Genomic DNA, 68860 nt, shown 5'->3' on the forward strand with positions numbered 1-68860 from the left:
TCGATTCTCGTTTAGGTTGTTTCAGCTAAAAACTACTCGATCTTTATTTTGAGTTTTTAGTTATCTACTGCTATACTGAAACTTAGAAAAATCATAACTTTCTCATACGAAGTCAGATTTTGACGTTCTTTTTATGAAAATTCTCGGTTTAACAAATACTACGACTTTCATTTAGATCACTAATGTTAAAAAGTAGTTTATCGAAAACTCACTTTTTACGCTAAATAGTGTTGTTGCGGTTCTGTCGCGAAACTTTAAGGAGTTGTAACTTCTTCGTTATAACTCGGATTTCGATGAGGTTTTCGCCTAAATGTTTCTAACGGAATTATCTACAACTTTAGTAAAATTATTTTCATTTATTTCCAACTTTATATTTTCGTTAAATTTCAATATTTGACTTTTGACTAGGATCTCATAAGACTTCCAATATTTTCCGAGTGATTCTAAACATAGTTTTACTTCAAATCTCATAAAAACTATCTGTTAGAACTCAACGCTCAATATCATATAATATTTCATAATATTATTTATTTTTAGAAAACAAAACATGATAACTGAACGTGTATGTTACAAATATCTCCTCCTTTTGAGGATTTCGTCCCCGAAATTACAACGGTTAAAATAAATGGGGATATTTCGCTCTTATCTCATTCTTATTTTCCCAAGTATAATTTTGGGCCTTGATGGTGTTTGCACTTGATAAGTACCAACTCCACTTCTTTATTATGTAGATTAGACGTTCTTTCATTTGCGATCTCTTTGGGCTCTTCCACATATCTTAACTTATTATCCAGTTTCAACTCGGATAACGAGACCGTTTCATCATATACACTCAATCATTTACGCAGATAACTCACATGAAACACATCGTGAATACCTAATAAAATCTTTAGGCAACTCCAAGTGGTATGCTTGTTTACCAATACTCTGGATGATTTTGAAAGGACCAGCAAATCTAGGACTTAGTTTTCCTTTCTTTCCAAATTGCATAAGACCTTTCCATGGGGATACCTTCAGCATTACGAAATCACCCACCTGGAATTCTATAGGCCGTCTTCTCTTTTCCATATAGGACTTTTGTCGATCCTAGGCAGCTTTCATTCTTTCTCGTACAATTTGAGTCTTGTTAGTGGTGTCTTGAATCATTTCAGGGCCTCCAACGATTTTCTGTCCTACTTCATGCCAACATAATGGAGTACGACATCTACGTCCATATAGTGCTTCATATGGTGGCATTTTGATTGAAGCGTGATAACTGTTATTATATGAAAATTCAACAAGAGGTAAGTAATTATCCCAGTTACCATCGAACTCCAAGACACATGCACGAAGCATATCTTCTACTATTTGGATTGTTCTCTTCGTCCGACCATCTGTCTGGGGATGACAAGCTATACTGAGAGCAACTTGAGATCCCAATTCACGTTGCATGCTCGTCTAGATGTGAGAAGTGTAGCAAGTATCACGATCGGAAATAATCTTTAGTGGCACACCATGTCTCGCAACGATCTCATCTAAGTATACATGTGCGTATTTTGGAGCCATTTCACACATGGCGAGAAAATGTGCTCTCTTAGTCAGTCGGTCGACAATTACCCAAATGTTATCATTCTGTCTAGCAGTGTTTGGCAATTTGGTAATAAAAACTATGGAAAGCTCTTCCCATTTCCACACGGGAACACTAAGACTTTCTGGAATTCCATAAGGCTTTTGGTGCTCTGTTTTGACTTGTAAGCATGTCAAATATTCCTGCACATATCTTCCAATGTCTTTCTTTAATCCAGGCCACCAATAATCAGCCCGTACATCATAGTACATTTTACTCATACCAGGATGTATTGACAACTTAGACTTATGAGCTTCGTCTAAAATCTTCTGTCATAATCCACCAATCTTTGGAATCCATCGCCGATTCTTAAATACCTTTAATCCTCGTGGATCATCAAGTAAAACATCAGTATAATGTACCATCCTTTCTTTCTTCACATTTTTTGGCTTTAAGGCCTCTACTTGCCATTTCTCTATGAGCTTCGTCTAAAATCTTCTGTCATAATCCAACAATCTTTGGAATCCATCGCCGATTCTTAAATACCTTTAATCCTTGTGGATCATCAAGTAAAACATCAGTATAATGTACCATCCTTTCTTTCTTCACATTTTTTGGCTTTAAGGCCTCTACTTGCCATTTCTCTAGTTCATCAAGAATAGTGAACTTTACTATAGTCTAAGTAATAGTATAACACATAGTATTACGATAAACCTTTCTGCATTGGCAACTACATTGGCTTGTCCAGGATGATACAAGATTTCGCAGTCATAGTCTTTGCTCAGCTCCATGGCTCGTTGTTGTCTCATATTCAAAGTTTGTTGACTGAATATATACTTGAGACTTTTATGGTCGGTAAACAATTGGCATTTCGTACCAAAAAGATAATGTCTCCAGAGTTTTAGGGCACAATACTACGGCAACGAGTTCGAGGTCATGAGTGGGATAATTCTTTTCATAATCTTTCAGTTGTCTTGAGGCATAGGCTATCACTTTGCCATATTGCATCAACACATAACCGAGTCCCAACCCAGAAGCATCGCTATACACAAAGAAATCATTATCACCTTCTTGAAGTGATAAGATTGGAGCATGAGTCAAAAGATCTTTTAAAGTTGAGAAAGCTCTTTCGTGGGCTTCACTCCATTCGAACTTTTTTTTTCCATTCGTGTAAGAATTGTGAGAGGTATAGCTATATGTGAAAAATCTTTAATGAATCTCCGGTAATATCCCACGAGACCTAAGAAACTGCAAATTTCAGAAGCATTACGAGGCGCTTCCCAATACTAAATGGCTTCAATTTTGGTAGGATCTACGGATATACCATCACCAAAAATCACATGGCCGAGAAATTGAGCTTGGCGAAGCCAAAATTCACATTTGGAGAATTTAGCATAAAGTTACTCCTTTTGAAGAAGTTCTAAGATTTCATAAATATAAATGACATGATTAGATTTGACTTAGAATAAATTAGGATATTATCAATCAATACGATGACAAATTTATCGAGCATTGGACGATTTACGCGACTCGTCATATCCATGATTACAGCAGGAGCATTTGTCAAACCGAATGGCCTGACAAGGAATTCATAATGCCCATATCGAGTACGGAAAGCAGTCTTTGGTACACCCTATTCTTGTACTTTCAACTAATGATAGCCAGATCTCAAATCAATATTCGAGAAATAGCTAAGACCCTGAAGTTGATCAAACAGGCTGTCAATGCGAGGTAGTGGATACTTGTTCTTGATAGTCACCTTATTTAGCTCATAGTAATCAATACAAATTCGCATCGAAACGTCCTTCTTTTTGACAAACAACACTGGAGCACCCCAAGGAGAGGTACTCGGTCGAATAAAGCCTTTGTCAAGTAATTCTTGCAGTTGGATCATCATTTCTTTCATTTCAGCTAGCACAAGACGATAAGGAATCTTTGTAATCGAAGCGACACCAGACACAAGGTCGATTCGGAATTCTACTTGCCCGTCTGGAGGAAGACCAGGCAAATCATCAGGGAAAACATAAGGATACTCGTTAATACTGGGAACATCATTTACAGTTTTCTTTTCCTCTTTCGAGATATCAACTGTGTAGGCCAGATAGATAGAACACCCCTTCGATATGAATTTACGAGCTTTTAAGAAATAGATTATTTTTAATACTTTAAGTCTTTGTTCACTGTAGACGTAAATAGGATCCTTCTCTTCGATAAGAATGCGTACCATCTTTTGTAGCATAAGAGTTCAACGTGGTTCTTTGATAACCAATCCATGCCGAGACTAATATCAAAGTTGGGCAAGGAGATAGGAATCAGATTAGCAAGAAAATTATGGCCTTCAATTTCTATGACACAATCTCTATAGACTTTATCAACAAGTGATGATATACTTCTAGTAGTATCTACGTGAAATGGTTGCGCAAGTGCATAACAAGCAATTTGAAAAGAATGCGAAAATTCATGAGACACAAAAGAATCTGAGGCACTAGAATAAAATAAGATGTGAGCTGGTCTAGATTTGACAAGAAATGTACCCGTCACAACATTCGGGTCCTCATGTGCCTCCTCTGTGGTTATCTGGTGTAACATAAAATTGGAGCCAATTTAACACTTTTTCAACCATTTAAAACCATTCAGTTATTACAATCTGTTTTTAAAAGAGTTTTAACATCAGAGTTCCCAGAAATCATAATCATCAATCGAGGAAGTGTACGGTCATGCCTTTGCCTTCCCGCGACCATCCGCTGAACCTAAAACAATAAACTGAAACTGTAAGCTCGAAGGCTTAGTGAGTTACCCCCAAAATACCAACCTCATACAACCATGAACATATCATATAACCAAACACAGAACAACCATGCATCTCAAGTCTACAATGTGACTGGTCCGCCCGCACCGTGCCTTCAGTCCCCCAAGTCCACTCCCTGAGTCTATAGTATGAATGGACCGCCCACATTGGGCCTTCAGTCTATCTGGCCCACTCTCCAAGCCTCGACTCGTCTGGATTGCCCTCTTGGGGCCTTCAGCCTAACCAGACCGCTTGCCGGGCCTTTGGCCTGACTAGGTGTCCTCCTGGGCCTACAGTCTATCCGGTTCGCCCTAGGTATGTTGGCTTACAATACGAAGCAGGACCTGACTCAACCCAACTCCCATACCAATCAAATAATCATGTACACATAAATATCATACGTTAGCATGTATATACAAATAATCATACCGATCCAACAGATTACTAACACAACAACCATCCTATAACCAAGATACCAACCTAAACCAGGTCACTAGCGTAGCCTCATTCTATATACCAGGATACCGACCTAAACAAGGTCACTAACATAATACCATCCTTAACTATCAAGATGCAGATCTAGCAAATCAATAAACATATCAAGCAGATACCCGGATACAAATCCGATAAAGGGTTGACATTGGTGCCTTAGACCTTGTTGATATAGTGAGGATAACTCACCTCGTAATGCTGGTTTGAACTAAAGTATCGACTCTTGTAGTGCTGTCTCACTGAAAATCCCGAACTATCCAACATAACAAATACTAAGTCAACATATGGGCTATCAATCCTGACTAAGGGGGTCCGTATAGTCCATTTTGTATTTTCTCTAATTTGGGTCAAGGCCTGATACCAAAACAAAACCCAGCACTAGGTAGGCTTACCAAGCCCACTGGTGGCCCACTAATGGCCCAATTTGCTAAATTGGGCCCAATCCCTCTAATGGGCCTTAACTTAGGTCCAAACATCTTCTTGGCCCACATTAACTGACTTCTGATGGCCCACCAAGGCACAAAGGACCAAAATCTCCCGCATGGCCCAAACCGAGGCCCAAAACTCGTAAGGCCCATATTTGATGAGTACGTTGGGCGTACTCCTATGTACGCTAAGCGTACTGGCTAAATGTTGCGTACGCTAGGCATACCTACATGTACGCTCAGCGTACTCCTCTGTTAAGTCCATTTGTCATTAACTGCTTAATTCTCCGATTCAGAAGCTACTATTACAGATCCATGTCCTTTTTAACGTCTTAATACATAAAGTCACTGACTTGGTGACTTTACATCACCCTAATAATCCCAAACTCCAAAAATGATGTATTACTTCCATGAAGATTGTCCTAACTCTTGCATGAATGCTGTAAGACCATCAAGGTGGGAACTTTCTGCCTTAGGGACTCATTTAGCACCAAGGGTGGTAATCCTTGGCCTGGAAATCAGATTTGGGCTATAAAGCTTCCTCCTTGGACCAAAATTACTTCAAAACTAAACCTTACTAGATCTAAGCACTCTTAAGTAACGTTATGAGTTTTATACCTCCAAGGTATCTCAAATGATGATGTTGTTCCAGATATATGAGCTCCAACTTCCAAAGTTCTTCCTTGCCAAATTCTTCTTTCCTCTTCTAAGCTTACAAATCACCAAAATGGGCTTCTCAAGGTTGAAAAAAAAACAAGAATGAAGGGATGAGACGTTCTAGGGATTTTCTGAGGTTTGGGAGGCTGATAAGGAGCTAGGGTTCTAGTCCTCATGTTCTTTATATAGTGCTTGACCCTAAAATTAGGGTTTTGTGTCATTGAGCGTATGCTAGGCGTACGCCTCCAACTCCCGCGACCATTTAGCCTCCTACGTTGGGCGTACCCCAGCTTACGCTGGGCATATATACCCAGCTGCCACCTTTGCATGCATGGTCCTTTCTTGCCACTTCCTTCCAACCAAGGGCCAAAGATGACATAATTAAAATTTGAGGGGTGAATTTGAAGCTACTAGAAAAATGGGATGTTACAGCTCTTCCCTACTTAAATTCGATTTCGTCCTCGAAATCATTCCTTACCATCTCTGTCTACGCCGACATCCTGAGGGGCACCTACACAACCATGATATCTAATGTCTTTCGAAGGATGCTAAATCCCATGAAAATCTTTTCGTTCCAGAGAAGACGAATCCATAAACTCATGTGGCACGCGACCCTACTCTTCCTAAAACCTACAATCTAGAAACTTGGATTCGGTCTGGCTCCCTGACAGACCACTCATACTAACCATCGCTAGAACTCTTTCCATTTCTACTCACGGACTACCCAGCCCTGGAATCATGAGATTCCTACCCTAAAATAGAACCATTGATCATAATTTGCTGAACCCCTTATTCCTACGACTTATCGTCGGCCCGCACCGGGTATCTTGGCCTACTGCATAGAGCAGGAGCGGCTCGGCCTGATCAAGCACAACATGCTCCCCACTAGACCATTAGGATAAATGTATTCATAATACTGACGATAACCTGCCATGTTGTTCCTTGCCTCCCATTACTTCCGTGAAATACCGCTCCTCAATCGATTACCACCAACATACATACCTACCACTACCGTCCAACCGGTACGACATTTGAATCTTGTCCATGTCACCCTCCATGTTGGAATACCAGTTATGCTAAATCCAAACGATCATAGTGTCTGGTCACCCTACAGATGGAATACCAACATGTCGAATCCATTCAACCATCAAGTTGAAATTCTCAGAGTGTGTTGGCCTGCTGCCTCAACTCTACCGCTCTTCTTGAGCCTCCGTGCCTATTACCTTCAGTCGGTCCTCACCGGGTATCTTGGCCTTCTGCATAGAGCAAGTCCGCCTCAACCCTATCTAAATATAATGTGTTGCCATAGACGCTTAAGAGAAAGATCTAACCTGGTTCCCAAAACCTGAATGACAGGACATTCCAATCCCAAGCCTTCCTAAGGCTAATGAATACCCGTTCGGATCTACTCCCAGCCCCTAGCTAGTGAAATACCCGACCCAAGGAACTTAATCCTTTGAGAGACTTCGAACTACTGAGATCATCAAGATACTCTATACTCCTTCTGATTTCTCATAATGACGTCCAATCAAAGAAAAAACACTGAATTCTCTAGCACACTCCAGCAGCATGTTTAAGTCTTAGGGACAGACCTACAGATTACCACAGCCTAGCAGCATACTCAATACCCAACATAGATCTATAGACCCATACAGAGTCTTCAGCATGACTGGACCGCCTCACCAGGCCTTCAGCCTCTCTGACCACTCTCGGAACCTTCTACATGTCTGAACCGCCTCTCTAGGCCTTCACCCTGTCTGGACCGTTCCCCGAACCTTCAGCACTTCTGGACCGCCTCTCTGGGCCTTCAGTCTGTCTGGACCGTTCTTCGAGCCTTCGGCCTTACTGGTACGTCGCACCGGCCTTCAGTCTATCCGGACCGCTCTAAACTATTGAGCATCTCTCTGGACCACCCCTCCTGGTGCTCTCTCCCATGCAAACTGTTCTCACACTTTAAGGGTTCCAAACTCCTGATGCATTTCGTGGACTCTAACCCCGGCCCAACCCTAGCCCTCATGTCGATCATCCACCATCTCGGAAAAACCGTGGTCTATTCCATGGCCCACGTTTCTACCACATGTGCTAAATAGTCCGAATACCCATGCTGAATATACTGTCGAACCCTGGCAGTTAACAGAACCCTCATTCTATCGATTTAAAAACTCTCAAAGTCGAGTACACCTAGACCGAATACTCAAACCGAACTCCTTAAGAAACCATCCAATTTGGTAAACAACTCGCAAACCAAGAAGTTTAAGTTCATGATTTTGTTAAAACTTGTTACTCATTAGCTCTAAACCATGGATCATGCTTCCTAGAATCCATCTAGGTTCAAAAACCTCCTCAAGAAGCTTGATAGGGCCGAGATCTTCTCACTTCTTCATCAAAAACCAAATCCAAACCATCAATGTGAGTTCATATTCCCTTGTTTTCAGTTTTACATTGTTTTAGGGGAGAATACAAGTTGCATATGCGGTAGATCTAAGTATCTATGCATGTTATGTGTGTTTTTCTTGATTTAATTTGTGATTATGTGATAAAAAAAACTATAGATCTCGAAAACTCTAACCAAAAGTTGTGATATTTGTAAACTAAAACACTTCACACAACTTACTATGAAGATAAATGTGTTAAACATGTGAAGATTCATAAGAAACTAAACAAAATCTTGAAAAAGGGCAATTTTTGTCAAATAAACAAAAAGATGAGACCTTTTTGACATTTACAGTTTTACAAGGACCAAAAGAGTCATTTTATTTTAAAAATGGGTCTTTGTGATAGTCATGATTTTAAAGGGGCCAAAAGTGTAATTTTTTGCATAATTGGCCATATTATGGGCCTTCACGGTTTATTTGGCTCAAAAAGTAAAATTATGGTTTTTGTGGACTAAAATGTCATTTTATATAAATTTGAGCCAAAAATGTAAAATTTGGTTTTATAGGCTGAAAATGACATTTTATTCAAATTTAGGCCTAAAATGTTATTTTTATGAAACTTGGGTAGAAAATGTCATATTTATCAAAAATGGGCTGAAAATGCAAATTTTTATCATAATGGGTCAAAAAAATCAAAAATATATAATTTGGGCCAAGAATGTCAACAAAAATACTTTTAGGCCGAAAATGTCAAGATTTGTAATTTTTGGGCCGAAAATGAAATTTTAACCAAAGTGGGCCAAAAATGTCATTTTATTAGAATTAAGCCCATAAATGTAAACTTTTAAGTCCTAAGGGTCCCTAAGTGTCAATCTTACCAAAAAAGTGTTTAAATTGTATATTTTCGACTTAATTGGCCAATAATGTCACTATTACAAAAATTAGGTCCTTTATGTTATTTTGGTAAACAATATAGCTTAAACAAATTCAGTTACAACAAACGAACTAAATACATCGATAATACATTTATTGGGCCTAATACTTTCGTTGCATGGTTAATGGGTCTTAGTGGTCCATTTCAATGTTTAACGAGCCTAATACTTCCATTACATGCTTATTGGACATTTGTGTTCCAATTACATGCTAAATTGGGTCTGAATCATAGGTCACATGTTTATTGGGCCTTTGAGGTCCATACACATGCTAATTGGGACTGGACCATACTTCACATGCTTAGTGGGCCGTAGACGTTCTTTTGCATGCTTATTGGGCCATAATATAACTTATGTGTTTAATGGGCCATAGTTGTGCATTTTATATGCCTGTTGGGCTTCATCCATACATATACATACTTTAGCTGGGTGTTTGCAAATCTTAATACATACACAAAAACATTATACCTAGTGTAAATCAATACTCGCCTGAAAACAATTAAGGATCTAGTGAGACATGTCGGTTGACACCTTTGAGTGTATGATTATAGCCTATAGTTATAACCAGAGTCTCCTAGAGGAAGAGTGAGAGTTTGTGTATAGATCTATACGGGGGTGACACCCCCACGCCTTAGTTGTTCACTACAGCTAGACTAGGTCAGTCTAGGGCGACAAACCTTACCTGAAACAAACCGGCGTTTGAAAATGCCAAGACAAACGAATTAGTCATTATCAAGCATGGTTATAACGACTCACATAGAGATCAAAACCATCATAACTTCACTGAATACAAATACAAAGCGTGACGATACGAAACATGCATACATTAACACCAAGTCTTAGCTAGGGTTTTAAGATCATAATACTTTTAAAATCAGAAAATGACGGATGTTCTGGGAGAAATACATTTGTACATTACCTTCTACTTACAACAGAAACATACATGACTTTCTGGATTACTTATTTACACTTATTTCTATAATGGAAACCACACATGCATTAATACTTAAATTGATACATCACTTTCAAAACGTTTTTAGAAAATATCGGATTTTCTGGTGTTTTACGAGAAATACAAAAACATTTATTCAATCATGCTTATGAACTCACCAACATTATATATGTTAAACTTGTATTCTCACGAAATCGTTAAGCAGAAGGTTTATCAAGAATATGTGGAATTTCTTTTGTGTACTGTTAATCATCATACTTTGAATATTTTGGGCATGTAATTTAAACACTATACTTGATGTAAACTATGGCAGTTGATAAATTATATGTGCGGTGATTAGAATGTTTTGTTTCCTTTATATGCATTGTGATGATATATCCTAAGTTAAAGTCACCCAAGCCCCACACATTTCCGTCGTCTGGTTCGGGGGTGTGACATGAACTCACATGGTGTAGTGACGTTTTGACGAAAAACGAGGCTTTACTCGGGCAACACTTCGACTAGAAAGAGATAGCTTCTCGAGAGTTTTGGGGCTTCGGGCCTTCGTCAGAGCTTGGATATGTCATCGGGGCATCGGGATAGTTAGAAGGGCTTAAAAGCATGTAAATATAGGAGAGATGTTTGTGAATTTGCAACCTAAACCCAAAAGCCTCGCACCCTTTATATAGGGCTGGACTGAACCTCGTACGCAGAGCGTTCCTGCAAGGAACACTGGGCGTTCCGGAGCGCAGGTTGCTCTCCTCGTACGCAGCGCGTTCGGTTAGGCCTGATGCTCCATCGGATACTGAGCTTCGAACGCGACTGGTGATGTGACTAGGGGGCGACGTGGACAATCTGAGGCCCTGCATTGAGAACGTGGGGCGTTCCCTTCGGATAAGCCTCGAAGTGTGAGCCCAAATCTTTTAAATTTCATAACTTTCGCATACGAGATCCGTTTTAGACGTTCTTTATATCCACGTGTAGGTGAGATTATACTCTACATCTTTCGTTTAGACTTTGTCGAAAAATTTTGAATTTATTTTTATGTTATATTTTTAAAAGGCCGGGACAGGAAAAATCCGTTAATAATTCATAACTTCTTCGTCCGGCTCCCATTTTTGTCTGTTTTTTTGTTGGATTAGTGTCTAAGTCCATAACTATTTTGGTATGTACTTGACCCGATGGTGCATGGTCCTTTTGGGTTGCCTTCACCAAAGCAACTTGATAGGATGAATTAGGGAGAGAAAGGATTAAATAAGATTTATTAATATATTATGAGAATAATATATTAAAGGAGAAATCATATCGTTTAATTAATATTAGTCAAGAATTAATAAGAATTAAGTTTGTGGCTAAAAGAGATTAATTAAACTTAAGGGACTGGAATTGTAATTATAAGATAATTGCAATTGGGCTATGGATTGCCTTATATTATAAGGTTGGACAAATTCTATGGGGAAACCCATAGGAAATCGTCCAAGGCCTTTAAGGAAAGGAGTCCATGGGTTGCTTAGGGCTTAAGCATCCAAATTAGGGTTTCCTTGTTAGATAACCCTAATAGCCTCATTATATATAGAACCCTTATGCTCCAAAAACGTGGTGAACTAATGGTGTAGGGTTTCCACACGTTTTGAGAGCCTCCTTCTCTTCTCCTCTTCATCCTTTTGCTCTTGGTGTTTATGAACCATTAGAGGAGTGACATTTGTGACACTAAGCTTTCTAAAGTCAATACAAGAAGGATTTGAGATTGTTATTGCTACATAACAATCAAGGTATGATCTAAACCCTTATTTATATGTTATATTGATTATCATACACTAGATCTAGGGTTTATAGTCTTGGATGAATTGCATGTACAATAGAGAAACCTAGATCCAAGCATTAGGGTTTGTATGAGCACATAGGATGTTCTTGTAGCTAAAACTCATCAGTGGTATCAGAGCCTTGATTGGTTTCTATTGTATTGATGCCTTGTTTGTTTGTTCAAGCTGTAAAATCGATTTTTTGGCCCCTATCTGATGAACTCGGCGAGTTCCAATGTGGACTCGGCGTGTAGCTCCAACTCGGCGAGTCCATAGAGGAACCCGGCGAGTTCGAGCGTCAGAAGGAGGCTGTTTCAGGATTTTTGCCTATTTTGACTTAGGATAATTGTCATAATTATTTAAAATTAATAAAATTCGACTTTTATTGATTCCTTATGATTATCCTTGTCAAAATAAAAAGATTTTGGTCATCTAATTAGACAATTGTTACCTTATTTGATAAATATTAAGTTATGGAAATTATTTGATCATTATCTTGCAAGAATTTGAACTTGATCTAATTAGATAACCACCAATTATAGTTAATTACCTTATTTGAATTATGTCATCTAAAATATTCTTGACAAAGTTTGGAAAAGTTTCAAATTAATCCCTTCAGGTTTTATAGTTTAAATTAGAACTTGAAAGTCTAGAATTTAAATAGTTGAAACCCTAATGTTTTGAAAAAGGTTTAAAAACTTGCCCTCAAGTTTTGGAATTTAAATTTTGATTAGAAGTTTAATTTTGATGTATATTTAAATTCTAAACCAAAATGTTTTGAAATGTTTCAAAACTTTCCCTCAAGTTTTGGAATTTAAAAGTTGATTAAAGGTTTAATTAGGAATGTTAAATTCTAAAACCCTATTATTGTTTTGAAAAGTTCAAATCACACCCTTATGGTTTTATTAATTTATTAAGGGTGTATAATTAAAAGAGGTTTAATAAATCCATAGAAGTTTAGGTTTACAATTTAATTGAATTAAAAGTATAATTGTTAAATTTGACCTCCTAGTATTTTAAAAGTGTACAATACACCATATACTATATATAACATTAAAAGTCTAACATTATATATATGTATGAGTAAAAGTCAGTCTTACCGTTAGTAGGCCTCATTCACGAAGCTGGTCTATAAAGGGTGTTTAAGGAAATTGCTTATAAAATGGCGATTGAATGGGTATCCACTCTTACCCACCGCACTCTTGACCAGTGGAGGGTCGATAGCCGAACGGGTAGGATAGGACAAAACCTTCCATTATAAGTATAATGAAGTACAAAAGTAACTAAATGTTTTTCAAATTCCCAATCTTAGTTAATTAGGCAAAGTGAATTGATGCAATTCCATGAAATTACACTTTGTTCTCTTGCGAAGACGTTAGTGGAGCGTGTGTGGTTTACCGGCACACTAAATGGCTCTAAGAAAAGGTAGCAAAGGGTGACTCAATGTTTGTCATAGTTCGGTGGAGCGTGTGTGGTTTATCGGCAAATCGAATAGGTGACTGTAACATGTGAGGGCACCATGTAAGTTTGCATGGTTATTCACACCCGCTTTGTGATCCTCGGCATCCCAGTCACAAACTAGAGGGGTATATCGAGATTTAAACATGCCATTGAAATGTTCAATGAATCTCAAAGGATCTAGGAGTTTTCATGAATTTAAAACTTCAATTTTTTTTTCGTTTTTAATGGTGGAGATTAGTGAATCGTCATTCACTTACCTTCAAATATTCTGCAACTAGATTACGACATCCCTTTTCTAGGTTGTAGCATATTGTGTTGGGTCCTAGCCTTAATATCTCATTTGGGTGATTTATTAAGGACTCAATCAATCAACTAACTTGAATTCGTTTTCTCCCGTTTTGTAGATGTCAAAGTATGACAACTATGGTCTTCCCAAATCCCGTGGAACAAGCATTCCGCATGAAGATGATATTCAACGATTCGATCGAGGAACAAGAGATCATGCTTCTCTTCCTCCACCTCCTCCAATTATTCTCCCTAACCCACAAGTTCGAAGGCTTGAAAAGTTCAAGCTCACTCAAGCCCTTTTGGCAAGTAAACATAAAGAAGGAAAGTCGGTATGTGCACACGTCCTAGGGATGAAGTCACACATTGATAGGTTAAGAATGTTGGGATCCGTTGTCTGTGAGGAGATGGCTGTTGATTGGGTTCTTCAGTCACTTCCTAACTCATATAGTGAGTTCGTAAGAGAGTACTATATGATGAACTGCGACGTGACCCTTATAGATCTCACCTATATGCTTATTGCCGTTGAATCAACAATGGTTGGGAGCAAAAGAAAAGCAAAGTTGATTGGTGAATCTGCCTTCAAGACCTCTATGGATATAGACAATGGCAACGAAAGACATGCTATAATCAAAAAGTTTGATCAGAAGAGAAAGGCAATGTCTGAAGTAGTTCCATGTCCTGTTCCAAAAGAGTCAATTTGCTTTTATTGCCAAGAGAAGGGGCATTGGAGACGAAGCTGCCCTATTTACCTGAGAGATCTAAGAGATGGGAGAGTCAGAACGTATGGCTCTGCTTTAGGTAAAAAATCCATTGACTAACTCTTTTAAGCTTCTATTCTAGATTCTTAATACATAATGTGATAAGATTACAATTGATTTTTGTAGGATCAAAGAAAAGAAAGGAAGCTTAAGGGAAGAAGTGAGCAGAATCTAACCGTGAAGGAATGGACTTCGATCGCATTACTTGAAGATTAGATTCATGAGCTGCTACTTAGAGTTAGAATTAGATTGCTAAGAAAGATGTATTAGCATAGTTTTTCAATGAATTGCATTGTAAGGACAAATTTTTCCGCAATAAAATAAATTTTGATTTTATATTATTTATTTATCCTTGCAATGGCGTATATGAAAAATTGATGTTTGAATGTTTCTAATATTAGCAATAATGGATTTGATTCTTAATTATGTTGTTTGTGGAAATGTCGAGGATTTACCAAATAAGGAGAGTTTCTCCTCGCCCAAGTTTCAATTGGACAGAAACTTGGAATCATGCAACTTGGTTGCACGATGAATGAGAAATTTCATATTTGGAAATTAGACTAATTCATTGACAAAGTGTCAAGTGAAGGACTAGGAGATCAAGTACACAAAGTTGCATGTTGATCAAGTCCACCATAAGAGTAACAAGATATTCATCATGATTTACTAAAGGTTTAGTAAATATGATTATACTTATAAGATTAAGTGTAATTCTGAATTGATTGAAAAAGTTTAAATCAATAGCAGAACGAATAAGAAGAATCAAGTAGGCAGAAAAATAAAAGTTTCTCCATTCTAAGAAGAAGAGAGAGTACCTTTTATGCTTTATGATAGGTCTTAATGATTAAGAACCATATCTAAATTGATCCTCTAAGTGAGTCTTAGTACAATTGTATGTCTAAGAAGAGGAATCAAGAATTGAAGAAATGGTTAAATCAAGAAGTCAATCATACTTCGTTCCAAAACAAGTCTTAGAGTTAAGATTGTGACATTGAGTGAAAAGTATTAAGAAGGTTTATAACATTCATCAAATGTGGAAAGTTGTGATGTCTTGGATAAGACAAAGACCAACTAGGACCAATTTATGAAGTGTTTTGATAAAAACTACACTAACTCTTGAATATTTGTTTGTCAAGAAATGTTTATTGACAAGAGAATCTTATATGTCAAGGATTCAGTGGGAGTCTTAATGATCTTGAAAGGTTTCAAGAACAAATCAAAATAAACCTTATCGATCATCACTAGCACACGAGTTGAGGTTTACAACCTATCGTGTTGACACTATTTTGTTTCTGAGCCGTTCCAATTGAGTTAATTATGCATGTGAGTTCTATGAGCTCTCATTTGAATGCATAAAAGGCAAGGACCTTGATCAATGGAAAGTACATTGATAGGAAAGGGTGAGCTGCTAAACTACTTGGAAGACATGGTGGGCAGTTGTGTTACCATAAGGCAAGAAGTCAAGATTAAGAAAGTTCGGTCCATATGAGTTTGAATTTGTCGTAAACTTTGGTTTTGACAAATTCACATGGATAGGAACACATACACCATTAAAATCTACGTGTCAGAAGATTCCCTCCTTCATGAAAGAGACTGTGAGGAAATGCTTTCACTTATAGAGATTTTAAGAAGATAGTGATTGTGAAATTGTATTCTCGAATTCGATTATGGTTACGGTATCTCTTTCCATGATTTGAATGGTGAGATTTGGCAATTAGTCTAAATTGTTTAGACACACATATGAGCTATCTATGGCAAAGGTGTATAAGTTTAAGAAGTGTAACACCCAAAGTTTTGGAGGCCAAGAAAGGAAAGAAAACCCTAATTTTTAGGGGCGACTCGGCGAGTCCAAGGAGGAACTCGGCGAGTCCGAGCGGGATCCGGGTCGAGGTGTAAGTGACCAACTCGGCGAGTCTGGTCTGTGCGAGGAAAACCCTAAATCCGGGACTTTGGGCGCTATTTAAGCTCCTTATTCTCTCCATTAGGGTTCCTTAGAGCCTCCCTCATTCAAAAAGCGAACCCTAAGCCTCCATTGTTGTGCATTCAAGCTTCCAAGCCATTTTTGGGTGATTTGAAGGAAGAAGAAAGAGGGGAATCAGTGAAGCTTCAAGGATTGGCTTCAGATCTGGAGATTGTGGAGCCTTTCTGAGATATTGAAGGTAATAAGTCGTTTCTCTCCTTTAGATCTTCCATGGTTGTGAGATTTGGGGCTTTTAAGCCATGGGTTGTCACCCATTTGAGTTAGAAGTCGGATCTGGAGTTGCTACTTTAGATCCAAGTGTGTTATGGACTAGAGAAGCATAAAGTATCAGCCCTTGAGTCAATTTTGAATCCCCTTGGCCTTAAACCCTAGTTTATGGTGTATTTTGCCTAGATCTCCATCTCTACGTGTAAAGTTTGCAACTTTACGTGAGGAATAGGCATGGGAAGGGTGGATCTGCAGTTTGGAGTCCATGCATGACTCAAAAGTCCTCTGCATGTGTGTAGATCGGAATGGACTTGGTGAGTCCTTTGAGTGGACTCGGCGAGTAGCATGAAGACGAGGAGGAACTCGACGAGTGGGATGAACAGCTCGTCGAGTCAGATGATTTTGGGCAGGAACTCGGCGAGTTGGATGAACAACTCGGCGAGTCTGTTGAAGGTTGTCCTGGACTCGGCGAGTCAGTTCGCGAAACCCCAAACCCTTCGAGTTGAGACTCGAATCAGTGAGTCGAATGGAGACACGGTGAGTTGCACGGGTTAGGACTCTGTAATCGGTAGACTCGGCTAGTCATGGACTGACTCGGCGAGTCGAGTCGCTAAGAGAAGGACTCTGAACATATGAACTCGGCGAGTCAATAGGGTGACTCGGCGAGTATGGTTGACCTGGAAGGTTGACTTTGACCAGGACTTTGACTTTGACCAGAGTTGACTTGGTTGTCTTTAGGGGGTCAGTTAGACTCAGTGTTGATTTGACATTGGTAGCTCAGGGAGCGAGTGGATCAGGGGTTCAGAGAGTTGTCGGTCAGCAGCCAGAGGATTATCAGCAGAGTTCAGCAGTGCGAGGTGAGTCTCCTCACTGTTTGTATGGGTCTAAGGCACCAATGCCGGTCCATTTAGAATATGCATGAAAGACCAGGGGTGGCTCCTGGCACACAGTGTGTTATTATGGATGTTTGAAAGACCCGGGGGTTAGCCCTAGGCAATATGCATGAAAGACCAGGGGATGGCTCCTGGCACACAGTATGTTATTATGGATGATAGGAAGACCCGGGGGTTAGCCCAAGGCAATATGCATGAAAGACCAGGGGGTGGCTCCTGGCACACAGTATGTTATTATGGATGACAAGAAGACCCAGGGGTTAGCCCTAGGCAATATGTATGAAAGACCAGGAGGTGGCTCCTGGTGCATTGTATGCTATTATATATGAAAGACCAGGAGGTGGCTTCTGGCACACTGTATGCTGTTTAGCTAAGTAGAGTAGTATGTACGGTTGTCTTTGTGATACTTGCATAAAAGACCAGGGGGTGGCCCTTGGCACATGTCTGTAAGACCAGGGGGTGGCCCTTGGCACTTGTTTGTAAGACCCAGGGAGCGGCCCAGGCTTGACCAGGAAGACCACATGCAGCCCGTGGAATAATGGAAAGACTATGTTTGGCACATAGCACCTTACTTGATTATGGATAAGTCGGTTATGTATGGTTCTTGGGTATGAATGGTTTGTATGGTATGTGGTATCTAGGGGACTCACTAAGCTTCGTGCTTACGGTTTGCAGTTTTGGTTTCAGGTACTTCCGGTAGCGGATGATGGAGCTCGAGATGATCGCATGGCACACACCATAGATTAGTCAGCCTGGGAATGTTTTACTCTGATAATGAACATGTGTTTTGAAAACTAATACTCTGTTTATGTTTTGAAATGATGATTTTACGTTAATTAATATTTTATTAAAAGAAATTTTTAGCCTTGAATTTTGGGATGTTTCAAGTTGGTATCAGAGCCTTGGTTTGAGGGATTCGGACATGCTCTCGGGTGTGTCTGAACTCAAACTGAGGAATTGGTATAGAAGTTTTCAAAATGAAAAGACAGTTTTGTAAAAAGAGAGTTTTGGGAAAGAAAACAGTTTTTGATAGGCAAAAATAGTTCAGAAAGAAAAGAACTTTGAAAAAAGAAAAAGGGTGTGGTGCATGCAATCAACCGAGCTCAAGTAAGTACCCCAAAATACCCATACAAGTCTATGTTTTGATTATCAGTTAATAGAACAACATGCAAGAATAGGACTAAGGATCTAGGGATGATGCCTTATGTGTCTGTTATTTGTGCTTTTGAGCTGCATAGTAGTGCTGATTAGACAGTAGTAGGATAGCCTGTTTAGGTTATGCCTGAGTTATGAGTTTGTGTTGCATGCTAGTTCAGATTTTTGCTATGTGTGTATGATTGCTTGAGTATGTTGTGGTTAGATTTTCCCCTTGTCTGAATGCTGCTTGCTTTGTGCATTTTGGGATTTTGAGTGATGGCAGTTAGCCATTAAGTGGATACGCCACGTCACATGTGATCAGGGTTGAATAATCTCAGAGTGCTGGACTTGGCCCTATTGCGCAGCTCTCGTTTGAGTCTAACCGTTGTAGGGACGAGTCTTTTACTCGAAGGATTATCTGAGCCTCGTCACATGTGATGGTATCCAGGTGATGGCTAATTGGCATCACAAGGAAGCCTTCAGCAGCTGAGGACTGGTTTGAGTTGAGTCAAAGGTTTCCCTAGGGTCAGCCTAGGATGAGGTAGTGCTGGAAGCAGAAGTAGTAGAAAGGGACCTGGTGGAGTCAACGCAGTTCTTGAGGAAAGTATGGATAGATGTGGAAGGTAGTATGGGCCCGTACTCGATTCGGGAAGGGCCGAGACAAGACCGGGAACCTAGTAGTGTGTGTGTTTGGTCTCGCAGCAGTGATCAATATTCTGATAGTGGTTGTGTTATATTTTCAGCATGGTGACGTTGCGAGAGAGACCACTGGGCAGGTCAGGATCCGGTTCAGGATCAGGTTCGGGCGCAGGATCCGAACCAGTTGATGATGGGTTGTGCGAGTTCATCGCATCTGAGATTACGAGAGACATCCTTGAGGCGACCCCGGTCATTTTCGGGTCAATCAAGGAGGGGATCATTGAGCTGATGGAGGATCGCCTTCGAGCTTTCAGGAGTGATTTGGCGTCTGGCCAGGCAAGTACGCGCACGCTGTCCTTCAAGGACTTCAGAGGGTGTGGTGCGCTGGATTTTCACGGGGTGAAGAACCCCATTGCTGCCAGGAGATGGATCGCATACATTGAGTCTGCACAGTTGACGAGCTTCTACCCGGATGGCTCGAAGGTCCGCTTCACAGCGACATGTTTGAGAGACAGAGCTAAAGATTGGTGGGAGTCAGTTGGAGACTCATTAGGAGCCTCGGTCGTCGAGGCTATGACCTGGTCAGACTTCGTGACCAAGTTTAGGGCGGAGTTTGCACCGGCAGTGGAGCTTCAGCAGCTGGCCAGAGAATTCCTAGACATGAGACAGACGACAGAGTCGGTGGCGGAGATTACCGCCAAGGTTCGGGAGAGGGCCCTATTAGTTCCTCAATATGCAGGGGATGATGAGATGCAGAGGACCCGCTATCATGACATGTTGAGAGCGGAGATTCGGGAGCATGTTAGCTTCTCGGCATGCCTGACCTTGGACTCTATGATTGCCAGAGCTAGGGAGAGGGAGATCGATCTGGAGCACATTGCGAAGAGGAAGTCAGATCAGACATTCACTTTGGAGGGTCTCGAGAAGAGACCCAAGACTTCAGATCAACGATTAGTGGGTCGGCAGGGCCGAAGTCAGTGCAGCACGTGCGGGAAACCGCACGAGGGAGCGTGTCGTTCCAGGGGTTCCGGCTGCTACAAGTGTGGCAGTGATGGTCACGTCAGCAGGGACTACCCACGGGGGGCAAGCCCATTATGTTTTCACTGTAATCAGGTGGGCCATAAGAGGATCGACTGCCCGACGATGAGGGGAGGATAAGGGAGTGCGCCTGCCCCAACGACTATGAGGATTACGGATGGGCGAGAGGGTATTGCCTTGTAGTGACAGATACGGAAGATCTGGATTACAGCAAGGAATGTTGCAGGTACGTATCTATGGCTATTTTCATTCCTATGTGAATTAGGGAAGTTTTTACCCTGGACTCAGGCGATTTTATGTATGATTTGTCTCTCTGCTTGTAATTGGATTGTATTTTGGAATTGTCATATGCCAATTGCATACCAGGAGCTATTAGTAGCTAGTGTAGGACATCTTTCACTTCAGGCTCGAAGTGTCCATTATCATCTCGGTTACGGTTGAAGATGGTTCGGGGAGTGGTTAGCCACCATCATCAGGGTTTGATGGTTCTAATCTGGGCGTTCGGGATGGCTTTCGGAAGCATCAAGGAAAGTGGCTTATCACCAAGGAGTCTGTGCCCAGTTATTCGGACTATAAGGACAGTAGTCAGAGCATAGAGGATTTTTTTAGCATCAGGGATGCGGGAGGTGTTCATCTAGTATTCGGTAATCATACGGTAGTTGGAGTGGGCTAGAGACGGATCGCTAGCAGGGATAGGGCGATGGTGGTTATCATGCCTATCGTGTAAGGAAGGAAGGAAGGAATAGAAATCTTCGGGTTTTCGCAGGTAGTAAAGACTTAGTTGAGGCTAAGTGGGGGAGAAACAATCAGGTTATGGGAGTAGAAGGCGTTTTGAAACTAGGATCAGTTTCGCTCTCCTGTTAGGAAGAAAGACGGCTCAAGTGACTGTATGATTGGAGGATAGTGTAAATTGGATGTTGGGAAAACTTGTCAATTGTGAGACCTCATTCTCGAAATTTCTGGTCGCGGATTACATAGGAATCGGTTGGGAGTTCCATTTGGGACATGAGTACCACTTGGGGGTACTCGATTGTGCTGTATGACTGACTATGGGTTAGTCGTACCATCCACTAGTGTCTAGTAGGTGTTGAAAGGTGTTGACAGACTATCGGATGGCCGTAGCATTCACCAGTGGCTAGATAGTAAGAGAAGTATATTAAGACTGCGGTGTGGTCCGTAGCAATCGTACGTGAGGATAATTAGTAAGACTACGGTGTGGCCCGTAGCATTAGATTAGTAAGACTGCGGTGTGGTCTGTAGCATTAGATTAGCAAGACTGCGGTGTGGCCCGCAGCAATCGTATGTGAGTATGGTTAGGCTACGGTGTGGCCCGTTGCACTGGTTTAGCAAGACTGCGGGGCGGCCCGTAGCTTTGGTTGGCTGGCAGTGTAGAAGTGTTGTAAGACTACAGGGTGGCCCGTAGCATTCATTGGTCCCTATTCGTTAGAGCGAATGTATCAGGTGTATGATTTAGTGGCAGAGTGGATTGAGCGATTATTGGTGAAGTTTCTTCGAAAGTCGCTGGGAGCGACTAGGAGTTGAATTGGGGCTAGCGACCGGTGGGGGCCGGTCATCCAGATATTGGTAGATTGGTAGGGACCAGGGTGGTCTCCGTTCATCCGGAAGGTAGATAAGGAATAGCAGAAATTTCCAGCCAGTAGCAGTGCTGGTAAGCAGGCTATGGTGAAATTCAGATAGTTGGTCGTGGGGTGCTCGACACCAATTATAGTAGAAAGAATGCCTAGTGGATACTAGCGATAATGACCCGTACTGGAAGTAGCGGGAGTAATGGATTTGGTGAAGATAGGATCTTCACAGTGGCAGGGGATACAGTTGTTTTGGGGCATCACCTTGGGAAGGCCAGGGAATCACGTGAGGAAAGAAGGGGTGAATCCCTATGGGTCTAGTTGCAGTACTCGGAGTGTACCAGAAGGTTGTCGGCTGAGTAAGTTTTGTTTCCAAAATGATTAGGGTCAGAGTTGAACTGAAATGATTATCCGCAAGGATTTGTGTTAGCCAGAATGACCAGGTGGAAGACCAGTGAAGGTAGGCAGCTGGTGTTGGGATAATTGGAGGGTTTTGAAAGCAGATCGCAGGCAGTCGACCATGGCAAACTTCTAGGACGAAGTTTAGTTTAAGTGGGGGAGAGTTGTAACACCCAAAGTTTTGGAGGCCAAGAAAGGAAAGAAAACCCTAATTTTTAGGGGCGACTCGGCGAGTCCAAGGAGGAACTCAGCGAGTCCGAGCGGGATCCGGGTCTAGGTGTAAGTGACCAACTCGGCGAGTCGGCCAAGTGGACTCGGCGAGTCTGGTCTGTGCGAGGAAAACCCTAAATCCAAGACTTTGGGCGCTATTTAAGCTCCTTATTCTCTCCATTAGGGTTCCTTAGAGCCTCCCTCATTCAGAAAGCGAACCCTAAGCCTCCATTGTTGTGCATTCAAGCTTCCAAGCCATTTTTGGGTGATTTGAAGGAAGAAGAAAGAGGGAAATCAGCGAAGCTTCAAGGATTGGCTTCAGATCTGGAGTTTGTGGAGCCTTTGTGAGATATTGAAGGTAATAAGTCGTTTCTCTCCTTTAGATCTTCCATGGTTGTGAGATTTGGGGCTTTTAAGCCATGGGTTGTCACCCATTTGAGTTAGAAGCCGGATCTGGAGTTGCTACTTCAGATCCAAGTGTGTTATGGACTAGAGAAGCATAAAGTATCAGCCCTTGAGTCAATTTTGAATCCCCTTGGCCTTAAACCCTAGTTTATGGTGTATTTTGCCTAGATCTCCATCTCTACACGTAAAGTTTGCAACTTTACGTGAGGAATAGGCATGGGAAGGGTGGATCTATAGTTTGGAGTCCATGCATGACTCAAAAGTCCTCTGCATGTATGTAGATCGGAATGGACTCGACGAGTCCTTTGAGTGGACTCGGCGAGTAGCATGAAGACGAGGAAGAACTCGACGAGTGGGATGAACAGCTCGTCGAGTCAGATGATGTTGGGCAGGAACTCGGCGAGTTGGATGAACAACTCGGCGAGTCTGTTGAAGGTTGTCCTGGACTCGGCGAGTCTGTTCTTGGACTCAGCGAGTCAGTTCGCGAAACCCCAAACCCTTCGAGTTGAGACTCGAATCAGTGAGTCGAATGGAGACTCGGTGAGTTGGACGGGTCAGGACTCGGTAATCGGTAGACTCGGCGAGTCATGGACTGACTCGGCGAGTCGAGTCGCTAAGAGAAGGACTCTGAACATATGAACTCGGCGAGTCAATAGGGTGACTCGGCGAGTATGGTTGACCTGGAAGGTTTACTTTGACCAGGACTTTGACTTTGACCAGAGTTGACTTGGTTGTCTTTCGGGGGTCAGTTAGACTCAGTGTTGCTTTGACATTGGTAGCTCGGGGAGCGAGTGGAGCAGGGGTTCAGAGAGTTGTCGGTCAGCAACCAGAGGATTATCAGTAAAGTTCAGCAGTGCGAGGTGAGTCTCCTCACTGTTTGTATGGGTCTAAGGCACCAATGCCGGCCCATTTAGAATATGCATGAAAGACCAAGGGGTGGCTCCTGGCACACAGTATGTTATTATGGATGATAGAAAGACTCGGGGGTTAGCCCTAGGCAATAGGCATGAAAGACCAGGGGTGGCTCCTGGCACACAGTATGTTATTATGGATGATAGGAAGACCCGGGGGTTAGCCCTAGGCAATATGCATGAAAGACTAGGGGGTGGCTCCTGGCACACAGTATGTTATTATGGATGACAGGAAGACCCGGGGGTTAGCCCTAGGCAATATGTATGAAAGACCAGGAGGTGGCTCCTGGCGCATTGTATGCTATTATATATGAAAGACCAGGAGGTGGCTTCTGGCACACTGTATGCTGTTTAGCTAAGTAGAGTAGTATGTACGGTTGTCTTTGTGATACTTGCATTAAAGACCAGGGGGTGGCCCTTGGCACATGTCTATAAGACCAGGGGGTGACCCTTGGCACTTGTCTGTAAGACCCAGGGAGCGGCCCAGGCTTGACCCAGAAGACCACGTGCGGCCCGTGGCATAATAGCAAGACTATGTTTGGCACATAGCACCTTACTTGATTATGGATAAGTAGGTTATGTATGGTTCTTGGCTATGAATGGTTTGTATGGTATATGGTATCTGGGGAACTCACTAAGCTTCGTGCTTACGGTTTGCAGTTTTGGTTTCCGGTACTTCCGGTAGCGGATGATGGAGCTCGGGATGATCGCATGGCACACACCATAGATTAGTCAGCCTGGGAATGTTTTACTCTGATAATGAACATGTGTTTTGAAAACTAATACTCTGTTTATGTTTTGAAATGATGATTTTACGTTAATTAATATTTTATTAAAAGAAATTTTTAGCCATGAATTTTGGGACGTTTCAAGAAGCCTTGATAAAAGATTATCAAAGCATTGGGTATTAGAAATATGAACTTAAGGAAATTCAATAGGCATTGTTTTTCTGGAAGTTAAGATGGTTTCTGAATACATGTCAAAGCTAGTGGGAGCATAAGTGTTATGTTTATAATAATCATCTTGATAGTGGAAGCATAAATGTTATGATTGTATGATTATTAAGGCAAGTATTGCAAGTTAGCAATATTAATTATAGAAAACAAGAGTCATACCTTGCATAGTTGTAAGGGTTGAATAGTTGTTTTGCTATAATTAAGGGAGAGAATATTATGCTTCATTTAAAATCTGAAGGCTTAGGTTGTGGAATGTTAATAATTTAGTCAAGGAAACATAGTGTGTTCTCAAATTTCGATTATGATTACGGCGTTCCTCTTCATAGTTCGAATTTTGAGAACGTAGCACATAAAATATTATAGCAGAAGATTGATAAAGTATCGAATCTTCATGTAAGACATTATGCATCGTGTCCCATACGCTTCAGGTATAGGATTGATTGCAAATGCTATAATATTTGACCATTCTAAAATTTTCCAAATTTATAGCGCATTTAGAGGGAAAAAGGACAAGAATCGGTTTTGACTAAGATAATTAAACAACTATCAAAGGACAATCCAAAGTTCACCTAGGATTGGTCGCTTGTGAGTAGTTAGAAGTATAGTATTGGATGGAACATATCGACATTATTATGAATAGAAAAGATTCTATTAAGAATGAGTTGTCATATGGAAAGTATGGAAAGTTTTCCATATTTGGAATTGAATATTGAAAATCTATGTCTAGATTAGAAACTTTTATGCAAAAGGATGTTCAAAGGAATGTACTTTGAGTGAGAGACATCATATCTAAGGAATTGTCTTGTAACAATCTCCAATAGAGGACTTTGTAATTTCATTGGCAATAGTCATTGTGAATTTAGTGCAGTGACATTACAAAAGGATCATTGCATAAAATGTTAGAATCTAGCATATTCCATAAGTGGCAAGAATTAGATATTCTTTCACTTGTGAAAAGGATTGGGAGTTGTGAAATGAGTATGATTGGAAATGTGTTCATTTGATCTATTTCACAAAGTAAGAACCATAGGTAAACATTGTGTGCATGCTATGAGCATGGGACAAGTGTAATAATTCAAGTAAGAAGTTGATTACCCGAAACAACAAATAATGAGTAATCGATATGGTGATAAATAAAAGGTGTTTTATTTATGCTCAAAGGTTTGAGGCCATATGGGATTAGTATTATTCTTGTGTTTCACTTTGCATGTTTTGACTTCCTGAATAATTTATTTGGTTTAGAACAGTCAAATTATTCGAACGGGCCATAGTCGTTCATATGTTGGAAGTAGGTATGAATAAAGACTGTCGTGAATTGGTGTGTGGGTTGTCTAAAGAGTATTAGACATAAGCAAATGTTTGCTGCAACATTCATGAGTGCTTATGAATATGATTTGAGCATTGGATTAAACCCACGCTCACTTGGATCACTCCATGAATTGTATCACGAGTGATTGGTGAGACGATAACATCTTATATTCTTGAAACCGAGATGTGTGAGTTGTATCTTGCAAATCGGTTGCACATTGATAATATGTAAACGCACCAGTAACTTGATGTCATAAAACATATTGTTGTGTGTAATTCGGTGAGTGAGTGCAAGCGAGCATTGAATCAAAGTTTATCCGTTCCTTTTATCCAAAGTAGGATAAAAGCGATATCTTTGGGCCCCTCGATGATTTAGTGATGACAAACGTAAATGCTCGGCCAGGCTAGGGCTAATTTGATTTGTTCAATTAGTCAGTCATCATAAATCGGAAGTCGAGAAATAGTATAGAGAGAATGATTAGAAATCATGTCTCATACGATATCTAGAATGGAGGAATATATGATCCCTTATCTAAAGGACACGCATATCTGATAAGATCAGAGTTGACAGCGGCTTTGGAAAGCTACAATTGCAGATCAGGATCTGAAGTCATACGCATAATAGTTATTAGACTTATCCAAGTGAGAGATTGTTGGATTAGTGCCTAAGTCCATAACTATTTTGGTATGTACTTGACCCGATGGTGCATGGTCCTTTTGGGTTGCCTTCACCAAAGTAACTTGATAGAATGAATTATGGAGAGAAATGATTAAATATGATTTATTAATATATTATGAGAATAATACATTAAAGGAGAAATCATATCGTTTAATTAATATTAGTCAAGAATTAATAAGAATTAAGTTTGTGGCTAAAAGAGACTAATTAAACTTAAGGGACTGGAATTGTAATTATAAGATAATTGCAATTGGGCTACGGATTGCCTTATATTATAAGGTTGGACGAATTCTATGGGGAAACCCATAGGAAATCGTCCAAGCCTTTAAGGAAAGGAGTCCATGGGTTGCTTAGGGCTTAAGCATCCAAATTAGGGTTTCCTTGTTAGATAACCCTAATAGCCTCATTATATATAGAACCCTTATGCTCCAAAAACGTGCTGAACTAATGGTCTAGGGTTTCCACACGTTTTGAGAGCCTCCTTCTCTTCTCCTCTTCATCCTTTTGCTCTTTGTGTTTGTGAACCATTAGAGGAGTAACATTTGTGACTCTAAGCTTTCTAAAGTCAATACAAGAAGGATTTGAGATTGTTATTGCTACATAACAATCAAGGTATGATCTAAACCCTTATTTATATATTATATTGATTATCATACACTAGATCTAGGGTTTATAGTCTTGGATGAATTGCATGTACAATAGAGAAACCTAGATCCAAGCATTAGGGTTTGTATAAGCACATAGGATGTTCTTGTAGCTAAACCCATCATTTTTACCATTGTACTACTATTGATGAGACCTTCAATTCTCATTTAGATTGCGTTGGACAAAAATCATTTGATCTTTATTTCGAGTTTTGAGCTGTCTATTGCTATTCTGAAACTTAGAAAAATCATAACTTCCTCATACGAAGTCAGATTTGGACGTTCTTTTTATGAAAACGCTCAGTTTAATGTATTCTACGACTTTCATATAGATTGTTTAGGCTAAAAAGCGCTCTATCAAGAACTCACTTTTTATGACACATTGTGTCGTGCCGGTTCCGACGCGAAACTTCGATGGGTCATAACTTCTTCGTTATAATTCGGATGTTATTGTTCTTTATATTTTTGAAAACCTTGTTACGATATCTATCACTTTTTACATCCTAATTGAGATTTTTGAACATTTCATTTTTGACACTATTTTTATTATTTCAAAAATAGGTTACAATATTTGATTTTAAATCAGTGCATTGACTTGAAATATCGGGTTGTTACACATTGGCGTGTTAGAAAACAACCATCTAGGCCAATGACACTTCGAAAACCCCTAATACACCCATGCTTTATATCCTAGAAACATACGTAGAATCTTCTAAATACACTGCTACCATCTTCTTTGATATCAACTTCATCCATTGATATACTACTAGAGTTTGATTTGATGATCTCTACTCCATGCATATTCCCATATACGAAAAATATCTCTTGCTTTATTCTTAACCCTATAGCACTGTCCCATAGACACAATACATAAAAACTTCTTATTAATTTCTTCTTTCATCTCCTTAGCTTTCATTTTTGGTCTAGTACTCTATTTTTTAAAGAAATGTTTGTCTATCCAGTCATGATTAACCAATGTGGCATGCTTGTACTCTCTAACACAACGCCCTTAATTTGAAATAATTTTTCTTTGTTTATCTAGGATGCTCACAGCTTGAAGGTACGCATCTTGCCTTTATTGTTAAAACCACATTTTGCTTGAAGACTTGTACTAGAAGATTTGGTCACCTTAACTAGATAACCATTGCGAAATGCATATTTAGTCAGTCAGAATCATAACTTAGTTCAATTAGCATAATTTTCACCAAAATGTGGTTTCATTTTCTTCCAATGAATAGAAGGGTTATGAACACTAAATTGGGTTGGATCTTGATCAACCTCATCCTCGTCATCATCCATTTCATTATCAGAATGAAATTATTCTCTAATGACTTCATCAACATTTTCCCTCTCATTGTAAACAGGAACATTGCAGAAATCATAAAAGAAGGCATTAAAAGGTACCTTTAAATGATGATAACTAATGTGTTCATCTGCATCACAGTCATCCAATTCTTCATCAACAGGAAATGTCCTTTCTGATTCACTCTTTAATTGACTCAAATTCACTTTCTTCAAAATTGGAGTTGTAATATGGTCCCCTTTCCATTTGATCGAACAGTTACACTTTCTCATCTTAGGTTGTGGTTTCTTCATCTTATGCTTTCACCTTTCTTCTTGTAATTGGGTAGTTTTCCTATATTCACATGGTAACGTCGGTACAAAATCTTTGGAGTTATAGTTGTTGTAAACCCTTGTTAATGAGGGTAGAAAAACTTTGTCTTGTGCATGACTGTGTTTTGTCGGGAGGTTGAATGAGGGGGAGGGGATGATTGACAAAGGATTTAATGAACCTGATGACATGTATAATGGCTCGCAAAAGGTATTGGGGAGAGGTAATCGCTTAACCGACTGTAATAGGTCATATGGTTATATTTAGGAGAAATCAATAACACGGTGTCAAAATTGAGACAAAAAAAAAATACGATGTAATATTAGAATTTTTATGTAAACTTAATGTCTTTTGTGCTATTTTCCATTTATTTTCAGTGGTGACAGTGAAAACAAACTTAAGTTGGTCTAGTGAAGTATTATTATAAAGTGAACTTGCAAATGTTTAGAGGTGGTTGTGCGTGCTAGAAAAATGTATTGTTGTTATTGTGAGTTCGTTGATAAATTTTAATGGTATCTATTCTTATTTTATTACAATCCGATAAAAAATATGATCAAAGAAACTTATATTTTTTTTATATTATTTGATTATTTTTAATGAACAACTTTTTATTTTAATATTTTAAACTAATTAAACATGTTAAAGAAATTCAATAAATCCTTCTATTACATATTTCATTTAATTGTTTATTTACTTGATACTTTAATTTAATCATAACAAATATAAATGTATACTTTATTTAATATATAAATGTTTCGGGAAAAGTATTCAATGAGAGGCTAATAGTGCCAATAAAAGGATGGGAATAATGCAATTTGATGAAGAAAAAAGAATAGCTTAATTGCCTTTAAAGCACTTTCAAATGGACCCATGCCTTGTCTTCTCAATACCTCCCCCTCCATGATTTGATTTTCAATTTTCCATTTTTTTCATTTTCCCATCTCTCTTCAATTATATATCTTCAAATTCCTTTCTCTGTTCTTTAGAAAACTCATCTTAATTATTTGCTATATTAATCTGATGTCTAATGATCAGCAGATTAAGGGAAGATCTGAAATAGGTGAAGGATCATCAAGGGGTGGCCGAGGTGGAGGATCAGGAGGAGGAGGAGGAGTAGGTGGTGGTGGCGGTGTACTTCTACCTTCTGATTCACAATCAGCACCGGCAGCACCACCTCAACTAAGCCGATATGAGTCACAGAAGCGGCGTGATTGGAACACTTTCGGACAGTACTTGAAGAACCAAAGACCACCAGTGGCTTTGTCTCACTGTAGCTACAGTCATGTACTAGATTTCCTTCGGTACCTCGATCAGTTTGGAAAGACTAAGGTTCACTTACAAGGTTGTGTATTTTTCGGTCACCCTGATCCAGCTGGCCCTTGTACTTGCCCACTTAGGCAAGCTTGGGGCAGCCTTGATGCCCTTATAGGGCGTCTTCGTGCAGCTTATGAAGAAAATGGTGGATTGCCTGAAATGAACCCGTTTGCTAGTGGAGCAATACGTGTTTACCTACGTGAAATTCGTGATTCGCAAGCCAAAGCAAGAGGAATTCCTTATAAGAAGAAAAAGAAGAAGAGAAACACTCCGATTCTAAAAGCAAACGAAGAATCATCAAGTTTCCGAATGCAGCAATCATGATGTCTGGTTCTTCTTCTTCTTCTTCAAGAAACTTCAAGAAACTGGTAAAATCTTTGTACTAATTAATTATTGTATGCTTGACTTTTGTTTTTTTCTAAACATATAAACTACGCTCGTAAATGGGTTTTTCTTAAAGATTAATTGATCATAACTCTATGTATGACAAACACTAGATTAATTTTCCAAAAAGCATTTCTTTTGGGAAGAAAAGCAAACCCTAGCAGACTGCATATAGTCTCAGAAACCCTAATTTGCATGGAGAACACTAATTCAATTCTCTCTCTCTCTATCTTCATAACTGGTTCCTTCTCAAAAAATAAAAAATAAATTTAATTTTAATTGTTTTAAAACGTTTGAAATATTATTGTCAATTTTTTTAATGAAAATGCTCCTTTATTAATCACTATTTGGAAATAGCCACCCTTGTCTCTTTTGGGATTCTACACTAATTGAAGCGACCATCAAGATTTGGTTACATTACTATAAGTAAACACAGTGAATTAATTAATAAACAATGTAGCATACATTAACAGTGTGTTTTTTGTTGAAGCAATGTATAAGTTCTAATTTAATCCACTCTACCTGCTTGAATAGTGTCTATATTGATTTATTTTACTTTATTTTTAGAAATATAACACTCAAATACATACACTGACCATTCAAACAATTTCCCACTAACATTTTTGTTTGTATCATATGGTCAGCAAAAACAATATACATTTTGTTATTTAGTTAAATTAAGTAAAAAAGTAGACTTACAAAACACAATACTGTAATTCATTAAATTACCGGAGTTGTTTTACAAAAACAAGCTATCCTAATTAAGATTGAAAAATGTGGGATTCGAAATTCGAATAATTCTTTGCCTAATGCTTAAATCTCGTAAGTGATTTCCACAGTGAATTACCTGAATTTGATTGGGCAAATTAAAAAAAATTAACGATAACTAATCATATATAATATATAAGATTCAAACGTATTACTGACGTATCTATTCAATTACTCATTTAAATGTTGTCCAAAACCGGTTTTTGCATATATTGTAATACTAAATCCTAGATCGTCAAATCAACAATGCGTTATTTATTCGTTAGCATATTTTTTTTCTTTACAAGAAATCAAATTCTAGGCTTATCGATCAAAGATAACTTAATCTATTGATTTTTAATTACATTGTTTTATGATGAATGATAATTCTCTTTGACTGTTCGTGCTCCTATTAGCATATCCTAAAATCGAGATTACATATTATTGTCTTTTTCTCTTCTTGGTTATATATGTATTCATATATACAAATTATTTGCATTACAACACATGCATACCCACCTATATATAATTTGTATGTATGTACATTATATAATTCATAAAGATTTTTCTATTGGCTAGTATGATTGGTGTCGAACCCTCTTATACGATCTCTCCATTCTTATAATTCTCTTATACTAGCCTCCGGTTATTCATTTTGTCAACTGATTAACAACTCCTCCATAGCTTGACTATGTTGTAGACTTTCATTTGGTTTCTCTACTATCATGCGGGTCATTGTTTGATAACAGTTCACCTGTTCCGATTATTTTTTACATGCATATATAAGTCCACAAAATTGAAGTAATAACAAAGTAAATAATTAGATCTTATTATATATCAAGATATTTCATTGAAAAATATTCTATTCTTTGAAAGCTTTATAATAATTGCATTTCAGGTGGACATGAACATAAAAGATTTCAAGCTCTCAATATAAATCAAGGACTTCCAGTAGAGTTGATACAGCTTCTGGTACTCCATTGAGGCAAAACGCCTCCATTTCTAGAGCTGTGGTTTGGGTATGATGCTATATAAGTATATTAATAAAGAGATAAGCTATTATTTATAAATATTTATATTTCAGCAAAGCAAAGATAATTAGTCGATAGATCTATATATTGTCGATATTAAATGTTTTTTATTTATTATATTGGGAAATGCAGGTTTTTGAAGCTTACTTAATTACCCTTTTATATATATATATATATATATATATATATATATATATATATATATATATATATATATATATATATATATATATATAAAATAGTATTAACAAATTAAAAAGTTGTTTTTGTGTGATGAATAGTGTTACACCAAATATAGAAGCCACTATTCAATTACACAATTTTTGTGTTGAGTTTAATGGTCTATTGGAACATATTTTCATACTAAAACACTATTTTTGTATATTTGGAGTTGGTCAAAGTAACCTTAATTAATAACAGTACCTATAATAATTGTCTAAATCATTTATATTAATTAATCCACCAACAACTCAATTAAGCTTTTATAATGCCTTTCAAATAACTCCGTATATATTATATGTTTTACCACGCAAGTTCTCAAAGCAATAGAATTCTTGCTATTTAAACTTCTACTTCAACAACAATTCTCAAGAATGGTTTTACAGTCACTTAAGTTATTATATAGATGATCAGCTACCAACAAAGGATATTGTCATAACATCTCACTTATTAAATTATCACCTATCCACAATAGATATTTATGTAAGATAATCGTTATGTGGCTTACCATACTCATTGGATATTACCCACAGTACTTGTTGTGTGACTCATCATACTCGTTACATATTTCTGTTAGGTACTCTTACTGTGACTCACCATACTCATTAAGTAATACCAGAAGCTTCAAGTTATATGGATTATTATATATTCATCGAATATTATCATTAAGTACCCATTATGTGATTTACCATACAATCTATTCGCCATCAACAATTAACGCCACTTAGCTATAGTATTACACCAACATAATTCCCTTTTCAAATAACAAGAAACAACTATGATGTTACAGCCATGAAGGCTACCATTTCAGGTAACAAAAAATAACTATGGTATTACGACCACAGAGGCTACCATTTTAGCTAACAACAAAATACTATAGTATTTTGGTAATAGAGGCTAGCATTCAGCTAACAATAAACAACTATGATATTACGACCACATGGGCTATCATTTGAACTAACAAAAAACAATTATGGTATTACAGCCACATTGGATACCATATCAGCTAACAAAAAACAGCTATGGTACTACAACCATAGAGGCTACCATTCAGCTAACGGCTTCCTATATTGTACCATCACAATCAACAACAGTCTTAGCTATAACATAACATTATATATAAACAAATACTAATAAACAACTCGGTTATGCATGGTTAGTTATATCATACAACATAACTATGCTAAGTTTCTCAACCATATATTCTTATTCCTAAACACAATAATAATAGTCTATAAATCTAAACTATGAGAGCTTATCATTCATTGCAACTATGATATATAATAAAACTCAGATGTAATAGCTTTTTGGACCATACATCAATACCCTACTATAAATGTCGACTATTGCAGTTTACTAACTCATACAACATTGATAAATAATAATTAACATATATCATCTCACATATAACATAATAATATCCACATATCCAGATATTAATTATCTAGTAGGGAAGCATGGTAAATCACCTTGTAATGTTTTGAATATATGTAATTACAACTATTGAAGCCCCACAACTGCTTTATTTCTATAACCAGTCAAAATCAAATACTTATTTATACATCATAACGAATTAACTGTGAACACAATGCATCGATCAACTTATGTATCATGAGTTAAGGTACATCTCATTTATGCATACCTCATCTTCAACGTTTCCATTTTAATTATGGGGCTCAACATCTTCATCAAAATTAATTATACTCTAGGAATAGGTTGTGTATATGTATCAATTCATTAAGGTATAATTATGTACAATTTCACTTATATCATATTTCATCAAAATTAGGGTTTAAGACCTTTTTCCCCAATTGAAGTAATTAGCCTTGATTTCATCATATACTATCTAACAACATGATTACTAAGCTCATTTCAACATAATATTAAGATTTATTTCCATAAAACACATACATAAGCTAAAATTTAATCATTAATCCAATTATTACACCAACAACACCAATCATGCTTGATAGTGAAGATGAAGTTTACCTTAAATCAAAGTAATGGAGTTTGATTCTTACTTGCATTTAGAGACTTCTAAAAGGATTTGGCTCACTAAAAACATTCATAGTAGCTCTCTAAGGTGTTTACGGATGAGATAAGATCCAAGAGGATCGACTTATGCCTTAATATCCAGTTATGACATTCGAACTCGGGACACGACCTGTGTCTCCATTCATACAACATGTGTCTCACTTAATGATGTTTAGAATTACAACATACTTCATAAAAAAAGGTTTTTGGGTGTACGAAGGCAACACATGACCTGTATCCATTGTTCCTTCCTATTTGAGCAATGTACTCTACATTCTAATTTTGAATACCATAGTTTCTTCATACATGCTCAAACTTTGATGATATTAATATACGTAGAATGATATTAGAGTCAACTAAAACTTTCATTTTTATTTCTTCAGCTAAAAATATTTTTACTTATAGAGTTGTAAACAAATAGATACACATGAGTTTCCTTTATAACTACATCAACACATAGTTTTCACAATTATCTAATACAGTCTAGCGAAATACATGTCTTAACGCATTATTTAACTTTTTAAACATGTTACACCTCCATGTTTTTATTATCTGTGAGAAATAGGTGTTACAAGCTCTCATCCTTTCAAAAGATTTCTTCCTTGGAATCATTTTAGAATTGGCGAATGTATTTAGATTTAAACTTTCCTTAACTTCCCATGACATGAGCTGCTAAGGCTTATCATTGTACTCATCCGTATCAACCATAATTTTTAACTACAACATCTTATCAGGATTAAAAAACTTTAATAATTAGTGATATTCAACTATGATTCTCAAAAAATTTCAACTAAAATGTTTGTTGAAATCACACAATTTCATTATGGTGGCTCACATACATTTATCATTCTTCTGCACTATGACATTTTCTGATTATGATTTGTTAAATACATTTTTGTTAAATCATACCATATAAATAACATATACTATTCAATTGAGAACGCAGCTCAACATGTCATATCTTCCTAATCCACTCGTTGATCATCATATTAGATTTAATGGAATGATATAAAATTTCATAATCGTAGGTTTTCAATGACCCATTCACCATATAAAAGTAATGTTTTTGGTTTTGCTACAAACATCACAATACTCATTTCCAAATCATAAATCAAACATATTTCCTCTATTGTTTATCAAGGTTGTAAAAGTCGCTAGACAGTGGTCGGGTGGTCGAATGAGGTTAAAGGACTAATCGGTCTAGGCGAGGATTAATCAGCGCCTAGGCAGAGACCCTTAATTGTAATCGAATTTATATTTTAAAAATTAAATATTACATATATCCTAACAAATAAGAAAATAACAATAAAAATTTGGCATATTCAGTCGTATAAATATTTAAGTCATCATATACAATATTTTTTAGGCCAATTAGGGATCTTTTTAACAGTTTTAGTCATCACTCATCATAATTTATCCACCCAATTTCATAAATTTGACTAATCAGGGATTATTTTGAAAATTTTGATTGTCTGACTTTTTACCGGCTTAGACCGTGTAGATCGCCTAGGATCGCCCAGGATCGCCTATGGCCGCCTATAGTCGCCCATGACCATCTCCACGTAACTCGACCGACTAGCAGTAATGGTAGACTGACTCCACCTAACTCGACCGACTAGCATTAATGGTAGACAGTAAGAGGCTTCCTAGCGCCTAGGCACCGACTAGGCCGATTTTTACAACACTGTTGTTTATAACTTTCTCTCCGAATAAAAGATCAATCATCTCCTTCATATTAAAACACATTCACAAGAATTCATGAATCGTCACTATATGCATCATAATGATCTTTTTCTTATAGTAACAACAATACTAGAGCTTCTAATAAGGCTCATTGAAGATGATGAAATGCCACTTGTGATACTTCCGATCATTTAAATTCTTCCATTTTTCTTGTCAACTTGATCTACTAAAATGTTATGTTGTTATCATCTATAATCTCCATTGTATTACCGCTTCATTTTTAATAAGATCAACTTCAACACTTTTATTACTTACAACATATCCGAGAAGATGAACTTCTTTAAGTCAAAGTTTCGTATCTAAAGAACTCTTCATACAATCTCTCGTTTTGAAAAACGATGCAACGTACAAATGACCCAAGATCAAAACTATTGATTCTAAAAGAATACCCAGGATAATCTTGCCCAAACCACGTTGATTCAATAAATATCGTGGGATTGGCTTCAAAATTCGGTAAACACACAAAATTTTGAGAGAAAAATGAAAGTTCTTTAAACTGATCAATGACCATCCAAATTACATTAGAAAGACTTAAATAAGAAGCAGAATTTTAAAAGAAACCCTAAAGAGACATGGGCCAAACACAAACCTATAAACAAAGTCCAAAAATTATGAAAAAAACACAAAAATATCCATAAGTCCAATTTAGAAAACGATTTCTGGACTAAAAAATGGGTAAGTCCCCTTTGGGTACCTATCTAGACATGCTCCTTACTTCAAGCTTCGATTTGACTAGTCGTAGGCCCAAAACGGAGATCCGTAGCCAAAGTTATGGCCATTTCCGTGAAGCCCCTTTAGTTACACGATCATGGGCCTCTTGGAACGCAAGGGCCCAATCCTCCACACTGGGGCCCGCATCATCCCCTCCTGGGTAGACAAAATTCGACCTCGAATGTGTAATAGGCTAATCATTGGAAGAAACTTCATGAAAAGGAAGTAAGGTTGTGTTTGATATTGTCTGATTGGGTCTAAGTCAGACATATGGGTTGACTCCGTCAGACATTTTCTGTTTGATGATACGCTTTCTCGGTCAGCCGTCTGGCCCAAATGTCTTTCCCGGTTAGCTTTGTAACATATGCTGACTGGGAACAAGGACGTTCCTACCCCTCTATTTCTTTCTTCCCTCGTTACCCTCTTCAATCGTAACCTAAAAAACGCAACGCACAAAAATCGCCGCCTCCTCCATCGACAGTTCACCTTTCATCTCGCCGGTTGTCGCCATCTAGCTGCTGTCTCGCCACCATCTCGCCGGCTAAAGAGAAGTTGCCATCTCCGATCAAGTTCTCTCGCTTTCCCTATCATTAACTATTCATCAAAAACTGGTAATTCTTCTCCTTTTACGTTAATAATGTTTGAAATCAGAATCGGTTATCTTTGATGTTATGCAATCTGATGTATAATCCATAAAATTAGAATCTGTTAAATATAAAAAATAAAATAAGAGTTTGTTCTTGTTTAATACTCAACTTCGATGACAGGAAAAAGAAGAAAAGAAACTTTCTGATCACATGAATTGAATATTCATTATACTGAAAGTAAGGAAAAAGAAAACTACTACTTTATTCATTATCACTAAATCCTATATATAGGCTTCAAAATATCCATGTGAATCATGAATTGAAGCCATGATACGTACTCCTCCTCAAGAAGGAATGAACCCAAATATCAATTCTAGATAATGACCAAGCTAATGACCAAGTAGACTTCCATAAAATCCGGTCAACCCAAATATCAATTCTAGATAATCACCTATTAACTAAAACAAAAATAAAAAACATAAAACTTATTAAATTCAAAGTTTCAGCAACTATCTCAAACCAATTAACCTAACTCTAATAAATTTGAAATTGGAATTAAAAATTAATTACATGTATCTTTAGAAAATCTAGATAAAGAAGGAATGAACAAGAACAATAATTCCAACCATTCAAAGGGATCATTCTAGGGGCAGTTTGGGAATAAAAACCATGGTATAGAAACGACGACAGCACTGTTCACGTTTTCAGCCTCCTGCTATCACGTTCCCAGTCACCTTGAAAAATAATTTGATGTTGAAACGACTGTGAGTAAAAAATGAAGTTTGAAATATGTAACTATATCGTAGTAGATTGCTATTATTGTTTTGAGTTATTGCCCTTTTTGTGAAATCAGAAATCAAAATTTGGTTTTGTAATAAAAAATTGTTCTTGGTCTAATGTTATGACAATATGTACGTTCATAACTATTCAGCAACTTAATCCATCACTGCATATAACAGCAGGATAAAATGGTCATTTTTCATCACTCAACACATTCAGTCAGATGTACAATCAAACAACATGATTGCTTACTCAGTCAGGATTTCTTACCCAGACAGACCTTTCCCAGTCAGCACTTTCTCAGTCAGCAACTATCAAACGGGGCCTAAATGTTTCACATTGAAAATATCATAAGATCGAATGAGACTTGGCAACTTCAGACAATAAGCATTGGAATTGATCTTCTCCACAATCTCCACATGTCCAATATTCTTGGATGATAGCTTGTTGTACTCATCAATCGAAAAACGATCCTTAGTCAAAACAGCCCAAACAAAGTCACCCCCTCAAAATCAACTTGCCTATGTTTTTTTACCTGCATCTTGCTTGTACTTGGAGTTGGCTCGAATCAAGTTTTCATGAACAACCTTATGAACATCATGTAGACCGTCAACAAAATCCTTCACTTTCTTTGGAACAACACCAGAAATAGGAAGCGACATCAAATCAAGTGGTCCTCGAGGTTGAGCAAAATAGACCACTTGAAATGGACTAAGTCCAGTACATCGGTTGATTGCAAGATTATGAGCAAACTCAGCTTGACATAGTTTCTGATCCCAACTCTTCACATGATCACCCACCAAACACCGCAAAATATTACCAAGAGACCGATTGACAACTTTTGTTTTCCCATCTGTTTGAGGATGATAAGCACTACTAAAGCTAAGCTGAGTGCTCACCATTTTCCACAAGCTACGCCAAAATGACTCAAAAACCTAGTGTCTCGATCAGAAACAATTAAAGATGGCAAGCCATGCAAACGTTATATGTCTCGAAAGAATAATTGAGCCACATTAATTGCATCAGTCGTCTTTTTACAAGGGATAAAGTGCACCATATTGGAAAAATGATCAACAACCACAAAGATTGAATCATTGCCCCGTTGAGTCCGTGGTAACCCCAACACAAAATCCATGCTTATATCCACCCAAGGTTGAGACGGAACAGGTAAAGGCATATAGAGTCCAGCATTGGTATGCGTACCCTTCGAAACCTGGCAAATTCTACACTGTTTAACATATCGATCCACCTCCTTACGTATAGTAGGCCAAAAGTAAGATGATTGCACCAACAGTAAAGTGTGATCTCGCCCGACATGCCCCTAACCATGCAACTCCTTGATGATTTGAAGACGAAGACTAGAATTGGGGACACAAAACTGATTCCCTTTGAAAAGGAAATCGTCATGAACTAGAAAATCAGACCTCCGCCCAGATTGTATATCCTGTAGAATAACAGAAAAGTAAGGATCAACAACCAACTACTCCACAAGGACATCCAACCCTGGCACACCAAACCTCATGGAAACTAGCAAATTACTTCTTCTGCTCAAAGCATATGTCACCTGATTCGACACTCCAGACTTGTGCTTTACAACAAAAGTGAACTTTTACTAGAATGCCATCCACCGCCCATGCTTATGTGTAACGACGTAAATTTTCAAAACAATTTTCCATTTTTTTAATCATACTTTTAATCATCAAAACAATATCAAAATATAATGTATCCAATGTTATCATAACAAAAAAATTCCCAGAATCTAAAACATAATCTCCATGAGTGTGTACGGATCATGTCGGCGCCTTCCCGCGATCCTCACCAATACCTGAAACTCATAACACAACAACTGTAAGCATAAATGCTTAGTGAGTTCCCCAAAATACCACATACTACACATACGCCTTTCCAGGCCATGACTCTATAGGATTTTCCGATCCATATGTCTTAGGGGACTTCCGTCCCGAATCCCGGAAGACCTTCCAGTCATACCCGTATCGACCTTCCGGTCCGTAACCTCTTGACCTTTCGATCCATAACCTCTTGACCTTCCGGTCTATAACATACATAACATTCATAACAACATACAACTCATACATCTCATAGCATATAAGACCTTCCGGTCACACATAGGTACCCTTCCAGGTACAGTATAGTGAGAAGACTCACCTCAATGAAGTCGGATAAACTCTCGTGCTCGACGTGCCGACTTAGCCTCCTCCTATTATTCAAATAACATCCTGATCAGAATTCTCTCATGATCTCATCTCTACAAACTGGGGAGAAGGCCATTCTACCCTACCCTGAACTCTCCTGAATCAATCTTGACCAAAACCCTAAAGTCAACAAAAGTCAATGGTTAAACTTTAACCCGACTCGACGAGTGCACATGGTCGACTCGGCGAGTCCATGCGGGTTCTTTGAATCCTTTCAGCCTCTCTTGTCTCATCGAGTCATCATTCCACTCGACGGCTTACACCTGTCACGAATCGCGGGGCAACCCCGACTCGACTCGTTGAGTTCGTTCATGGACTCAGCGAGTTCATTCCATGCTCACACTCAAATGACCTTATGAGGTCAGATCTGTTCCTCTAATCCATAGATCTAACCTCCCCAAGATCAATAAACACGTAAAGGTTCGAACTTGATACTCATGCAACGTCGAAATGACACTACTTGATGATTTAACCCCAAATACAACATTCTAAGTCCATTTCTTCCATAAATTAACATAAAGCAAGATGGATAACATTCTCTGGACCACTATGGGTCCAGATCTGAAGGCTAAACATGATAAGGGACCACATTCCCAACAAATCATCCCAATAAAGGGTATAGGAAACCCTAGATCCATGGATCTTTAACAAAACAGAAAGAGGGTTGATATGTTACCTCAAAGATGATGCCCTCTGCTTGTAATCCACAAATATGCAACCTCCTTGGCCTCCTCTAAACTGGAATCAACTTCTTCATGCAAAACAAACCCACAAAGGTCCAATAATGGCTTCTTCTCTCTCTCAAACGCTCAAGCACTATTAGGGTTTCTCTCAAGGGTCTGGTAGCCGCAAATGGTAGCTATAAGGGTCCTTAAATAGGTCCCAAACCCGAGAAATTAGGGTTTCATTAAATAGCGTGGACTCGCCGAGTCCTTCATTAAATCAGACCAAAAGATGCGCGATCCCACTCGGCGAGTCTGAGCGCCAACTCGCCGAGTCTCTCTCATATATTTAATATAAATACTTAACATAGGATACCTGTGAATCTGGATGTTACAATTTTCCCCCACTAGAATCAGACTTCACCCTCAAAGTCCTGCTCGACAAACAACTCTGGATGCTACTCCCGCATCTCCAACTCCGGCTCCCAGGTCAGCTCGGACCCTTTCCGATGTTGCCACTAGACCTACACCAGTAACACCTCCTTGTTCCTCAGAACTTTGATCTTCCGATCCCGGATCGCGATTGGCCTTTCCGCATAATTCAGACTCGCATCCACCTGAATATCCTCCAAAGGTACCACTGCCGACTCATCGGCTATACATTTCCTCAACTGCGACACGTGGAAGGTGTCATGAATCTGGCTCAACTCCACAAGTAGCTCTAACCGATATGCTACCTTTCCCACCCTTGCGGTCACCCTGAATGGACCGATGTACTGGGGCCCCAGCTTGCCTCTCTTCCTGAATCGGATTACTCTTTTCCAAGGAGATACTTTCAGGAGTACAAAGTCCCCCACCTGGAACTCCATCTCGGATCGTCGCCGATCCGGATAACTCTTCTGACGACTCTGAGTCGCCAGTAACCTCTGTCTAACCCGCTGTATCTGCTCTGCCGTCTGAAGTACTATCTTAGTTCTACCCATCACACGCTGCCCTACCTCTCCCCAGCAATATGGGTGTCCAACACCTCCTCCCATACAACAACTCGAAGGGAGACATACCAATACTAGAATGGTGGCTGTTGTTGTACGAAAACTCAGCCAACGGCATATATGTGTCCCAACTTCCTCCGAAGTCCAACACACATGCTCGGAGCATGTCCTCGAGCGTCTGAATCGTCCGCTCACTCTGTCCGTGTGTCTGGGAGTGGTAGGCGGTACTAAAATGCAATCTCGTACCCAACTCCTCCTCGAACTTCCTCCAGAACCTGGAAGTGAAACATATATCGCGATCTGACACAATCGAGATCGGCACTCCATGACGCGATACCACCTCCCTCACATACAACTCTGCCAACCTCTCGGCAGAAGATCCCTCATTGATAGCAAGAAAATGCGCGCTCTTCGTCAGTTGGTCGACGATCACCCAAATTGCATCGACACCCCTTGCGTTTCTTGGCAATTTGGTGATGAAGTCCATGGAAACCTGTTCCTACTTCCACTGGGAACCTCAAGCGGTTACAACTTGCCATGCGGACACTGGTGCTCCGCCTTAACCTTGCGACAGGTCAAGCACCTCTCGATAAACCACGCGACATCCCTCTTCATACAGGGCCACCAATAATCTTTCTTTAGGTCCAAATACATCTTTGTGGCCCCGAGATGGATTGAGAATCTCGATCTATGCGCCTCCTCCATCAGAATAGTACGTGTCCCGCCTGCATACGACAGCCAAATCCGACCTCGAAAGGTCATTAATCCTCGACCATCGGTAACAAACCCAGGTACCTGTCCAATCACCCGCTCCCTCCTGCGGTTCTCCGGCCTCACGGCCTAAGCCTGGGCCTCCCGAATGGTATCCAACACCAGAGTCATCACTATCAATCTCGTACAAGTGCCTCAAATCGGGACACTTTCCGCCCTTCGGCTCAGCGCATCAGCTACAACATTAGCTTTGCTCGGGTGGTACAGGATCTCACAATCGTAATCCTTTACCACGTCCAACCATCTCCTCTGACGCATATTCAGATTGGGCTGATCCATCAAATAATTGAGGCTCTTGTGGTCCGTGTATATGGTACACCAATCCCCATATAGATAATGACGCCAAATCTTGAGGGCAAACACCACTGCCCCCAATTCCAGATCGTGGGTGGGATACCTCGTCGCATGAGGCTTCACCTGCATCGATGCATATGCTATACATGCCCCCTCTGCATAAGCACTACACCCAACCCCGATATCGATGAGTCACAATACACCACAAAATCCTCCATCCCTTTCGGGAGAGCTAACACTGGTCCTTCGCATAATCTATGGAGAAGTGTCTCAAACGAGGTCTGTTGCTCTGTACCCCATGAAAGGCAACACCCTTCCGGGTCAACCTGGTGAGTGGCACGGCGATCTTGGAGAAATCCCTGATAAATCTCTGATAATAGCCGGCCAATCCTAAAAAGCTTCTAATCTCCGTGGGTGATCTCGGCACCTCCCACCTCATGATTGCCTCAATCTTGGCCGGATCGACCAAAATCCCATTCTGGTTGACAAGATGCCCCAAGAACTGGACCTCCCGTAACCAGAACTCGCACTTGGAGAATTTGGCATAAAGCCTCTACGATCTCAGAACTCCGAGGATCTCCCTCAAATGCTCCTCATGCTGCTCTCTAGATCTCGAATACACCAGTATATCGTCGATGAACACGATCACCGCACGATCTAGCATCGGTCTGCACACCCTGTTCATGATATCCATGAACACTGCTAGTGCATTGGTGAGCCCGAAAGGCATCACCACAAACTCGTAATGCCCATAACAAGTCATGAACGCCGTCTTCTGTATATCCTCATCACGCACTCTCAACTGGTGATATCCAGACCTCAGATCAATCTTGGAAAACCAAGACGCTCCTTGCAACTGATCGAACAAATCGTCGATCCTCGGTAATGGATAACGGTTCTTGACCGTCAACTTGTTCAATTCTCGGTAGTCAATACACATCCGTTGTGAACCATCCTTTTTCTTGACAAAAAGGATCGACGCTCCCCATGGCGAGCTACTCGGTCGAATAAACCCCTTCCCCAGCAACTCCTGAAGCTGCGAGGATAACTCCTGCATCTCTGGCGGTGCAAGGCGATAAGGCGCCTTGGTGATAGGCGTTTCCCCCAGAACTAAATCAATGAGGAACTCTACCTGCCTCTTGGGAGGCGCACCCGACAATTCCTCGGGAAAAACATACGAGAACTCACGTACTATCGGAACGTCCTTAATCGAACTTGGCCTCCCAGCGGCTTCTCGTGTGTCCATCACATAGGCTACGAACCCACTGCAGCCTTACTGTAGGCTTTGTCTTGCTCTGGTAGCCGAACAGAACGCCGACCCACCTCGGGTACCCTCGCCGTACACCGCAAGTACTCCCCTACTAGGGTCTCGTATCGTCACCAACTGACGCTCGCAGTCTATCGCAGCCCCAAATCGGCTCAACCAATTTATGCCCACTATGACACACACATCCCCCATTGCTATCGGGACCAGATCTATCGGGAACTGAACACTGAAGATCTCGAGTACACATCCTCGTATATCCTCCGTAGCATACACCGCTCGCTCATCAGCTATGGAAACTCGCAGAGGTCGACTCAATTCCTCTCGTCTGCTACTGATGTGCCGACTAAACGCTATCGACACAAATGATCGACTCGCAACCTAGTCAAATAACACTAAGGCAGGTACAGAACTCACAAGAAAAGTACCTACGCATATCATCATATAAGCACAAAATCTCAACTCAACATAAAAATAAAAAAGAATACATACCACCCACTACATCAGGCGCTGTGCGGACCAACTCCGCTGTCAACTGGAAAGCTCTCCCGCGAGCCTTCGGCGCCTCGGCCTTCACTGGCTGAACCTCGGTAACCGTAGCAGCAGGTGCAGATCCCCGTGTTGATCCCTGATATTACTGCGGGCATTCGGCCTTCTGATGGCCAGTCTGGTTGCAATGAAAGCAAACCATAAATCCCTTGGGGTAATCCTTGGCGATATGCCCCTCCTTGCTACATTGTAGCAAGCACCCGATCGACAAACTCCATCATGTCCCTTGCCGCACTTTCCATAAATGCGGCCCTTCTGGCCTCTAGATCTCGTATCAGCGGACTTGGCCCGTTTGGCTGCCGGCTGAGACTGTGTCGGCCGCTGATTCATCCTCTAAGACTCGGCATCCTCCCTGGCCCGAGTCTCCAACTCAATCTCCCTCTTCCAGGGATTTTCCTGGAGATCTGCAAATGTCCGGTAAGTCGAGTTCGTCACGAACTCCCGGATGTCTCTCCTCAAAACGCCCAAATACCGACTCATACGTGCCTGCTCAGAAGACACCTGCTCAGGGCAAAACATCGCCCTCTCATGAAACTTCCTGGTAACCACAGTAATAGAATCAGTACCCTGCTTGAGGGTCAAGAACTCCTGAACCAACCGTTCCCTCTCCACCAGGGGAACATACTCATCTCTGAACATGCTGGTGAACCTCTCCCAGGTCACCTCTGAAATTTCTGTAATAGTGAAGCTTGTCGTCATGAACTTCCACCAGTCCTTCGCTCCCAAGCAAAGCTGGTTCAACGCGAACCGTACCCTCAGATGCTTCGTACATGAACACGTGTAGAAGCATCCCTCAATATCATCAATTCATCTCATCGCAGCGATAGGATCCTGCATCCCATCAAACTCAGGTGGCTTCGTGTTGTTGAACTCCCGAAAAAACAACGAATCACTTCCCTGAGGCCTGGCAGCAGCCACAGCTGTAGTAGCTGTAGCACCCACAGTCTCAGTCACCGCTGCATAATGCTCGTCAAAGGTCTCAATCAATGTGGTCTTGATAGACCCAAACATATCCAAAATCTCGACCCGGATCACCGCAGCCACCTCATCGTGGATCATCTGACGAAGCTCCTCGTCACTCACACCGCTCGCCTCAAGTATGTGGCGTGTCCCAACCATGATGTCTCTGAAATACAACATAATAATATCAGTGACTCGCTCGAGCAGGCTCACACTCGATATCTCGACCTACCTGTTCCCTAGTACCCCAAGGACTCTTACTTAGAGTACGCACTGCTTCGGTGTCTTCAGTAGTACGGGCCCTTATACTACCGTCTACACCACATCAGTATTCACCCTAAGTCCTCCTCCTTGGATCCCAGATCACAAGTACTCTATATCTCACTGGCATAGGCTACCCTTCGGTAGGCCTCTCATCAGCTCCTAACTGCTACCTACTCGTGCTCAAGCATCACATGGAAGCAAAATTCTTCCTAGGCTAAGTCATCACAAAAGCAGGCCGCTCTAGTCCTCATATGAATACCTAGCCAAATCTAGCATGCGTATCATATCATAACATATCTCATAACACATAATGTAAGAGTATTTTGGGAAATCACCGTTCGGACGCTGGCTGATCGTACACACTCCTTCCTTCTATCTTTCTCAAAATCTTTTACTCCCTTAGAAAAATTGTTTATTTTATGAAAAACTTTCTCAAATCCTCAGTTTGAGTTCAGATTCATCCAAAGGTGCACACGAATCCCTCAAACCAAGGCTTTGATACCAACTTGTAACGACGTAAATTTTCAAAACAATTTTCCATTTTTTTAATCATACTTTTAATCATCAAAAAAATATCAAAACATAATGTATCCAATGTTATCATAACAAAACAATTCCCAGAATCTCAAACATATTCTCCATCAGTGTGCACGGATCATGCCGGCGCCTTCCCGCGATCCTCGCTAGTACTTGAAACACATAACACAACAACTGTAAGCATAAATGCTTAGTGAGTTCCCCAAAATACCACATACTACACATACGCCTTTCCAGGCCATGACTTAGTAGGATCTTCCGATCCATATGTCTCGGGTGACTTCCGTCCCGAATCCCGGAAGACCTTCCGGTCATACCCGTATCGACCTTCCGGTCTGTAACCTCTTGACCTTCCGGTCCGTAACCTCTTGACCTTCCGGTCCATAACATACATAACATTCATAACACATACATATCACATAACAACATACAACTCATACATCTCATAGCATATAAGACCTTCCGGTCACACATAGGTACCTTACCAGGTATAGTATAGTGAGAAGACTCACCTCAATGAAGTCGGATAAACTCTCGTGCTTGATGTCCCGACTTAGCCTCCTCCTATTATTCAAATAACATCCTGATCAAAATTCTCTCATGATCTCATTTCTACAAACTGGGTAAAAGCCCATTCTACCCTACCCTAAACTCTCCTGAATCAGTCTTGACCAAAACCCTAAAGTCAATAAAAGTCAATGGTAAAACTTTGACCCGACTCGTCGAGTGCACATGGGCGACTCGGTGAGTCCATGCGGGTTCTCTGAATCCTTTCAGCCTCTCTTGACTCGTCGAGTCATCATTCCACTCGACGGGTTACACCTGTCACAAATTGCGGGGCAACCCCGAATCAACTCGTCGTGTTCGCTTACGGACTCGGAGAGTTCATTCCATGCTCACACTCAAATGACCTTCTGAGGTCAGATCTATTCCTCTAATCCATAGATCTAACATCCCCAAGCTCAATAAACACGTAAAGGTTCAAACTTGATACTCATGTAGTAACGTCCAAATGACACTACTTGATGATTTAACCCCAACTACAACATTCTAAGTCCATTTCTTCCATAACTCAACATAAAGCAAGATGGATAACATTCTCTGGACCACTATGGGTCCATATCTAAAGTCTAAACATGATAAGGGACCATATTCCTAACAAATCATCCCAAGAAATGGTATAGGAAACCCTAGATCCATGGATTCGTTAACAAAACAGAAAGAGGTTCGATATGCTACCTCAAAGATGATGCCCTCTGCTTGAAATCCACAAATATGCAACCTCCTTGGCCTCCTCTAAGCTGGAATCAACTTCTTCTTGCAAAACAAACCCACAAAGGTCCAATAATGGCTTCTTCTCTCTCTCAAACGCTCAAGCACTATTAGGGTTTCTCTCAAGGGTCTGGTAGCCTCAAATGGTAGCTATAAGGGTCCTTAAATAGGTCTCAAACCCGAGAAATTAGGGTTTCATTAAACAGCGTGGACTCGCTGAGTCCTTCATTAAATCAGACCAAAAGATGCGCGATCCTACTCGACGATTCTGAGCGCCAACTCTCCGAGTCCCTCTCATATATTCAATATAAATACTTAACATAGGATACCTAGGAATCCGGATATTACATTATGGGACACCTTATCTTAACTCTGAATGTGCCTTAGAGAATCATGATCTGTAAACAAAACAAACTCTTTATGAAACAGGTAGTGATGCCAATGCTTTATAGCTTGGACCACTTCATATAATTCAACATCATAAGTGTTATAACGCAACTTTGGCCCCGTTAACTTCTCACTAAAATAGGCAACCGATCGTCCCCCTTGACTTAGAACTGCTCCAACTCCAACCTTTGAAGCATCTGTGTGTAACTCAAAAACTTGAGAAAAATCTGGTAATACAAGAATCGGTGCTAAAGTAAGCTTCTCTTTAACTAGTTGGAAAGCTGATTCTGCCGCCTCTGTCCAAGTAAAGGTCTTCCCTTTCATACAATTGGTCACATGTGCCATAAAAGAACTGACGTTCGGAATAAAACGCCTATAGAATAAAGGAAGACCATGGAAGCTTCGTACTTCAGTGATGGTATTTGGAGTTGGCCATTGTCTGACAGCTACCACTTTAGATTCGTCCACCTGTATTCCTTCACCAGAAACAACATAACCCAAGAACATGACTTTTGGGACCATGAACACACACTTCTTCACAGTTGCATACAAACTATCCCTTCGAAGTAAGGTCAAGACTTGTCGCACATCGCTGACATGCTCTCTAGAAGTTGCACTGTAAATAAGTATGTCATCAAAATAGACGACTACAAATTTACCAATAAAGGGCCTGAACAATTGGTTCATCACACGCATAAATGTAATAGGAGCATTTGATAAACCAAAAGGCATCACCAAACACTCATACAATCCTTCACGAGTCTTGAAGGTAGCTTTCCATTCATCATCTGGTCTAAGTCGAATTTGGTAGTACCCATTCTTTAAGTCCAGTTTGGTAAAGATGTGGCACCACTAATCTGGTCAAGCAAGTCATCAAGTCGAGGAATTGGAAATATGTACCTCACTGTGATCTTATTGATGACATGACTATCAACACACATACACTAAGTACCATCCATTTTAGGACTCAACAAAGCAGGAACAACACACATGCTCATGCTCTCCCGAACATGACCTTTTGAAATCAAGTCCTCCATCTGTCGCCGCAACACCTCATGCTCTTTGGGACTCATTCTGTAATGTGGCCTATTAGGAAACTGAGCTCCTGGTTGTAAATAAATATGATGTTGGGTGTCACGTAAAGGTGGCAAGCCATCACGTAATTCATTAAGGAAAACATCAGCGAATTCCTTGAGAAGGAGGAACCATAGCCTTAGGAATTTCAACCTCCTTAGCCACTTCCTTCGCTAGCAAGACAAAAATTTGAGCTTCCGCCTCCAACTCGTCTCCAAATGGAGTAAGAGTCAATAGAGTACCCAAAGGTTTAAGAACTGGTTCCTTTGGCTTACTGGGAACCAATGTTATCCTCACACCACCAAACAAGAAACTGTAAGTATTAGTTCACCCGTTATGATCTTTGTTACGATCATACTCCCAACATCTTCCTAACAACAAATAACAAGCATCCATAGCAACTACATCACACCACACATCATTTTTATATGTGGTACCAACAAAAAATTGAACAAGGGCTCGTTTAGATACAATGACCTCACCACCTTTCTTAAGTCATTGTAGCTTGTAAGGCTTAGGGTGGTTTTCTGTTTTCAAAGCCAAATTTTGAACTGCTTCTTCAGATATAAGGTTATCACAAATTCCTGAATCAATAACAAAAGTACAAACCTTTCCCAAAATAGTACATGTCGACTGAAAGATGTTGTGTTTGAGCCAATCATCACCAACAACTTTTGGTGTAAAACAAGAGCGCCTTACCACCAAGTTCACCCGCACATCTCTAGTTACAACCTCCTCTTCTAATTGAAGCTCTTCGTCATACACAGGGGAATCTTCATAATTTTCACCAGCATCACTATTTTTCCAATCATGTTGCTCAACAAAAAAATGACGTTTTCCGACCTTCTTGCACTCTGATTGTCGGTGACCTGTCTCACCACAACTAAAGCACTTCAAGCTACTACCAGTTGTCCTAGGAGTTGGTATACCACTGTTAGATGCTGGTCTTTGTTGATTAGACACAACACGAGGTACCACACCACCTGTCCCGGAACTTCCTCCTGCAATGGAGTCGAAGACGAACTGCCCACCCGACGACTTTGTTTCTCAAAAGCCAATGCTCGTTAGTGTGCTTCAGAAACAAACACCGGGTCAAAAATATTTACAGAGTCCATGATTTGGACACGTAGACCTCCAATATATCGAGCAACGATATGTTCCTCTATCTCCTGGATATCGTTTTGGGCAATCAATTGGTAGAACTCAGTTGTGTAATCATCAACTGACTTGGCACCCTGCTTTAGATTTTGCAAGCGTTGGTACATCAACCTTTGAAAATTATGGAGTAGGAAGTTGGATTGTAAAAACTTCTTCATCTTCCTCCAAGTCACGACCTTTGACTTTCCAAACCTCGCTCGTGTCAGTTTTAATTGTTGCCACCATGCAGATGCCTTACCATGTAGCCTAGTAGCAATCAACGACACTCTCTTGTTTTCAGGGACTTCTTTGAACTCAAAAACTTCCTCAACAGTAGCCAACCATTTGATGAACCCCTCCATATTCAAACTAAACCCATCGAATTATGGGATATCAATTCGCATTCTGGCCTCCAAACGCCTATTGTCACCCTAAAGTTCACGCCTTGGCCGCCTTTCTAGATCGTCTTTAGAATACAAACCGTCACTGGCGCCAAAAGGGTTACAAAACTCACCATCTTCCACCTGCGAATGAGTTCGAGACCTTTGACCTCCTCGATTCATCAGTCAACCATCCTGCCAGTTAATTGATCAACCATTTGATCCATCCTCTCCTCTATCTTGCCATAATACATTCTTCCAATTCTTGCTCATGAACATTGGCGGGTGTCCTGTTTCTTCTCGGAGGCATTCTGAACCAGGAATTCGGCTCTGATACCAACTGATGCAGCGTACAAATGACCCAAGATCAAAACTATTGATTCTAAAAGTATACCCAAGATAATCTTGACCATACCACGTTGATTCAACGAATACCGTGGGATTGGCTTTAAAATTCGGTAAACACACACAAAATTTTGAGAGAAAAATGAAAGTTATTTAAACTGATCAATGACCATCCAAATTACATTAGAAAGACTTAAATAAGAAGCTGAATTTTAAAAGAAACCCTAAAGAGACATGGGTAAGTCCCCTTCGGGTACTTATCTAGACGTGCTCCTTGCTTCAAGCTTCGATTTGACTGGTCATAGGCCCAAAACGGAGATTCGTAATCAAAGTTATGGCCATTTCTGTGAAGCCCCTTTAGTCACACGATCGTGGGCCTCTAGGAATGCAAGGGCCCGATCCTCCACACTATGGCCCATATAAAAAAAGTTCATAAATTTATCTCAATAATATTCATACTCATCTCAACGATAAAGATAAACACACACACACACACACACATATATATATATATATATATATATATATATATATATATATATATATATATATATAGAGAGAGAGAGAGAGACAGAGACAGAGACAGAGAGAGAGAGAGAGAGCTAGGTTCAGGTATTTAAAGTAATTATTGTTTTATTGTATGCATAAATGTGGACCAATCAAAATTTAAAATAAAAATAAATAATTAAATAAATAAATAAGGGTAAATAGGTATATATATAGCTAGGTTCAAGTATTTAAAGTAATTATTGTGTTATTGTATGCATAAATGTGGGCCAATCAAAATTGAAAATAAAAATAAATAATTAAATAAATAAATAAGTGTAAATAGGTAATTTGATAATTAGTTTCCATAAATAATATCCTATGATTATGGTAACCATTGACTTTAGCTATGCTATGTAGGGTTTCTTCATCCATCGTCGACTTTTTAAATTTGATTTGAAGACCACATGAGAAATCGATCCTAACACCATTACTGTCGAGTTTGAAGGGGAACATCCCATAGCCCCCATCCATCGGAGCATCACTATCAAATCTCCGAGAAACCCCAACGCACAATCGAGTTAGCACCGTTTCCGCCTTCATGCAATTGTTCATCGTCAAGAGTCGCTCCAATCATAGCAGCGACACCACCACATTGTTGGCCCTGTAGTTATTCTTCTTCCAATCGTTTCTCTCATATACTAAATCATTTTTCTTCCTCTGTTGAAAAGTAATCGATGACGGATGAAGGATCGATAGACCTAGATTCGACAAGGCCATCGAATGAGGCGTCGATTAAGGGGAATCGAAAATAGTAAACAAGAACTCCTATACACGTTGTCGTGGATTTATTCTCTCCCCAAATGATAGATGACCAAAAATGTCATGAAAATTCTCCAAGAGGTGAATCAATTTGTTGTACTGTCGATCTTTTTCTGATATATTATGATCTGCAAACCTTTATTTGATCCGAATATTTGGCCTTTTACTTGGTTGCTTTCGGGGTAATTTTATTTTCTTGTTGGATATAAATTCACGGTAAGAGTTTTCTGATTTCTCTACTAATGTGCATTTTTAAATAAGTATATTTTGAGATCGAAATTATGCTCTTTGATGAAAAGAAGCCAAAATTTGAGAATTAACTGTTGATATTTCAATAGGTTGTAGTTTCATAACTATTTACATCTAGATGATTCAATGGATGATATTGGTTTGATTCCAATTCTTTTGGAATGGAATCATGAATTCCAATTCTGTTGGAATGGAATCATGAATTCTAATTCTGTTGGAATGGAGTATGGATATTTTCTCACTGAATTAAGCATGTTCTACAATTCTTGGTTATTGGTTTTGGTGCAATTCACAAGTCCACATATTTTTCCAAAGGAATTTAGTTTTTTATTTTTCAATTGCTAATGCATTATTGGAATCTAAACTACAATTTGGTTTTGTTTTCGCAGAAGTTGATGCTTGAAGAACGGACCACAAAATTTAAAGTGATTCTAAGCAACATTATTCTTTTATAATGTATTAGTGTCATTGTTAGATGTTGATGTTTTCTTTCACGTTTTGAAAGTTTTTAGTTTTATTCTTTAACAATAAATGTAATTCTTAACAATTGTTACCTGTATTCTATATGAAATAATGTATTTTTCGTTTTTATTCTTCAACTGATTGTTCAACAATTTGTTGTTCTACAAGAAGTTTTTAAAGTCATGATCAAGAAATAAGTTCAAGTATATTTTTATAATTATAGTTCAAGAATATTTTTATTTTTGAATATACTCATAAACATATTCTGTCAGAATCTCCGAATTAAAAGAATTATAATTCATAAAATCGGGTTTTTAAAATTAATAGAATCTATGATCCCTTAAAATATGCAATTTTCCTTTATTAAATGTATATTAATTGACTAAAATACCCTTGTAATTAAATTAGATGATATTTTTCAATTATATTTAATTCAATAATATATATTAATCACTTTCTTAAAATAAGTAAAATTGATTGGCCCACATTTATCCATACAATAACACAATAATTACTTTGAATAGAATGACCTAAAAACTATATATATATATATATATATATATATATATATATATATATATATATATATATATATATATATATATATATAATAGGGATAACCGACTTATTAGAAAACATCTAGCAGATTCTACTCAACCAATCCACAAAATAATGGGGTCTCTATTGACCAAAAATCATCACCAAACTAAGTAATTTACATTAACAGGGATGAAAGGACTCCTTGGAATATCTAATTGCTACAATCTTAGCCGATAATAATTCGATCATTGTCTGGTATGGATAAGAACAACACCTCTGCACGTTAATCAAATAAAAATTTGATTTTTTTAGAAATTGATATTATTTACGATAATTTTACGTGCATATCTGTGAACACATTTTTCTCTTCGACAAACAATATGGACACATGTCAAGAGAAAAAATGAGTCAACTAAAACTCTATTTGATCGGATCCTGCATTGTACTATTAATTCTTCCACTTTCGATATTACCATTAGTATCACACATAACAACAAGATTAGCTTCCAACATTTAATGAAAACAAATTCTATCTGTTACTCCTGTAATAATCGAGAGAGTTTCCCCCAAAAGTGGATTAGGGTACTCTCTTGTATTTTCTGTATCTTCCAAAATTCACTTTCCTAAGTCTAGTTGCACGACATACAATACATACCAGATACATCCTTAACTAGTACTACCTCACATTCTAGCGATATGCATCTTTCTAAGTAACGTCATTTACCCTTTAGTTCTAACTTGGATTTGTCTAGAACTTCAAGTGTAGCAATCTTTTCATTACACTTTATTTTAGCGTTATCTACAATATGACAGTCTATACTCTTTACTATCTCCATCTCTTTCTTGGTGATCGAGTTTAAATTGATAAGGAAAATGGTCCTGACAATTTCTAACCGACATATCTTCTTTTGATCATTAACTATACCATCATTTATTTTTTAGTTTAATTATCCTTTAATAAAATATTTCGAAATAATTTCAGAGTATTAGTTTGTAGAAAAACAATTTCCAAAGATTAACTCAATATATTTTCATAGAGCTCAAATGCGGATAACGGTCCCTATTAAAAATTTCCAACATATTTATTGGTTTAATACAAGAATTCATGCGACAGTGCTACAACAGATACCGAAACGAAGGTTTAGGAAAATATTACAAACCAAAAGTATCTAAATGTCCAACGCTCATAAGTCTCTTAAGCTTTTGACAATATCTACTAACATGCAATAATTTATCAACAAGTGGGTTAGGCAATGGGGATTCCTAGTGGGTACGATCCTGAGGTTAGACATTACGGATGGTGTATGAATGAAAATTGTGGTTCATACACTAATGTACAAAAAAGTAACTTCTAAAAAACACCAACTCAACATCAAAGCTTAGATTGTGGTTAAAATAATACATAAGGTAAAGTACATTGTCATTTTTAACAATTCCTAAATAAACTTCATTCTTAAGTTGATAATACCAAGTGAGAGTACCCAGAGTAGCACCTCTCAATAATCAGAAAATATACATTAGAAAAATTATTAAATGCTCGTGTGAGCTATAGCAGGATATAAATTCACATTTTCGCATTCAATATTTCCAATACATCCAAAGCAATATACGAAATTGGATTTATAATCCAAAAATATTATAAGTGTTGGGTTATTCAAAAAAAGTTTCAAAAACATAATATATAGCAAAGGAAGATTTGATACTTTGAAGAACATAAAACAAGTTTATAACCAACCATGGACCGTATTGCAAAGTTTAAAAAGAAAAAAGCAATCAAAGAAGAAGAAGAAGAAGAAGAAGAAGAAGAAGAAGAAGAAGAAGAAGAAGAAAAAGAAGCAGAAGAAGAAGAAGAAGAAGACAACCTTTGTAGTATTTAAATCCTCAAGGGGAGGCTTGGAATTTGTTAATGAGTATAATAACGTTTGAGGCACCAACAATAATCCAACTTGATGATGATCCTAGTCTTTAAATTCTTATAATCTTAAGCTTAAAGTTCATCTCCAAATTCCATTACACGAAAAAAGGGCTTATTTGACTAAATTATTAGAGACTCATTAATTAGTCTTGGATAGCATGGATCCGAGACTGATGAATTAGTCTTAGATACCATCTAGGACTAATTCTAATCCATGAATCACTAGAGATTGACTTGCAGGAAGGTCAAGGCCGAGCATTATCTTCCTCACAACAAGATGTAGTCGTTGGAGATTCCCGTACGGAAATGGGAAGACATCACGACGGATTTTATCCCGAAGCTTCCCAGGACTACGGGTAGAGTGGATTCGATATGGTTCATCGTGGATCGTTTGACCAAGAGCGCACATTTCATTTCCAGTTCAGGGGAGTATTTTTGTAGAGAAGTTGGTCGACGTTTATATCAAAGAGGTGGTGACACTGTAACATCCCGACTCCCAGGTATAATATTAAATTAATACATATTCTTAATGTAAGAGCAACTTGACGAGTTGGATGCCCCAACTTGCCGAGTAGAGGAGTTAATGGCCGCATGATTTTTAGAATCTACTCGACAAGTTGGAGGACCGCAACTCGCTGAGTAGGTACTGAGTGAGAAAACCCTAATTTCAGGGTTTGTGTCCTATTTAAAGGACCTTAATCCTTCATTTTTGCCTCCCTTATCACCCTAACACTCTGTGAGAAACCCTAATCGAGCTATATCCTTATGTGAGAGAAAGAGTGGCTAATATTTCATATTTTAGTGCATTTTTGAAGGAAGATTGAGGATAAAAAGTTTTGGGACAAGAGGGAGATCCTATATCCGGTGTTCATTCATTCATAGCTTCTGTTTGAAGGTAAAAAGCTACCACCTTGCTGATTCTTTGGTTAGATCTCGTTTCTAGGGAGTTTAGGGCCTTTTTCCATCCTTTCGTGGGTTTTAGAGTGTTGTGAGCTTGCCATGGAGTTGAGACTTCAGATCTGGACCATACGCAGTCCCTTAAGCCCAAAGGTCCAAGCTTTATGAAGTTGGTGGAAAGTTTTGAATGAATTACACCCTATATAGAGTTTGTTTTGGCTTTTTTAGCCCTATATTCCATGCATGGACGTAGATCTTGCAACTTTACGTGGTATTCCAACCTAGGGAGGCTAGATCTAGAGTCTAGGACATTATTTCTACTTAGAATCATCTTAATGAGAATTGTTTTAGAGGGACTCAGCGAGTGCATGAGCCAACTCGATGAGTCAGCTAGGGTTTTCCCCGATAGACTGGACGCGCTACAACTCGATGAGTTGATGAGACAACTCAGCGAGTTGATTTGGAGTTTTCCTGATTTTTCTGAGAATAATAGGAACTCGACGAGCCACTTAGGTGAACTTGACGAGTTCATTCAACATGGATTGTTGACTTGAGCGTTGACTTTCATTGACTATTAGGGTTTGGTCAACTATGGACCTTGGAGACCATGGAGGGGTAAAATGGTATTTTCACCCTTTTTGAGATTTGGTAGAGAAGTTAGCTTAGCATCTTGGAATGGTTATTACAAATTGCTTAGAGATAGTTATATTATGTAGGCAGGGTCTAAACTTTTCGTGGGGTACTAGATCTACTTGCTTAATTTTGAGGTTAGTCTTCTCACAATACTTACATGAGTGGTAATATTGTGCGACCGGAGGGTCTTATGTTCTTATACCAAGTATATGATATCATGCATTAGTCTGTGTGATTTATGTTGTGTATTATCTTGTGCTTTATTGGTTAGGACCAGAGGGTCTAACCCGAGTTGTGAGACCAGAGGGTCTTCACTGAGACACATGAACGGAGGGTCCTTATCGGGATACAACCATAAGAGGCTAACTATTGTGTGTGGTATTTTTGGTAACTCACTAAGCTTCGTGCTTACCGTGTTGTGTGTTATGTGTTTCAGGTACTTCTCAGGATCGGGGGAAGGTGCCGACTTGATTGTACACACCTGTTTGAGATTATTATTGAGGAGTCTGGGATATTATCAACTATTTTGTTGATTTGTGTTTGACAAGTGATACATTGGTGGTTTTTGAGAAATGTGACATTAAGTTTTATTTGGTTTAATAGTGAAAAATTTTGTTTGAAAATTTAGAGTGTTACAGACATGTCATGGGGTGCCGATATCAGTGGTCTTCGGTAGAGATGCCCAATTTACTTCCAGGTTTTGGAAGAGGATTCATGATGAGGTGGGCACTCGTCTCCATTTCAGTACTACATTCCATCCGTAGACCGACGATCAGAGTGATCAGACTATTCATATTCTTGAGGATATGCTTCGAGCGTGCATGCGTGTTGGTCTTTGGAGGGAGTTGAGATACGTATCTTCTGTTAGCGGAATTTTCGTATAACAACAGTTATCACGCCAACATTGATCAACCTGCTTTTGAGATGCTCTACGAGAGGAAATGCAGGACCCTAATTTGTTGGGGCGAGGTCAGCCATCGGGTTATGGGGAGTACCGAGGCGGTACATAAGACCACTGAACTGATTCAACAGGTTCGAAGCAGGCTCCAAACAACTCAGAGTCAACAGAAGAGTTATTCTGACAGGTGCCAGTCAGAATTAGAGTTTTAGGTGGGAGATATGGTTCTCCTGAAGGTGTCACATTGGAAATGTGTCATCCGGTCAGGAAGCGGGGAAAGCTGGGCCCTAGGTATATTGGTCCTTTCAGAGTTTTGGCTTGGGTGGGTCGGGTTGCTTATCGTTTGGATCTTCTAGTGGAGCTAGTTAGATTCATAGCACATTTCATGTCTCTCAGTTGTAGAAGTGTTTAGTGGATGATTTCGCAGCGGTACCATTGGAGGATATTCAAGTGGATGACCACCTAAATTATATTGATAGATTGGTGGCAATTTTGGATAGTAAGGTGAAAACCTTGAGGAACAAGGTAATCAAGCTGGTGAAGGTGCAGTGGCAGCACCACAAGGGATTAGAGTGGACTTAGGAGCCTGAGGACGAGATGAGAGAGCACTACCCAGAGTTATTTGGGGCGGCGAACTTCGAGGACGAAGTCTGATTCAAGTGGGGGAGATTTGTAACACTCGATTCCAGGTATGATGTTAATTCCAAATTGTTCATGATTTCTCTTTTGCCATGGTGTGGTGACGCCTCACCATGGCATGGAGATAAACCTTTAGGTCGCGAAGTTTATTGGACCAACACGACGTGTTGTTGTCGTTCCACGGTGTGTTGGCGACTGGTGGAGAAAACCCTAATTTTTAGGGTGTTGCACCCTATATAATCTCTTTATGTCCCCAGGAGCTGGTCTCTTTACCAACCTCCATTCCCCCAAAGCATCCTGTGATACCCTAATCATCTTTCCCTCCCATTTTTTTAGACTAGTTTAGTGTTTTGAAGCTAAATAAGGAAGAAGGTGGACGTAAGAAGCAAAGATCCAACAAGCAATCCCTCATTCTTCAGTTTGGCACTATTCTGGACCTTTTCAAGTATCAAAGACTCGATTTTTATCATTCCAAGTTGTTAGATCTTGAGTTTTGTCCATTTAGTTTCATCTTCATGAATATTGGAATGATTAGATGTCATAAAGTTTTCAACTTTACGGATCTCCAAGTCAAGGTGATCTAGTAGTGTTTTGGATCTGTTCTGTAATCAAGTTTCAAAGCCATGCATAAAGATTAGGTCATAAATCCTCATTTTGACCTAATATGGGTTCAAAACATGCATTGGACATGTATGTTTAAAAAGCACCAACCTTTGAGATGGTTTGGGTGTTAGAATCACTTCTGGAAAGGATGGACTTTGGACTTTAATGATTAAGGGCTTATTGGTTAAGCCCTCATATTATAAAGCTTTATGGTTTGGGTTTGGACATTTTGGTAGTCCCAATGGATAAAGTTTGAAACTTTACCGTCCTAAATCTCATTTTTGGTCTAGATCTGAGCTTTGGAGCTCTTGGAGTTGAAGAAAGCAGCTTAATGTATTAAGTTGTTGGAACTCAGGCAACCACGACATGTTTGCAAGTCAACATGGCGTCTTGGTTGGGGTTTTACCGACTATTTGGATGATGGTGAAACACGACGTGTTTCCAAGTCAACACGACGCGTTGGTTCAACATGGATTGTTGACCTTGACTTTGACTTTTGTCTTTGACCAAGTTTGATGTAAAGAGGGGGTGGGGTATTGAGGTATTTTGAGTTGTATCTAAGGATTGGTTACTGTTTAGGTGACGGGTAGAGGTGATACTCAGATCCGTGAACTATTCATCTATCGCTCAGATTCAGAGGTGAGTTTCCTCACCATGTTTAGAGGGTTGAATGCACCAATGCCGACTCATGATCTGTTATGATAGATTACCCATTATCTGTGTGAAACTAGCATGTGTATGTGCTTGTATGCTTACTGGGCATGGCCCGGTGATTATTATGTATGCTATTACTGTTGGATTAATGTCTACGTCCATAACTATAATTGGTAAGACTTGACCCGACCCGGCATGGTATATTTGGGTTACATGACATCGGGACAATTGGACAGACAAGATGAGGAAAAAGGATACTAGTGATTTTATATTAATATATTATAAGTTCTAATATATTAATATAATCATATTATTTAATTAGTATTGATCAAGAATGAATTTATAATTAATTAAGTGATCAAAAGGAACTAATTAAATATGGACTCTTAGATATATATGTGTGATGGGTCAAGTTCATTTAAGTTGGGCTAAGCTTTCATGGATAGTCCATGGAGTGTTTAACCCATGGATCATAAGAAATGAAAGGTCATGGGTATTAGGGTTTAATCCTAATCTCCACACTATATAAAGAGGTCCTTGGTTGGTGAAATTTGCACTATTGTGGGTACACTAAGAGGGCTAGCTGATTTCACTAGAGAGAATCAAAGTATCCTTATTATCAATGTTATTCCAAGAGTTCATGGTGTTGTGTGAACTATTTGAGGTGTCACACTTGGGGTACTAGGCACTCAAGCTTCATGAAGACAAGCTACATCAAACAAAGTTATGTATTCTATCCATTTGATTACCCAAGTATCAGTTATTGTATGCTAGATAGGGTAATACCTTGGAAAGTTCATAATTGCATGTATAATAGAGAAAACATAGATCCAAGGTATTTAGGGTTGCATGTACACTTAGGAGTGTTAGAATGCTCAAAACCCAACAGTGGTATCAAAGCCTAGGCTTGTTTTCAATTATACTTGATGCAAAGTGTTGAAAAATGCTGGAAAAATCGATTTTCTGGCTTTCTGGGCACTGGACTCACCGATTCCAATGATGAGCTCGCCGAGTCCATGAATAAAATCATCCTACTCGTCGATTAGGTTCATACACTCGACGAGTAGGAACCCCGGACAACATATTTTCGAGTTTTTTGGCTGGAATTGGACTAGGAACATTAGCCTAAGATGTTTTTAGACTTATAAACTTGTTTTTGATGTGGTAATGTTCATGCTAATCCAATTCCAAAGATAATTGTCAATAGATTCATGTTTTTATTAGTTTAAAAGTTATGCTAATTACATGAAAAAGTTTGATGTGTATTATCTTTGATCATATGAGTTGCTTAAATTAATAGATAAGTTAATTGATTATGTGTTTTCAATCCATTTTAATCTAAGAGATGATTCTAAAATGTGTTTGTGTAACTTTTCCTCAAGTTACATGAAAGGTCACATTTAAGTTTCTTAAAACTCATAAAAGTTGGCAATGGTTACAAAAATGAAGAGTCTTGTCCTCATTAAATGGTTTTATGACTCCATAACTTGTCCTCAAGTTATGGAGGTTCAAGAGTCACTTCATTAAATCATTAAAATTTCTAACCTTAATTAGTTCCATAAGTTACAAAATAAGGAAAGTTACATTCTTTAATAGTTTAAAGTCTTCCATAAATTGTCCTCAAGTTATGGAACTTGAAGAGTTTTTAATTAAAACTACTTTAAACTCATAAGTTATGTAATTAATTAGTTTTGAATAGGTTCAAAACTTGGCCTATACTTTAATTTCAAGTTAGCCCTTAGAATTTTAAAAGTTAAGATTCAACCCTTATACTTTATAATATTATAAGTTAACAATATATATATATATATATATATATATATATATATATATATATATATATATATATATATATATATATATATATATATATATATATATATATAAGAGTAAAGTCAGTCTTACCGTTAGTAGGTCTCATTCACGAAGCCGGTTTATAAGGGGGGGTATAAGGTTATTGCCTATAAAATGGCAGCTTAATGGGTGTCCACACTCACCCACCGCTTCCTTGACTGGTGGAGGGTCGTTAGCTGAACGGGAAGGACAGGGACTAGAGTTCTCCCTTCATTAAAAGTATTAATGATAAACACTAAGTAACTAAACATTTATAAATTCCTAATCTTAGTTACTTAGGAAAATATGAATAAGGTGCTAATCCATGAAATTACACTTTGCACTTTGTTTAAGTCGTTAGTGGAGCGTGTGTGGTTAACCAGCACACTAACCTGGACTTAACAAGGTAGGCAAAGGGTAACTTAATATTTATCATAGTATCGATGGAGCGTGTGTGGTTAACCGGCACATCGATAAAGGGGTAAATATTAAGGGTACCAAGTATATTTTCATGGTTACTTCACACCTTGTTTTGTGATCCTCGGCATCCCAGTCACAAAACCTGAAGGGCACACTCTAGATTGAAACATGCCATTGAAAAGTTCAATGAATCTCAAAAGAATCTAGGAGTTTCAAAACCAATTAAAACCTAATAATACATTTCGTTTATCTTGGTGGAAATTGGTGAATCGTCATCCACCTACCTTCAAATATTTTATAGCTTAGATTACGGTATCCCTCTTCCAAGTTATAAAATAGTTTGTTGGGTCCTAGCCTTAATATTTCATATTGGGTGTTATATTAAGGACTTTAGATCAACTATCTTGAATATCTCCCAAAAGATGTCTAGTTCAGACATCTATGATCCTCCCAAATCTCTTGTAACTTCACTTCCTCCACCTCCTCCAATTATTCTCCCTATCCAACAAGTTCAAGGTCACTCAATCCCTATTGGAAAGGTAAGGTCTAGGTGTGCTCACATTTTGGAGATTAAGTCATATATTGATAAGCAGGGAGAGTTAGGTGTCAAAGTCTGGAGAAAGTTGGTGGTTCAATTACTTTCTAAGTCACATAGTGGGTTCCTTTGGGACTCCTATGAAATAGACTATGACAAGACCCTTAATGATCTTATCTATTTGCTTGGTTCTGCTGAATCAACAATGATTTGGAAGGCTAGTAAAGCAAATTTGATTAGAAGATCGACTTCCCAAAACTTTATGGACATTGACAATGGTGACACTAGAAATCCAGAAAAATCATTCTCTTCCCAATGGAAAAGGGATCGTCCATAGTCAACTCGGTTGACCAAATGGTAAAGAGAAAGGCTAAGTCTGTGATAGTCCCATGTACCATTACATAAGTGTCCATATGTTAAATTGCCAAAGGAAGGGGCATTGATTATGAAGCTGCCAAATTTACTTAAGGATGTTAAAGTCAATAAGTTTGACTCTACTTCAGGTAAAGTCCATTGCCTAACTCTGTTAAGCTCGTATTTGGAGATTCTATTACATAATGAGGCCGGGTCACCTGGTGATGTTATAAGAATCAAAAAAAGAGAGAAAGCTTAAAGGAAGTATATGTTGATTCTGATCGCAAGATGGATTTCGATCGCATCAGAATTTTGAGTTGTTACTTAGGAGTTATGACACATTGCTTGGGAATAGATAACAACAAGGTTTTCATTTGCACTGTAAGGATAAGTTTTTGCGCAAAGTTTTAAAATAAAAGGAAAATATTTGATTTTATTTATTTTAAGGATCCTTACAATGGCATTTGTGAAAAAGTGTTGCTTATATGATTTCATTGATAGCAATATTGGAAAATGGATTTGATTCTTTTGTTTGTGGTAGTGTCTAAATTTACCAAATAAGGAAATATTCTCATCACCCAAGGTTTCAGTTGGATAGAAACTTGGAAATCATGCAAGTTGTATAGTATGATGAATGAGAACTTTCAGCTTTGGAAAATTAAGACTAGTTCCTTGTTCACATGTATATGTGAATCAAGTGAAGGACTAAGAGATCGAGTACACATTCTTGTGCACTGATCAAGTCCACCACAAAAGATCTATAAGAATATTCATCATGATTTACTAAAGTTTAGTAAATATGGTTACACTTACAAGTTTAAGTGTAATTCTGATACATTGGAAAATTTTCAATGTATGGGAGAACGAATGGGAAGAATCAAATTAGGCAGAAGGATAAAAGTTTCTCAAATCTGAAAAAATGGGAGAGTACTTTAGTATCATGTTATATGATCATCTTAATGATTAAGAGACCTTATCACAATTCATACTCTAAGTACATTCTGATAGCTAAGAAGAGGAGCTATGAATTGTTGAAGTGGTCAAATCAAGAAGATGAGTCATACTTTGTTCCAAAACAAGTCTTAGAGTCATACTCCAAGACTATAAGTTGAGTGACATATCTTAAAGAAAGGTTTAAAACACTTGTCAAATGTAAGAGTAAAAGTGTCCTACTCTTGTACATTTGAAATTGGTAAGTTGTGATGTTTTGGATAAAACAAAGACCAACTAAGGCCAATTGTGTAAAGTGTTTGTCTTGATAAAGAATCCAAACTATCTCTTGAATATTTGGCAAGTGATTCTTATGTGTCAAGAGGATAGTGGAAGTCTTAAAGATCCTGAAAGGATAATCAAGAATAAAACCCCGTAAGTTTATCGCTAGCACACAACGTGAGGTTTATAACCTATCGTGTTGACATATTTCTATTTTTGTGCCCATTCCAGTTGAAGTTGGCTTTGCATATGATTTCTTAGAGTTCTCAATTGGTTGCATAACAACTTGGAAGCAATGGTAGGCCCTTGAGCTGCCAGGTGGCAAGAAATTCAGATTGAGTTCAGTCCATATGAGTTTGAATTTGTCATTATCTTCTCTTGTGATTATGGTTTTGAAAAATTCACATGGATAGGAACACATACACCATAAAATCTAAGGGTCATAAGGTTTCTCTTCGATTCATGAAAATGATGGTGAGGAAACACTTCCACCAAGTCGATTTGAAGCAGATGGCAAAAGGTGTAAACAATTGAGACTATGATTACAGCATCCCTTTTCATAGTTCTGAAACTGTTTAGATACACATGTGTGCTATCTAAGGAAAGGTGTATGATTTTGATAAAGTTGTATCAAAGCATCTCGTATCAGAAGTCTGAACTTTGCTATGAAAGTCAATATAGTATTGATTTCTAGAAGTCAAGATGATTTCTGAGTACATGTCAAAGCTAGTGGGAACATATGAGTTATGCTAATAATCATCATGTTAGCGGGAGCATGATAATTATGAAAAGTATTGCAAGTTAGCAATGTTAATTATAGAAAACAAAAGTTTCAATTCGTGAGGCTGCAGGGGTTGAAAAAGTTGTTTTGTTATAATTAAGGGAGAGGAAATTATACTTCATTTCAATTCTAAAAGCTTAGATTGAGGTTTTAATCAAATTTAGTCAAGAATATATATGGATTTCATGTTGGAATGGCTCAACATAAGGAAATTCTATATATGGGTTCATTATTTCCGTTCTAAAATTCGATTATGATTACTGCATCCCTTATCATAATCTGAATTATGAGAACTTGGCAAATAGAAATGGAAATATTATAGCAAAAGACTGGTTTAGTCTTTATGTGAGACATTATGAATCATGTCCCATATGCTTCGGATATAGGATCGATTACATGTGCTATATTTATCCTTTCTAAAATTTTCCAAATGCCTAGGGCATTAAGAAGGGAAAAGGTCTAGAATTGGATATGACTAAAAGGATTAAGCAATTGTTGAGCACAATCTAAGGTTTACCAAAGATTGGTTGCTCGGGGACAGTTGGAAGTATAGTGCTAATTGTTGGAAGGACCATATTGACATATGCTGAAAAGAGGCAACTTTTGTTCAGAAGTGATAGTCAAAAGGGGAATATGGAAATGATCCCATAGGTGGAAGTTGTTCAATAAATCTGTGTAAGATTAGGAAACTTAATGCAAGAAGGATGTTTCCAAGGAGTTGATCTCCTTTGGAATGCTCTGTAATGTTTTTTGTCAAGTCTTTGTGACTTTGTGCATAATCATTACAAGAGAATTAGTGCATATAAGTTTACAATCTAACAGATTTTGGTAAATGGCATGAATTTGGAATTCCTGCATTTGCCATAAGAATTCCGGACCGTGAAATTAGAATCGTTGAAATTATGGTCAATTGATTTATTTCACAAAGTAAGGATCATAGATAAACATAGAGTGCATACTTGGTGTATGGCAAAGCAATTGCTTAAAAAACATAGTGTACATGATTGGAGCATGGGGCAACTATTGTTTTAATTCAAGTATAAAGTTGATAGTTTGAAACAGTATGCAATGAATGATGTGTAATCAATATGGTGATAAATAAAAAGGTGCTTTATTTATATTCATAAGTTCTGAGACCATAATGGATTCGATTATTCTTGTGTTTCAGTTTGCATGTTTTGACTTCCAGAATAACTAGGTTGTTTTTCCTAAATGACTAAGTTATTGAAACTATCCACAGTCGGTCATATGTTGGAAGTAGATATGAATCAAGACTGTCATGAGTTGGGCTTGTAGAGGTCTAAGATGTTTGACAAGATGGTGCTACAACACTCATGAGTGCTCATAAGTTTTGAGTATTGGATTCAACCCAAGCTCAATGGAATCACTTCATGGATTTTATCACGAGTGATCACGAGACGATAATATCTTATATTCTTCAAACCTAGAGATATGAGTTGTTACTTTGAGTTGGTTGTAAATTGATTGCATGCAAACGCATTGGTAACTCAATGTTATAAAACGTGCTTTTGTGTATGATTCAAAAAGTAGTAGAACAAGCTATATGAGTCGAAGTTAACCATTCCTTTTACCTTCGGGATAAAAGCGATAACTGTGGGCCCCTCGATGATTTAATGATGATACATGTGAGTGCTTGGCCAAGCCAGGACTGATTTGATCTGTTCAATCAGTCAGTCGTCATAAATCGGAAATCAGGAAACAACAAATAGAAAGAGAGAATGATTTATAATCCATGTCTCATTCCATATGATATCTAGAATGGAGGAATATATGATCCCTTATCTAATGGACAAGTCATTGACAAGATCCGAGTTCAGTTAACACGTCAGAGTTTAACGGAAGCTTTTGAGAGCTACGATTGCCAGTCGGTTCTTGAAGTCATACGTAATAATAGTTTTAGACTTATCCAAGTGGGAGACTGTCGGATTAATGTCTAAGTCCATAACTATAATTGGTAAGACTTGACCCGACCCGACATGGTCCATTTGGGTTGTATGGCATCGGGACAATTGGACAGACAAGATGAGGAAAAAAGGATACTAGTGATTTTATATTAATATATTATAAGTTCTAATATATTAATATATAATCATATTATTTAATTAGTATTGATCAAGAATTAATTTATAATTAATTAAGTAATCAATAGGATCTAATTAAATATGGACTCTTAGATATATATGTGTGATGGGCCAATTTCATTTAAGTTGGGCTAAGCTTTCATGGATAGTCCATGGAGTGTTTAACCCATGGATCATAAGAAATGAAAGGTCATGGGTATTAGGGTTTAACCCTACATCTCCTCCTCCTCAATATGCAATTATCTTTCCAATGCCAACTCCTCTACAGCCCACTGCTACCTTTCATGGGAGTCTAGTTCTGACTTCCAAACGATTGTTCTCCTTTAGCTCTCCTTATTGATTTGAATAGCTCATTCATTTGGAGAAAGACTGACGAAAGTTGAGAGTGATGTGGATGACATCAATAATAGTCCACCTCCACCACCATCTTCTATTAATACTCCACCACCACCATCTAATAATAATCTGCACCACCACTATAAAACCCCCTTCCTCGCACTCCATTTCCACCTCATAGCTCCCATCCCCAAACTATTAATTCCAAAAAGGGGGAGAATCAAACACTAGTGATGATAACTTCAATTCCGGTTCAGCCTGAACTGTTTGAATCAGAAAGGGAGGATAATCAAGTAACAATCGTTGTTATTCAGTCTAAACCAGTGAGTGATGATCAACCTATGTTAGAAAATGATAACGATCAGTCTGAGAATGAAAATGTTAATTATAAAGGGTTTCTTTATATGGACTACATGGCATAAATTGATATTCCTCTAAGTGTTGTTTATCCTGATGCATCTTTTGAGGGGGAGATTCCTCAAGGAGCTCACAATGACATTGAGTCTGATGATGATCAGCTTAATCCATGAAAAAGAAAGGCTTCCTTCTTGGGGGAGCAAATGACACTATAGCTTGAAGTTCCTCAACTGCTGGTAGTTCTTCAGTCCATCATCCTTCTAAGAAAAGCAAATTATCGGCTGATTTGCAAGAATTGGCTGAGAAGTAGAAAATAACCATAGAGGATATCAAAGAAATCATGCTCGAAAATAATGCTTCAGTTCAGAAAAGAAGAAATGAACATCAATCCATCAAACTTGTTCAGACCCTTGCCTTAGCT

At 38.7% G+C, this 68860-nt stretch overlaps 2 protein-coding genes across 2 annotated transcripts; one reads left to right on the plus strand and one right to left on the minus strand.

Annotated features, from left to right (window-relative positions):
• The first annotated feature begins 29916 nt into the window (after positions 1-29916).
• Positions 29917-32682, plus strand: LOC111893393 (protein LIGHT-DEPENDENT SHORT HYPOCOTYLS 10). The gene is made up of 2 exons (XM_023889453.3): positions 29917-30742; positions 32404-32682. Exon 1 carries the CDS (start codon positions 30081-30083, stop codon positions 30696-30698), a length of 618 nt encoding a protein of 205 aa, XP_023745221.1. The 5' UTR covers positions 29917-30080; the 3' UTR covers positions 30699-30742; positions 32404-32682.
• Positions 32683-48754: 16072 nt separating this feature from the next.
• LOC111893397 (uncharacterized mitochondrial protein AtMg00860-like) lies at positions 48755-49593 on the minus strand. The gene is made up of 2 exons (XM_023889456.1): positions 49511-49593; positions 48755-49391 (listed from the first exon to the last, which is right to left on the minus strand). The coding sequence occupies exons 1-2, from the start codon at positions 49591-49593 to the stop codon at positions 48755-48757; spliced, it is 720 nt and encodes a 239-aa protein (XP_023745224.1).
• Positions 49594-68860: the final 19267 nt, after the last annotated feature.

Source organism: Lactuca sativa, chromosome 9 (assembly GCF_002870075.4).
Source record: "Lactuca sativa cultivar Salinas chromosome 9, Lsat_Salinas_v11, whole genome shotgun sequence".
NCBI classification, from domain to species: Eukaryota; Viridiplantae; Streptophyta; class Magnoliopsida; order Asterales; family Asteraceae; genus Lactuca; species Lactuca sativa.

Coding starts and splice junctions, on each gene's coding strand:
- LOC111893393 (XM_023889453.3), top strand. CDS start 30,081: ATGTCTAATGATCAGCAGATTAAGGGAAGATCTGAAATAGGTGAAGGA.
- LOC111893397 (XM_023889456.1), bottom strand. CDS start 49,593: ATGGGTACTACCAAATTCGACTTAGACCAGATGATGAATGGAAAGCTA. Junction 49,392..49,510: donor AAGGATTGTATGAGTGTTTG/GTGATGCCTTTT, acceptor ACTTATTTACAG/TGCAACTTCTAGAGAGCATG.